This window comes from Pleurodeles waltl, chromosome 11, assembly GCF_031143425.1.
Source record: "Pleurodeles waltl isolate 20211129_DDA chromosome 11, aPleWal1.hap1.20221129, whole genome shotgun sequence".
NCBI lineage: Eukaryota > Metazoa > Chordata > Amphibia > Caudata > Salamandridae > Pleurodeles > Pleurodeles waltl.
The window spans coordinates 766,202,885-766,274,973 of NC_090450.1; positions in this window are offsets into that span (position 1 = coordinate 766,202,885).

Consider the following 72,089-nt stretch of genomic DNA (forward strand, 5'->3'; position numbering starts at 1 on the left):
AGTGGAGCGGTGCTTGAGATGAAGGGCCCAGCGGAGCGGTGCAGAGACCGCGGTGCCCAGCAGAGCGGTGCTTGAGATGAAGGGCCCAGCGGAGCGGTGCAGAGACAGCGGTGCCCAGCGGAGCGGTGCTTGAGCTGAAGGGCCCAGCGGAGCGGTGCAGAGACGGCGGTGCCCAGCGGAGCGGTGCTTGAGATGAAGGGCCCAGCGGAGCGGTGCAGAGACGGTGGTGCCCAGCGGAGCGGTGCTTGAGTTGAAGGGCCCAGCGGAGCGGTGCAGAGACGGCGGTGCCCAGCGGAGCGGTGCTTGAGATGAAGGGCCCTGTTCAGCGGTTCTTGAGACGGCGGTGCCCTGTTCAGCGGTTCTTGACTTGAAGGGCCCTGTTCAGCGGTGCTTGACTTGAAGGGCCCTGTTCAGCGGTTCTTGAGACGGCGGTGCCCTGTTCAGCGGTTCTTGACTTGAAGGGCCCTGTTCAGCGGTGCTTGACTTGAAGGGCCCTGTTCAGCGGTTCTTGAGACGGTGGTGCCCTGTTCAGCGGTTCTTGACTTGAAGGGCCCTGTTCAGCGGTGCTTGACTTGAAGGGCCCTGTTCAGCGGTGCTCGACTTGAAGGGCCCTGTTCAGCGGTGCTTGGCTTGAAGGGCCCTGTTCAGCGGTGCTTGACATGTGAGTCCAGGTCACCAGATCCGGCCATTACAATGATTTCACTCGCCACCTGACATGTGGCTGCCGGGCCCTTCGTGCACATCTGTCTTCTCGCTTGTGGGGCCCTCCTGTGCTGCCGTCCCGGGCCCGTGGGTGTCCTCCTGCACCCCTGGAATGGGGCTGGTGGGGCCCTCCTTGGCATCTCGCCTGCTGCCGGACTTGTCGGGCGTGCTGCCCTTGCCACCCTTCCCTGCTCGTCCGTGGCCCTTTCCTCCCTTTGGCGGTGTGCCAGGTGGCACCCCACTCCCTGACGGTGCCAGGGTAGTGCTTTTGGAGCCTGCTGTCTTTGGCCTCTCGCGCCGGGCACTGGCTTTCTTGGCTTTTTTTTCAAGGGGTGGGCTGGCCGTCTCTTTACTCCTAGCCGAAGTAGCTGGCCTTGAAGGTGGTGGACTCCAAAATCCTTGGACTATTGTCCTTGTAGGTCCAGGTTTTGTGGTGGCTGAGGTGCTGATTGGAGTCTTATGAGATGGAGGGGGTGGGTCAGTTGTTGGAAAGAGGTCAAGGTTGGAAAGGAAAATCAATTTAGAAAGACAGGGACGGGTAGTTGTAGTGGGTATGGGAGTGGAGGAAGAGGATGTGGTTGTAGGAGAGTGAAGTCTGGTGTCTTTGGGTGCAGGTGCTTGTGCTGGAGGCTGTCGTGAGGTGGATGGCTGTTGGGTGGGTGGCTGCCTGCGTTTGTGTGGTTTGGAAGAGGGGGTGACAGACACACTGGGAGAGGACACAGGGGACGTGTAAATGGTAGTGGGGGTGGTGACTGCACGTGTGCGGAGTGCTCTGGTGGGTGTGCTGGTGATGGACGTAGTGGCTGAAGATGTTGTGCATGCAAGTGTGAGTGGAGACGTCACAGGGAGGGAGGAGGGAGACGAGGAGGAGGGGGACACAGAGGAGGCAGTGGCTGTTGGCATGCCTGCATGTGGATGTTGCTTGGGTGAATGCTTGTGTGATGTGTGGTGCTTATGTCTGGATGAGCTTCCCTTGGGTGTTGAGGTGTGTGCAGGCTGGTCTGTAGGTGTGTCTGGGATAGGCAGAGGTACAGGGGAGTGGGACTGGGTTGAGGAAGTTGGAGAAGGGAGGCAGGAGACAGGGACAATGGCTGCCGTCAGTGCTGAGGCCAGAGCGTTGAACGATCGCTGATGGGCAGCCTGACCCGAATGAATGCCCTCCAGGTATGCATTACTCTGGTGCACCTCCCTTTCTACACCCTGGATGGCATTCAAAAGGGTAGACTGCCCAACAATGAGTGTCCTCAGGAGGTCAATGACCTCCTCACTGAGGGCAGCAGGGGTAACTGGGGCAGGGCCTGAGGTGACTGGGGCAAAGGAGATGCCCACCTTCCTGGGTGAGCGGGCACGGGGCGAACGCTGAGGGGCTGCTGGGAGGGCGGAGCTGGTGCGCTGGGTGGCGGCTGTAACTGTTGTTGCGATGGGCACGGATGTTGCCGCCACCACAAGGGAGCTCCCTTCCGAGGACGTGTCTGTGTCGCTGGTGTCACCACGTGTCCCCACTGTGGAGCTCCCCTCGCCCTCCGTCTCACTGGTGAAATCCGAGTCAGTTGCATGGCCCTCCATGGCCATGTGAGATGCAGCTCCTTCGTGCTCCGATGCCACTTCTCCTCTGCCTGATGATGCTAATGCACACATGAACAGGAAGACCACCAAAAAAGGGGGGGGTGAAGAAACAAAGACATGTTGAGTGCATGCATTGGCGACATCATTGGCGGAGAGGACAGACCCTGAAGCCCCCTGCACTACGCCGCACACTTGGGGTACACTACTCAATCCGTGGGACATGGCCTACAAGCCTATGGACGACAACTCCACACATAGGTGACACAGGGCCATGAATAGCTGTACTAGGCAACCTACAGAGGTGGGGGGCGGGGGCACAGGGCCATGCCTAACGGAGGGGCCTAGCCTACAGAAATCGCCCTGGCCTAGGGATACCCACCGCCCTCCTCCCCCACCCAGACACCTCCAATGTGCGGAAAATCAGCAGAATGTGCTTGTACTCACCCCCTTGTGTCTGCTGTGATGTCCTCACGCGCCCATCCAAATCGGGGTAGGCCACCGCCAGGATCCGGGACATCAGGGGGGTCAAGGTACGACTGGCACCCCTCCTACGTTGGGAGGCCATCCCCAGCAGAGCCTCCACGGTCTTCCTGCTCCCGCGGCGGATGTCCTCCCACCTCTTCCGGCAGTGGGTGCCCCGTCTGTTGTGGACCCCCAGGGTCCGGATGTCCTTGGCGATGGCACGCCAAATGTTGATTTTCTGATGGGCGCTGACATATGTGACATGTACAGGGGGAGAAAATAAAAAATCATCACCTTCTGCATGCTCGATGTGAGTGGCCCCCCATCCCCACCCTTGCCATGTGGCACATGCTCTCATCTATCATTTGATGCATGCCTCATTCGCTCCCCTCCCCACCATCTTTCATTTACCCCACTCAACCCAGGCATTGGCCACAAAGCATGGTCCCAGTGTACTTACCTGTTGGTCTGGAGGACCGTAGAGTAGCGCATACTGGGGGAGGACCCCATCCACGAGTTTCTCCAATTCTTCAGAAGTGAAGGCAGGGGCCCTATCCCCAGTCGCAGCAGCCATTGTCTAGTCCAGACCGAGGTCACAGCAGCACTTGCAGTATAGGTCCTCTCCTGTGGATGATCAGGTATCGAGTAATTAAGCAGATTGAAAATGGCGGTCACGCCCGCGGCGGTGCGCACTGCGGCGGTGCGTACCGCAACCGCCGGCGCACATCGTCATTGGCTCCTGAAACCCATAGGGTTCAATGTTAACCAATGCGGCTTTGCGCCGCGGTCTTCGACCGCCTACCGCCACGGTGTGCCACGCCAGGGCATTGACCTCACATCCCACTGTCGCACTTCACAGGTCAGGCAGCCGCCATTTCAAGGGCCCCCATATCTTAATTTCTACTGCGTCACACATACCTAGGCCTTGTATCAACACTCATACAAGCCATTCAATGCATTGAGAATCGTGTACTGTGCAAGCTGTGGGAACGTACCTGTGGGTTGATTGACTCTGTGCTCCATGTTGTCCTTCCTAGGCACCGTCCGCTGGGACTTGCGAGGAGATGGCGGAATCTTCCCATGTACAGACCGCTGGTGGACCTGTCGACAATGGAAGAAAGACATGTCATACTGACATACAGGCTTGACAGAGCCACTATACAGGAACTGTGTGCCCAGCTTGAGCCAGACCTGATGTCACCCATCCGCCAACCCACAGGGATCCCCCCTCTAGTGCAGGTTCTGTCAGTACTCCATTTTTTGGCAAGTGGGTCATTTCAAACAACAGTGGCCATTTCATCAGGGATGTCTCAGCCTATGTTTTCCAAGGTGTTGTCCAGAGTGTTGTCTGCCCTGCTGAAATACATGCGGAGCTACATTGTTTTCCCTGAGGTGGGCGATTTGGCTACAGTGAAGGGTGATTTCTATGCGCTTGGACATATTCCGAACATCATTGGTGCAATTGATGGGACACATGTTGCTTTGGTCCCCCCCAGCACGAGTGAACAGGTGTACAGGAACAGAAAAAGTTATCATTCCATGAATGTCCAGGTGGTCTGTTTGGCTGACCAGTACATCTCCCATGTAAATGCCAAGTTCCTTGGGTCAGTGCATGACGCGTACATCATGCGAAATAGCAGCATCCCTTACGTGATGGAACTACTTCAGAGACACCGTGTGTGGCTAATTGGTGACTCTGGTTACCCCAACCTGTCATGGCTACTGACCCCAGTGAGGAATCCCAGGACAAGGGCAGAGGAACGGTACAATGAGGCCCATGGGCGTACTAGGAGGGTGATCGAGCGGACCTTCGGCCTCCTGAAGGCCAGGTTTAGTTGCCTCCATATGACAGGTGGATCCCTAATGTACTCACCAAAGAAGGTGTGCTATATCATCATGGCCTGCTGTATGCTTCACAACCTGGCTTTGCGACGCCAGGTGCCTTTCCTGCAGGAGGATGGTCCAGATGGTGGTGTTGTGGCAGCTGTGGAGCCTGCGGAGAGTGAAGAGGAGGAAGACGAAGAGGACGACACAGACAACAGGGACACAGTAATACAGTAGTATTTTCAATGACATACAGGTAAGAATCAACACCAGCTTTTTACATTTACTTAAAGACTCCTGCCTCTCTACTGTCTGAGTTTCCCCCCAGTGTATGTTAACTGAGTTGTGACTTTCCCTTCCAATTTCAGAGATGTGGGCCCCAATCCGTGACCTCTGCTTTGTTTCCCCATGGACTACAGCTGTGTGACAGTGGTATGTTGTCATCACAATGTAACTGGACATTTTGGCACGGTTCTGTGTAATACATTTGTTCAAAAATACAGGCAGACTCCAGATTATTTTTGTACAATAAGTGTGTTTATTAAAGTTCTCAATTTTGGGTAATGGTTGCAATTCGGTGATGGGTGATTGTGGAGGAATGTCCATGGCAGAGTCCAGATTTTCAGTCTCACAGGTGCATTGTCCATATGACTGTGGAAGGTGGAGCAGGTGCAGTTTAAGGTTGGACAAGGTGACAATGTGGGACAGTGGGATGACAATCAGGGGGTATCCTTTCCTGGCGGGGGTCTTGGCATCCTACTCTGTCTTCTTCCTAGATCTCAGGCCCCGCTTGCGGGGTGGTTCTCCTTCTGCAGGGGGTGGGGTTCTGGTGGCCTGTTGTTCTTGTGTCGGGGCCTCCTGTCCACTAGCGCCGGCGGAGGTGGTAGCCTGTTCTTGGTCCATGCTAGTGACAGGGGCCCTTTGTGGTGCCACATGGTCCCGCAATGTGCTGACAATCTGATTGAGAGCCACAACGATGGTGCCCATTGCGGAACTGATGTTTCTGAGTTCTTCCCTGAACCCCATAAACTGTTCCTCCTGCAGTACCTGGATCTCCTGGAACCTGGCCAGGACCGTCGCCATCGTCTCCTGGGAGTGGTGGTATGCTCCCATGATGGAGGATAGGGCATCGTGGAGAGTGGGTTCCCTGGGCCTGTCCCCCCCCTGTCGCACAGTAGCCCTCCCAGTTCCCCTGTTTCCCTGGGCCTCTGTCCCCTGGACCGTGTGCCCACTACCACTGCCCCCAGGTCCCTGTTGTTGTTGGGGTGGTGGGTTAACCTGGGTGCCCTGTAGTGGTGGACACACCGCTGATTGATGTGTCCTGGAGACAGAGGCATGGGCCCGCTGGGTGGGTGCTGTGCTGGTGTTCCCAGAGGGGGGTAGGTCTGCTGTGGCCTGTGGCTGTCTGAGGGGAACCGACTGTCCCGAGGTCCCCGATGGGCCGGGCAGGTCATCTGGGTCCAGGGAGACAGAGCTGCTGTCATAACTGTGGGCCTCTTCTGGGGGTGAAATGGACATTTCTGGACCCTCCTGGGTGGTGTCGTGGCGTTCGGGGCCTGCAGGGGTATAAGAGTATGGTTATTGCTTCTGTGTGTGCCATAGCGTGCAATGGGTGGGTGCCCGTGTACCCCAGTGCTGGCATTCCCTTGTGGGGGCTGTTGTGACGGTGGTTTGGGGGGGATGGGTATGTGCAGTGGGCATGCTTAGGTGATGGGTGTCCATGCTTTGTGGTCGCATGCAGGGCTTGGTGTTGGGATGGGTGGGTTGTGATGGTGAGACATTAGCAAGGAGGATGTGTGATGGGGGTGGGGGCATGCTTTGGCATGCCAGTGGGTGGGGGGGGATGAAGTAGTTGAGATTAGACTTACCAGAGTCCATTCCTCCGCCTACTCCTGCGAGTCCCTCAGGATGCAGGATCGCCAAGACCTGTTCCTCCCATGTTGTAAATTCTGGGGGTTGAGGTGGGGGTCCGCCGCCAGTCTTCTGCACCGCGATGTTGTGTCTGGATACCATGGAACGCACCTTCCCCCGTACGTCGTTCCACCGCTTCCTGATGTCGTCCCGATTTCGTGGATGCTGACCCACAGCGTTGACCCTGTCTACTATTCTTTGCAATAGCTCCATCTTCCTGGCAATGGTGGTGTTCTGCACCTGTGTCCCGAAGAGCTGGGGCTCTACCCAAACTATTTCCTCCACCATGACCCTGAGTTCAGCGTCTGAAAACCTGGGGTGTCTTTGGGGTGCCATGGGGTGGTGTGGATGAGGTGTGGGGTGGTGTTTGTGGTGATGAGTGTGGTGAGTGTGGTGGTGTGTGGTGTTTTGTGCGTGGATGTTGTGAGTGATGGTGTTATGTGCCTGTGAATGCTCTGTACTAGCTGGTGGTGTGTCTCTCTGGCCTTAGTCAATAAATGGTGGTCGTAGGGGTTTGTGGGTGATGTGGGTGTGTGTTTTATATTGTGTTGGGTAAGTGGGAGTGGTGTTTGTATGTGTATCAGGTGTGTGTATTTCAAAATGTCCAATGTGGCAGTGTTTTGGAGCTGTGTGTGTATTTTGACCACGGCGGTGTGTACCGCCAATGGAATACCGCGGTTGAAAGACCGCTGCGTGGATTCGTGGGTCGGAATGGAATGGGCGTATTTCTGTTGGCGTGACGGTGGAGGTTTGGTCATCGCCAGTTTTTTGCTGGCCGTTGGTGTGGCGGACTTTTGTGGATGTCGGGTTTTAGGCGGTTTGCCTGTTGCGGGTCAGAATGACCGTGGCGGTTTCCCGCGCCCGCGGCGGTGTTATGGCGGTCTTCTGACCGGCGGTAAGCGCCTTTTACCGCCGAGGTCAGAATGACCCCCAATGTCTTTTTTAGCACATTGTCAAGGCTTTTCAGAATATGCTAATGTTTTGTCACAGTTCTTTCATTTTGGTTTCTGTCCAAGCTTACATGGTCAAACAAATCAGTCTATCTTCTTCAGTTTGCCCAGTTTTGGGATGTACTAGATCATGTATGTGGCACAACCTTGCTTTTTTCTATAGAGGCATCTGTGGTAACCTCAGTCAGCCAGATGGTTATGGATGCAGCTTCTACTGAAATGCTTCACAGAATCCAAAGCCAACAGATTCACAGCCTTTCAGAGCCATATCCCAACTGAATGTTCCACTGGATCTAACACAGACTGACTCCAAGCCTTGCAGAGCAGTGCATCTTTTACCTGAATACTTCATTGGATCTGATGATGACTGTCATAAAGCCCTGCAAAGCCAAATCATGAAGCTCCTGTCTGAAAGTTTCACCACAATCAATGCTAAGCGATGCAGTACTCCACAATGCAGTGACATTCAGATTTCACATTGAAGCTAGAAAATAAAACTTCCAGATGGACGAACTTGGTCTTGGACCCAGCTTGCAGGTGAGCCTGAACTTGTGACTTTGGTTTTGTCCTTTGTGACTAGATACCTGCAATTGGTGCCTTGCACCTGTTGGTGCTATTTGTACCTTAAACTTTAAAAACTCATTCGTCTTTTTCTACTGATTGGATTTTGGACATTTTTGCACCATTTTGTTAGTTAAAATACTCTCTATGTGTCTGCATTTGTTTAGAATTGTTCTTGTGATGTTTTCACATTATTACTATTTTTGTGCTGCAAATATTCTTCACACTTTGGTCCTGATTAACAAATGTAACCTTACACTCTTGTTTTGGTATTCACAAACTGTCAGTTTAGGATTACTACCTGTCATTTTATGACTGTGGAGACTCTGCACATAAAAGGTTAAGACAGGCCTATCTTTTTATGAGCAGAGCCTCCGCATTCATAATACAACTATTATTACAATTATATTTGCAGTTTGCAAAATCCAATAGATAGTAAACTTACACAAAAGTGTAAGTTCACCATTGTGAAGTAGGCCCATTGACTCTAAGCTAAGCCTGACTGCTTTGTGCTAAGCTATCAGAGGGTTAAGCAGGGGCTAGTGACTTTTGTGGTTCACCCTTGGCAGGATTGAGATTACAACAAACCCAAATTCATGTGATTGCCCCATGCAATTGGAATCACAGGATATGGACATTGGATAGTGAGTCTAATGAGTTACACTAATCATAAATATCAAACCTCTACCCCATATCCCTATTCCATCTCATGAAGATTTCATCTACATATCTTTATTTAGCATGTATCAGACCAAAATGGTTGGCAGAGCACTATACAGAAGAGCTGTAACAGTGTGGTATATCGAGAAACACATAGAACTGTCAAGAGAATAAATCCCATGAACATAATAGGGATACACATAAGTCTCATTAGAAAACATCTGGAAAAAACAAAATATCTAATGAACAAAACAAGCACTAAGGTAAATAAAGTGACCGTTTACACTATGTCAAGGAGGAAATGTGAAAACAGCAGTGCTTGCACATGATGATAGGATAGTTGTAAAGATTAATCATTATCAAAGAAAAAATGAGACATTTAACATTCCGAAGTCCAAAAGATGATGAGTTGATTATGAAACAGGAAACGTTTGAGTTCTGTCCATAAGACATAGAAATAATGGCCCCTGTATCTGAGGACACAGAATTCCATACTTTTGGCTTGCTCCTAGAGAAAGCTTAATATAAAGTTTTAACCTTTCTGGAAAGAGGGGTTGCAGTTAGGGTAGATCATCACTTCATAAAGACTGGGAGACTTGCAACAGAGTGTTCCAGTGTGCATTGATTTATGCACTGTTCAGAACAGCGTGAAGAAGCCACTAATTTTTAAAGGAATCAGCTTCCATATATAAGTTGTGGTGAGTCATGTAAGGTAGCTTTTAAAAGAAGTGAGGGTATTTTAATGATATCCATTAATAGTTTCCCATTATCAGACATTGTGAGGGCAAACACTTGTGCCACTATTTTAATGCTTTAAGGATAAGGGATGTTATTCTACCAATTAGCCTGCCTTAAAATTGAAACACTGACAACCAGAGCTTTGATGTGGTTTAGCAGATTAAGGATACTGTCCAGAATAAAGCCCGGTCTTTTAGCTCTTCGGACAATCGTTGGTTTACGTTCAAATTGATTCGTTGGAGCAAACCAAGATTTCATTTGGGTAGAAAAATGAGGAAGAGGTATTGGAAGAAAGTCTGTTTTCTAAGGGTTTCATTTTAGGCCATGAAGGTACGACAATGACTGAAGTACAATATTGGTCACTGCATAGTCAACATTGTCTCTTGGAGATCAGACTTTCATATAAAGCTGTGTATCATCAGTGGAAAAATAAAAAGTAAACGCCAAATTTTTCCCAAATAATGTGCTGCTTTTCTGGTGTATGTGCTTACTTTCATGGTTGCTCACCAAGAATTTGACAGAGTTCAGCTTAACCCTAGTACCATCTCCATAACTTAAGGATAGATTTTTTTTTTTTTTTTTTTTAATGAAGCGGAATATTGGGTAGAGCCACAGTAAAGGTGTTTGCAACTCTATTAGTTTCAGGCATTCGTCCATGAAGTTTGTATTGCCATTTGAAGCTCTCTCCAAGGGAGTATTTGTTCAGAGTGCTTAGATATCGAAGATGACATAATATCTCCATCAGCGGGTCAAATGTCAGGTCTTTTATGAGGGCAAAGAGAATTATTTTGTCAGTTTGTATACTATTATTGCAAATGCAAATGCCTGATTCACAAAGGTAAACACGTTTTTCTGTAATTTTTTTTTATTTTTTACAATACACAAAGCAAGTTTACAAGTAGTATCTTTACAACTGGGAAGTCTCCTTGCACTCGTGCTAGAGACTCCGCAAATAAAAAGATAGACAGTTGTAAAGATACTACTTGTAAAATTGCTTTGTGAATTGCAAAAAAATGTAAACTTTCTCCAAAGTGTAAGTTTACATTTGTGAATCAGACACATTGAGTTCAAGGAACATATCAATGTACTGGCACAATAATTATAATAGAAGGCTACAGCCAGACACTTTTCGTGAGCCTACAGGTTTTTATTACTGTTTGCTGAGGCGTTACAGAGTACATGAATTTGGGGGTGCTTAAAATCCCCCTTAAAATACCACATGAGTATTGTGTTTTATTTGAGTCTAGGTGAAGCCTTTGCAGCAATGTGAAAGCAGAGATCAGAGATCTAGGACAGAAAATTTTCTTAAGTAATTCCCTGTTATACTTTGCTGTGTCTTGTTTTACAATCCTTCCTCCTTTGTCTGTGGATATTATTACTGTGAGTATATGATTTGTTATGGAATATAAGGTGTTTATTTTCCTTTGCTGATCTTAAAGGGAGATTTATTATCTGGATTCATTCACTCTGCTGATGTATTTTGCACCACATTGTCAAAAGTCATACTTTCTCTAGCTATCATTTCGGAAGGTTGTGAATGAATGGGAAGGATGCAGCCCAGTAGCTACTGTAGACCATGTATATTTGTTTTCTCTAAAGTCTAGTTTCATTTTAGGAAAAAAGCTTCATCTGAACTTTAAGGGACAAAGAAAGTAGTTATTTCTGTGAGAACAAGGGGCAGCTATTTTTTAACGTGCAGGGATGTCATCGTGAGTTTGAATATGTTCACAATGGCTGAATATAGGTGCCAAATGTGGAGATTTGTGTAGTGCTTTCATTTACCACAGATAAAATTACCCTCCTGCACCATCTCTCTCTCACCCTCTTTGGTCGAAAAAGTGGTTGTTGTGGGTTACAGGTTCAAGAGTGCACTCCTACTAGGCTAGGATTGTGTTTGTCATACCCTAAGCTTACCAAGGACTCTGAAAAGGTGACCATACAATTGACACTACAACTGTAGTAATCTTTAGGTTATTGAGGATAGTGTCCAGTGAAGATAACGTTTTGTTACTTGCTTTCTGTTATTTTACATATTACACTATTGTTCAATTTAGTGTTGTTGCGGAAGAAATTTCTGTATTGATGTCTTTAAATTGTCCCAAACTAAATCTGTGATTTGTTACTGTATGATCATATAACAATTTAATAATCTGTGATAAAAGCACTTGTTACCCACATAGTTAAACAGCTTTTTTCAGAATGTTTCATCTTCAACAACGATCACAGACTAGTTTTTACTTGAGTCCCCAATGGTATAATTTTAGATTTTAGATTTGATGTATTCTTTCATTAGATGTTCCAAGAAGTGCATGCAACTTAGTTCCTGTATTGATGGGACATTAATTAGCTTGGCTACTTTTACTTATGTGCTAATGAATCAAAACACTTGAACCAGAAGCGGAAGGAAAGAGACAGAAACAGAAGCCATCATAGGAGTGAGAGCAGGAGTGGGAGCAAGTGCAGGAGTGGAGCTGGGGCGGAGAGACAGACGGAGAAATAGGCAGAGAGCAGGCAACCAAAAACAGTGAGCAACCGCTGCAATGTTAAATGCAGCAAGCGGCACCCGCTGGCAAGCAAGCACCCGTTGGAAAGCCCGCCCGCCCACCTCACATCACCTTCCGGGACTCCAGCCAGCTTGTTCACTCCCGATCTCCTGACCCTCTGGCCTCCGGTCTCCCCTGCTGCCACTCGCGTCTGCCAGTGGCTGAGTGTCGGTCAAGTGCTGGGACCGAGAGCCGGCTCTCCCTCACCTCTTGTGCCTCCCTTGCTTTCCTGCATCTGCCAGCGGCCTGCTCACTGTGGCCATGCATGGGAGGCTTGCATGGGGCCTGCAGGGAGGCCCGTGGAATCTCGGTCATGGATCCTGAACACTCTATGATGGCTCAGCTTCAATCTTCAGCCTCAGGAAGCAGTGGTGAGGGTGGTGAGGGTGGTGAGGGGGGCGGGGGCTGGGCTGGTCTGGGTGGGCAAAAGAACAGTAAAAGGCCAAAAACAAGAATGAAAAGTTGGGGAAGTCAGGGAAGAGGATGCACGGTGGTCCACTTCAATTACACCATATATTACTGCTACTAGCTGGGTCAACATTTTTCACCAAAGCCAACTAACTAACTCTCCGCTGCAGCAATTTTGCTACGCTTGCTACTACTGATTTGCAATTGTGCCGCAATTGTCCTGCAACTGTCCTGGAACGTTTGCTTCCTCACAACTTAGATGTTGGTGATTCTTGGTACTTCTGCATCTCAAGTGCAGCGCAGCATCTAACATCAAGCACAGCATCTCATCTGCACAACAGCAAGAACACAATTGCCGGGACCCAGTGATAGTAAATAAACTGGCACTCCTGCAGTGACCTGGCTTGGTCCTGATGAGTGCGTTGGCTTTAGTAAGCTGCTGTGAGTGCATGCCCCAGGAGCTTGCGGAAGCGGCTTGGGTAGTCCTGAGTGCGGCTTGCAGGGTGATTGGTGAGCCCTACTCGTCTGGGCCCATCTCTCCACCTAATCAAACTAAACCTGCAACAACATCATTAAAGTTCCAGCAAACGATCGGGCGCCAAAGGAAATGAGGTTGGGGAGGCCAAGGAAATCCCCGGTGCAACCTATCAGGAAAAAGAAGGCATGCAACAGTGATCTCCCTTGGTGGAAATTCAACCAACAGGCGCTCAAACAGGTCAAATGGGTCCTGGGGCGGGGCAGCAGCGATTACCAGTCAACCCATAATAACAACAAAATTCCAGTTTCTGAAAGACGGAGGGGCTGCCGTGTACTGGACTACCGCCTGAGCAATTGGCCTTCCTGTCCCACTAACACCTTTGGTGACAATAGGACCCAAGTCACAATCTTCATCTATGCTCCCAACTGACAATCTCAGCTACACGCGGCCCCCATGGTACTTGATGATCCAGAGCCAACAAACAGTGGCATAGTATCTGGCACTACAACCAACTCTCCCCCGTATAAATCCAGCTGCAAAGTCACTCCAGGAAGGACCAGTTCAAGAAACCTTAAACTACTACTCAAGGAAAAAAAAACATAGACATGGGCAATGAAGCAGGGGTAGCGATAAAAGGAGGGGCCATCGCCAGTGGGATACTCAAAAAGTCTGCCTTGTAAGGAGAACAAAATGACAGGGATGAAGCCACCCAGCCTAATTTATTTTCCCAGGCTGGGGCAGGCTCCCCCAATCTACCAAGTCCGGGTGGCCAACACAGCAGTCCAGGAAAGCTGGAACATGAACAGAATGAGACAATCATGAGAAAGCTCTCATTGCACCAAAAGCATGAGCACATTTGAGTACAAGTAATCGTTTCCGCAACCAGGCACAGAACTGAGTCTAACAAGATGGGGAACTGCCACATGGAAGCCGAGCCCAACACAGGGGCTGACTTCAGCGACTTAACGCAGGAAGAATAGAACAAGGTCCTTGTCTCATATTCTTCAGGGAAGGGAAACAAGTGTCTGACTGCACACCAGGAATCCTGTACTCCGGGTACCCCGGCCTCCCAACACAATTTTGGAAGACTCCCTTTCAACAACAGTAGCGGATCCCATAGCCGGGCAGAAGAAAGCATTTGGTCAGCACTGCTCAGGACCATCCACACAATGGCCGATGTACTCACCAGTCATTCAGATAAGATGATTATGCAAGTGGAGATTTGAGCTCAGTAGTTGCCTATGTGGCTGATATAGACAAGTGCATCGTAGATCTCAATTACCTCATCAAGGGGGCTCAAGAAGTAACCAATGACCTTGCCCCAAGATGCTGCTGCTCTGCAACCTAGACAAACTAAGCCATCTACCAAGCGTACTAGAGGCCGTAATAGTAGAGCTGAAAGATAGGAAGGTGGCACCCACAACCCCCAAGCAATCACAAAGAGGCTGCAATAGTGCACATGGCGACAAACATGACAACGCGCCTAAAATCAGGGGCACTTCATCTGGGGAAACAGCCTTAAATGTCGAGGGCCCCTCCCCTTTGAGGGAAATCCTTAACACCACTGAGGAGGGGAGGGAAGCATCACCTTGTAATTTGAAAATAGAGTCAATCACAGTCAAAAAGGGCAAGGGAAATACTACACACCAGCCAGCTCGAACATGAAAAAAAGGCAAGTCCAAAAGGACACAGACGAGGAAATCACATGATAAAAACTACCCCAAAACCTTGTGGTTGCAAACCTACCTGACATCTAATCAAATAGCCCATGGATGCAATACCAGGGGCAATGCCTCAGCAACAAGGCAGGCCCTGAGGTGACCTACCCTACAGACCATGAAACGGAGCCACCCATGGTTAACCCCAATTAAAACCAAGCAACAATAGATGAAGACACGCAGCTCTGAGTGGACCCCTGAAATAAGAAAAGTTCATCCCCAACACCAGCCTCGAGGGGGCTCACACCTCAAAGCTAGGTGGTAGGACATCATGGCCCAGAGAATCTGCTTAACTGGGCTGAGCGCATCTGGTCACTGCCAAGAAGTGACAGAAACATAAGGTAACCCTCCCCAGAGAGAAGTACACATTTTTATCCAGCAAATAGATGGATTGCCACATGCTCAGGAGTTGAAACAGCTGTCTCTGAAGCAGGTTGTGAGGCCGTCTTCCCCGCCACTCTTCAACCAGAATCTCCACCCCTGGTCAGAAGGATGATCAGATCGGACCCCAGTGTAATCACCCAAAACCACCTCTCAGACAATCTTTACACTTTGTTGTCCTCATCTGGGAAGGATTAAAATTCCAACACAAAAGAGTGCCCCACTAAACACATCCTAGGGGAGAGACAGGTCCGCACAATCCTATTCCATCTAGAATATCAATCACATGGTAATATGGACATCCTCAATCAAGAAAATATATTAAAACTCTTAGGGCAGATTCCAGGACTAACTAACATCACATCAGATATGATTGAATCTGGAGAATTCATAGGGTGGGAATCAGGAAAAGCCGATGAATCAACCAAAGTCATCTGGCAGTTCGCCACCCTGGCTGGAGCAGTTCTTAAGGAAAGCAAACAGTTTTGGAAGTGGGGAATCAACTTGGAAGGGTATCAAACCCTGGATATCCATACCCACTAATGCCACGAAAAGGTGCATTGGATGACAAAAGTAGGCTTTCTGTGGTTCCCCACACAGTCCTACGGAGCACAAGGGGCCTGCCCTTGGGAATAGATTCCAATACCACAGGAAGTGTATGGCCCACACATCATGTGCCTTAACAGAAGGGCAGCAATGAGAGAGACGACTGGTGGTGGTTAGCCCAAATCCTCAACCAGATGCAAGTAACAAAGTGCATACCCATCCTATGGGGCAAGGAGGCCCGGGAGTGCCATTGCTTAAGACTGCTCTTGGAATATTCATGGACTAAAGAACACATTTCAAGACCTCAAATGGGAAAGGTGGCCTGGGGGGTATATCTGTCAACTGCTTTAAAAGCCAGCTGTAGGGTGCTCTCTTCTGACGATGAAACATTTCTCACTGTGCACCTGACTTTTCTGCATAGAAGGAAGGCGCAAGGGTTAATCCTAGTCAATAGCTACATGCCTCTGAGATGAAAAAACATGGAGGCAATGTCGAAATGACTTGCGGATCATATCACTCAAGTGACTGGCTCTTATCCACTCCTTTCACTATTAGTAGTAGGGGACTTCAACATGAACCTACTGGGAGGGTCTGTAACCAATGAGTTCACCAGAGCCTAGGAACATCTGTGGGTTATCCCAGAACAATCACTGATTAAGACGGCACAAAGAAGTAATATAGGAAGAGCTTTACTGGGCTCGCTTGAGCACTTAGGACTCATAGCACTAAATGGCCGATTCAGTGATGATACCCCACCTTCTTTATCTTTTCATGCCTCAAATGGAAAATCACTAATCCATTTGACCCGGGTCTCCTTATCACAGATGCAAATGTTTTTTTCCTTCAAACTGAGTTTGAGGTCCGAAAGTGATCATTTACCACAGGAAGTGGTCTTCACTCTTACTCCAGCATTACACAAGATCAGCACAGAACCTGTTGGCTCTGAACATCTGTGCCAGTTAAAAAGAATCAAATGGACAGCCACCTCTCTAGCTTCTTTGGCCCAGGAAGCGGACAAGCATCTAAAAGCCTCCCAAAGAACAGAGGGTCAGCTAAAGACAAATGGGAGGCATTCATTCACTCATATATCCGGCAATTTGCCAGAGAGGTCCAATCGACTAGGAGCCCAATCCAGCTAGCTATAAACAAGTCTAAAACAGCTAAAGAGGAAAGTCAATCAAGCACTCCGGTTGGACCTGTCCGATTTCCGAATAAGAACGTCATCTCAACAAACTGAGACATGCAAAAGGAAATCTGAAACAGGCCGTATGGGGAATCAGGAGGCTGCACACTGAGAAATTCTTGGCCAAACTCATCTGGGACATTAAACACAAAATGCCAGCAAATTCATGAGCACGGTTAATGCCCAAATGAACCCACAAGATCCATGCTTGGACTCAAACATCTCAGAGGTGGACTGGGCCTCCTTCTTGAATGCTCACTTCCATCAAACCAAATGTGAAGAGGATTATGTTTCCACTAGAGGCCTATGTAGGCCCACCCAGACAGATGACATAGATTCCTGTAATGCCAGTAATATGGACAGCAAACTTGACATCTCCCGGGCAGGAATCCAACAGCTAATAGTTAGAGGGGGGAAGACAGGAAACCCCAGACCAAACGTGGTCCCTCAGGCTATCTATAAATTAGACGCCCCTAGGTGGGCCAAAGTCATTGTCCTCCTCTTCAATCACGGCCTGCTGGTGAACCAATCCCGCAATCCTGGAGGAGATCCATAATGCTCCAATATACAAAGGCGGTGACAAATCGAATTCTAGAAATTCTCAACTGATTGCGCTTATTGAAGCAAAATACTTTGCTAGCACTCTCCTCGAACATCCTGTCGACTGGGCTAGTCAAGAATCAATAATGCCCCTAAACCATACGGGGTTCGCCAGCAATTCAGGCACGGCTACTAATATTATGGTTCTATCTCTCATACTAGATTCCTCAACGGCTGCAAAACTCCCACTCTATCCCTGATTTATTGATTTCAAAGCAGCCGTCGACAGCATCAATTGAAGCAGGCTCTGGGGGAAACTTAGCAGCTGGCAAATCCCACCACAATTCCTGAAAGCCATTGAGACCCTGTATACCAGCAAGTGGGTTAGGATAAAATTGAGCAACAGATCAAACCTATCTAGGAGGATCCCAATGACCAAAGGCCTAAAGCAGGGCTGTATTCTGGCCCCCACTTTATTCAATCTCTTCATGGCTGACTTTTCAACAGCACTCTCTTCAATCAACTCCCACGGACCACGGCTGGGGATGAAGCAACTGTCGAACCTCCTATATGCAGATGACCTTGTGTTACTCAGTAGAACAAGGGTAGGCATGCAACATCTCTTGAAAGCCCCAGGAGATTACTCCCTTGAGAATAGGCTGCAAATCAACCACAAAAAAACTAAAATCATGATTCTAGGAAAGGGATCCCTGAGGAGGGATCACTACCTGGGGACTAAGTGGGAGCACACTCGAAGAAACAGCAACTTACAAATACCTGGGTCTTCTGTTTGACTGTCATGGATCCTTTCTTAAACAAAAAGAAGAAATGAGACAGAAAGGGGCTGCTCTCTCCTTGGGGCTTCAGACATTGTCAAACAAACTGAACAAGTACATGCTCAGCCCAAGAGGTCCCTATGTTAGCTTACGGAAGTATTGCACTTTGTGGCAGAGACTCAAAGGTTCAGAATGACATCATAGTGGGCATTTACAGGCAAATGTTCAAGCTTCCAGGTTACGCATCACTAGCACAGATAAGGCAGGTGTTTGGTTTACCCATACAGTCTCTAACAAGGCGCACAGCTTATATCAGCTTTTTCATAAAACAAGGAGTGCGGCCAGGAACACTGTAAACACAACATATGGGAGGAAATAACAATAAAGCCCTGCTTGCCGGCACAAAAATATCTCTGTACCTCAATAATGCAGTTTGACATCGAGAGTTTATGGTCATCTGTGCTTAACCACAAATTGGTTAAAACCTCAAATGAAAAAGTAACAAAGCTTCTGTCCCTAACTGAAGACAAGATAACTCTCGAGAAAAGGCCCCATGCCTGGCTAGTCCTAAACAGCTATAAGACTCTATCCATACCTAAGAGAAGTCAACCTAGTGCATCAAGAGGAAGTACTTGCTCTACCGCTTGGGGGACCCCCGAGTAGGCAGACACACGAGCCCATGTCGACAGCCCACAAAAGATGAATCCTGCCGGCTCTGTGGGTCAGCAGTTGAAACCATGCCCCTCATGTCCTGCTTATGCTCTAGGGCCCTGAAGGATTGCCTCAGACTTCTGCGCCCACTGTGGGTACATCTGGGGGTCTGCACATGCAGACATGCAACCCTAAGCGGCCTCAATTCTTCCAACCAACCACGGTGAGATAGCTGGAGGGTGTGGCGCGTGCCTTGGCTGATGCAACCACTGCAGAATATAAGACATAGGCACATGCCGTCTGCAAGGATGCAATAACAATAATGCCTTAGTATCAAATGACACTTGCTCACTTAACATTGTATAAGTGTAACAGTTTTATTTTAGGGGTTTAGTTCTGTACAAGTACAACTGTTTTACTTTATGTGTTTTATTGTGCACAAGTGCAATGGTTTTTATTAACTAGGCACACTGATAACTATTTTGATTTGATTTGGTTAAAGAATCAAAAGTATTTGTGCTAATAAGTCTAAAGTGTGTGTGCAAGAATTATTTATTTGCATATCTCTTCATGAGAGAGAGAGTAGTAAACTGGTTTGATTACCTATCCATAAGCTGTGGCAACCATGTGTTCTATGGAAATCTGTGTAGTTTTAAAATATAGGCAACAATGGTTCCTTCGATTTTATTTCTAGAGAAAACAAGGTTAGTATATGGCCAAGTACAAAACAGCATTTGATTTGAATCCTCTGGACCTTAAGAGGCTGGATCGTGAGACTAGTTTTTCCAACAAGTATTTGTAGTAGTTGATGAAAAAAATACATTCTTTTATTTAGTCATTTTCATGTAAAGTGTATGTAATATCTGATCAATTCAGTAGTGATTTCACAAAGACGTTGTCTGAATTTTTTTCCCAGCATGATTGCATTTTATTGTGTATGCCTATTGCAAATTCCTCTTGAATGCTATTAAGATTTTGACTTTGAGATCTTCATAGCAGAAGAGGAAAGGCGCTACCTAGGCAGCACAAACCATTGATGGATTTCCTTGTAAATGTCATGGAAGATAATATACCTTTGTCCTACCTATAACTTGCAAGGACTTGCAGGGATTCCACTGCGAATCACAAAACATTTGCGACTTGCAGTTTACTGTTAATTCTTTTTCTTTTTTCTCACTCACATGACCCGCTGTTTTATGTGAGGCAAGCTTTGAAAGGTTGAATAACGTTTGATAACCCAGACCCTAAGGATTTTCTCCACGTATTACTGTTTTTCACAGTAAAGGGCTAGTTTTAAGCAAATACCATTTGTTTCATTCCATTTTTAGATAAGTAGGAAAATAAAGCACATTTCATTTTTTTCTAATCTTTCACCCGTGCATGATTTATTAGAATTGACCCATTCGAACAGACTTCTATTGAGAACCACTGAAGCAGTGCAGACAACTGCTATGTATAATTCTCATGAAAAACAAACTAATATTTGTGTCCACATGCATACATTAACGACCTAATTCCACCTCTGGTGAATATACGCATAGAAGAATTAAAGGTCAGGTCATTTTACGCTTTAATTGGACGTTAGGCAATTGCTAAACAGTTTGCAACAATGTAAATTGCCTTTCTGGTTGTGAATTCGAGACTAAAATGGCTCCCGCGAGCACGGATTAGCAATAACACTGCCAACCTTTCAACTCTGCTAATGGATTTCATAACGTAAGAGCTCGAGGAACTGAAGTAAAGAAATAACAGATCTAAGAATAATGCGCTTCCATCTTCAGCCGCAGGTCAGACATGGAATGACAGAAACACTTACTAAGCTGGAGCTAAACATAGAAACTGTCGAGCAGGAATGCCAGTTTAGCACTTTTACAGGTACGATTATGTCATGGCACTCACTGTATGGCATGATCCCAGGAAGCAGAAACCTACAGTAACGGCTGGAGAAACAGAATTATATAATGATGGTAATCTAACAACCATTGCAAGATACAGTGGGATGTGGGGGATAAATTCAGATACCTAAAAATTAATCTTGGGTCCTACAAAACAGTAAAGCATTTGCAATGCAATGGTTCTCGCGTTTGCTCTAGTTAAAGCTATTAGCGGTTGTAAACTCCTAACCAGACTTTTCTTGCCACATAAACTGAAAATGAAAAGTAAAACAATTTCAAATAAGCGATCCCATGGCCGCCATAAGTGCAAAGCAGACACACAAAAGGAAACAGAAGTTTGCTTGCTGTGAAACGTATCAGCAAAAGTGCATTTATCCATGTAACCGGCAAAAGTGCAATTATCCAAGTAACCAGCATAAGTGCAAATTTCCATGTAACGGGGTCAATGTCATGCAAAGCACTCGGCTACTGCCCGGCAAGATCGCACTGCCTACGAAATAAAGAGAAAAAGTAGTCCAGAAACCATACAAAAAACATGGACCCTTGTATGTTTTCAGTAGTTGGCTGGTGCATTTGAGGTGGGCTAATCACCGGAAAGGGCATGAGATATGCGTGCCTTTCACTAATTAAATCAAGCAAATAATAAAAGGCAAGCCCACACACCAATCAAACTGATGGGCGTGACATGGGTATGGTTAAAAGCCCACAGAGAGATTACACCAGGGACAGAGTGCTTTGCACTCAACCCTTAAAACATATCTCTTGTGCATCAGGGCACCTCTCACACTGCTTAAAACCTCAAAAAGGGAAAGCCAATCACCTTCCAACATTAATGAAATAAAACACTTTAGAGGTCATTAAAGGTTTGCTGATGCTCAGTGGCATAACAATAATTTCAAAAATTACTGGGAGCTGCGGTGGTAACACCACACACCACCGGTAAATATCAACAACTATCAAAAGTGTCATTCATCAGCATGTTGCAGAAAACAGAAAATTGTTTGGAAGTCATAACATTTGTGCAAGTTATTCTTAAAGTAAGCCAATTAACGTTTCACTATGTTTACTGATCCGTTCTTGATATGGCCCTAAATTATTAGAAGACAACTGACAAATATTAGAACAAGAAAAAACAGTGGAGTACTCAAAGTCATGGTAGAATACAACAATTCACTAAACAAAATCAGATGCAATTCTACAAGAATCTGATAAGCTGCTCCCCAGCACATTTTTTAGAGAATGTCCTTATTAGGGAGTAAGGAAGATAGAATTTTTCACATTGGGCCTCATTCTGAGGGTGGAGGCCGGCTGAAGCACCGCCAACAGGCTGGCGGTGCTTCATTTTGAATTCCGACCGCGGCTGTGAAGCCGCAGTGGCCCAGCCGGGTCCGGCGGTTTTCCACCGGATTTCCCCCGGCTGGGGGAATCATCCATGGCGGCGCTGCTTGCATGGGGATTCCGACACCCTTCCCGCCAGCCTGTTTCTGGCGGTTTTCACTGCCAGAAACAGGATGGCGGGAACGGGTGTCGTGGGGCCCCTGGGGGCCCCTGCACTGCCCATGCCACTGGCATGGGCAGTGCAGGGGCCCCCTAACAGGGCCCCATAAAGATTTTCACTGTCTGCTTAGCAGACAGTGAAAATAGCGACGGGTGCAACTGCACCCGTCGCACCCCTGCAACTCCGCCGGCTCCATTCGCAGCCGGCTTCCTTGTTGCAGGGCCTTTCCCGCTGGGCCGGCGGGCTCTCTTTTGGCGGTTGCTCGCCGGCCCAGCGGGAAAGCCAGAATGGCATCCGCGGTCTTCTGACGGCGGAACGGCCATTTGGCGGTTCCCGCCAGGCGGGCGGCTCCTGCCGCCCGCCAGGGTCAAAATGACCCTCATTGTGTTTTATAATTCTTGCATATCCTGCATTTTAGAAATGTTATCAGACAGAGTTTTGACTAAAGAAAATAATCTAAAAAATGAGTCAGAGCCAGTGATCAGCTCAATAATTGTATTGTTTTAGTGGTCAGAGACTATTGTTAAAGCCAAGCATTGTCTCTTTAATAAGTCTTCAGATATTTGATAAAGGTTTTGTAGTAGGACTCTTACCATGGGGTAAGACTGCTAAGTTCACAGCAGCAGCACCACCGCATGTGGTCACTGAGTCAGTCCCACACTGACTGGAAGCTATTGGCATGACTTTGTCAGCCAGCTAGAAAGCATCTCACCCAAACCTAGAAAGTAAAGGTGATTTGTGGCAGCCTAGAAATGTGACACTCTGACTCCTCAGGAAAGTCATGGAGAAACAAATTGTACCCCTTTCTCTCAGTTTCATAAAGTCTCACACATGATAAGGCAGACAAGGAGATGCAGAAGTTTCAATATTTCTTCAAGCAGTTACATTCAATGATAAAAAACATAAGCTGTGATTATTAGGAAGATGAAACATAATAAAGTGATGATTGTGACCATTAGAGTAAAACATGTAAACAGTCCCACCATCCTGATCTAATCATAAGGTCTAGTGATTCCTACCTACACACTAATGTCTATACCTGAAGCATAGCGGTGTTAGCCCTTCTGCCCGTCCTGGTGTATGGAAGGAGCCCAGACCCCTTACCTGAAAGGTGGGGAAGGGTCTGCCTGTTATCTGCTGGCAATCCTCCCGGTTGGCTGGAAAGACAAAGCCTAGGATCAGCGAGGAGTCAACAGATGGATGTACATTCCCAAACATCCATGGCATGAATGCCCTCTATCCCTCTTTGGCCTATGCAGTGTTTATATAGCAAAACATGCTGTGTATTGAGAAAAGGATTGACATTTTACTATATCTAGGGTTGAGATTTGACTCCTTAACTTTTGGAGCAACAATACTGGGTAAACTAACATGTACAAAATGACAGCCTTGCACAGGGCACAGAGTGAAATGCGTGTAAAGGACTGATAATTGTAAAACACGAACAACAATGCTTTTGCAGAATGGCAGCTGATTAGATTATGAAAAAAACAAGCTGAAAAGGAAGTCATGCTAAAATATAATAAAATCAATAAATGAATAAGATGCATATGTATGTAAAAGTGCACAGGCTACTGGCCTAGACCTAACATATGGATGCCCAATCTAGACAGTCTATGTTTCATGAATGTCCTTGATTGCCACCATTAAGGTTGACATTAGTTAGGGTATTAGTGTACTTTGTTTTGTGATATTACTTGATATAAAAGGTATTGTGTGGGCATCTGAGGGATTGTTATGAATCAGCTGAGGGAGAACCCCCAAAGCAGACAACCACTGCTGAAAATTAACCGCAGTACCTTAATAGTCAATCAAATGTCAATATCAGCCAGAGAACTGTATAATGAGCAGTTAATTTGTGTCAGTAAGACTAAGGAGATGTCATCTCCATACCGATCTGCATTTGGAAGCGTCAGCAACTAGATATTAATAGCAGTTGGAACAGTGAAGGAAGTCAGATAAAATAGGTTTTAATGGCCTGGGTCAGAAGCCATTGCAGGCTCCGATGCACGTTTGAGTGAGCTAAGGAGAAACAAAGCAAGAACCCAAACAACAAACGCCTTATCTTTTTGTTGTTTTTTTTACATATAACTAGTGCACATTTGAGAAAATAGGGGTGTCTCAGAGAGCCAAATCATTCACAGAGGAGCAGACGCATGCAGTACAATCCAAAAATGCCATCAAGAAATGAAGGCTGGGGCTTTGCCCATCTTGGACATTAACACAACAAGAGAATAGTAACAGCAGCTAGACAACCATTCCTAAAGTGAGCATAAACCTTTCAGTGCCACGTCGGTTAGAAGACTTGTTGTCTAACTTCTCAAAATATTAACAATAATGAGAAAGACGGTTAAAGGAATCAAACATATAGTCAGGAAGTTTCCCCCTACATGGGAGAACATTCCTTCACAAAAAATAAAGATAGTATTTCAATGTCAATCATGAGCATTGATAGAGATGACCTAACACAATTCTCCATTCTCTTTCCCCTAGGTTTACACAATGAAAGTCTGTTTAGAACCTGCACAGTGGTATATCGGAACATTGATAGCAAAAATATCATCTGATATAAAAAAATATGTTCTAAATACTATTTGCAACAATAATATCCAATTGGGTGCAGATTTTTGGTGATATTTCTAAAGCTATATTTAGAGCACTACATTTTTGTTGGGTAAACATTTGGTTATGATATTCTTGGATCATGAATCCCTTCTCTTGGAAAGCAGTGACTAAAATGCACCTTTTTGTTTGAATTACATGCAGTTTTAACCAAGTCTTTTGAAAGCAAAAAAACTATTTGGTGAGAAGCAAAACTTTGGGGTGGGAGAAAGGTTTGAGAAAGGGTAAGCAGATATTGATTGGTAAATGGGAAAGGGAGGGATGGGTTTATAGTTAAAGTAATCGCTCATTTGGGAAATAACATTAGGGTTACAGAGTGAGTTAATATTAGACAAAGTTAAGATTATGGTGAGGGTGAGGCTGTGAGTTAGACATAACGTAGGCATAAGAAAATTATAGGAAACTATGTGAGATTTTCCTAAGTAATAAATAAAAAATATTGGCAGGTCCTATGCACAAATGTGCTTAATATACCTCATCTTAATCCCTGTTGGCTAAGGCAGAAAGTAGACAGGCTTAACTTAGGAGAAATGTGTTAAGTACTTAGCAATACCCAAAGTAAGAAAAAGACAAAATAATAAAAATCTCACAACCAAGCTCTAAAATAGAGAAAACTTCAAAAACATAAATGACACCAACATGACTAAAGACCAACAAGGTGAAGTGGAGTTTAAGTATTGTATACAAGAAAAAGCAAATGAGCTACAAATAATGTTCACTTTTATCCAACATAGGAAAAAACGATTAAACTGTAACAAAATTTAAAGACAAAAAATATTTATTACAAATGTATGTCAAACAAAAGCACATCCCAATATTCAAATATACAATTATATAAAGGTAAAGCTGGGAAAACACAAAGAATATTTCTATAGATATTTACACCTATATACAAGTAAATGGACAAAGACGAACTGACACATCAGACAAGACAATAAAACTAATCCAACCATAACAAAGCACAAACATATAAAAAAAAATATGTAAAAATACAAACAAAAAATATACACTTTCTTTTTCTGGAACTGAAATGATATTCACATAAGTACCATATTATTATTCAATTCCTGATTGTGTCTCCATCTTGCTTGATGAAAGAAAAAACATTATATCTCGACTCCATTAATTCAAAGTTCATATAAACAACAAGCAGTAGTAGGAACAAAGCCTACGCGCGTTTCGGCGGTAACCACCAAATTCGAAAAACCGCCTTCTTCAGGGCCATTCCTTTCCCATCATTACTGCATAATATCGCAGATTAAGTGGGTTCTCTTCTTTGCCATTACCATAAATCCTGATAGACACAAAATAGAACAAGATACATTTTGATCCAAATTCTTGAGATTCAACTAACCACCAGTGACTAATAGCAACAGGATCACCAACCAATAAATAATAAAGTGGAAACAAGAAATACCAAATACAAAAACCAGAAGAGATACGAGAAAATAAAGAATAACATTAAAATAAAAATAAAAAAAAAGTAAAAAGTAATCTAATAAAGAATGAAAAGTGAAGAAATCTCCAGTAGAAGTGAAATAAACAAGAAATTCCACACAACACCGTCTCCCATGTGTATAGAATCACCAATAACCACATTCATAGAATACTAAATAGATGAATAGATAAATAAATAAATAAATAAATACCCGGCGATGTTGTTGCAGAGTTTCCTCGATTATAGTACAAACATGGTTCAGTTTTGTAATTCCTACTTCCATTCGCAAGTGAAACCTTGTAAAGACACACAGCAATATATACGAAATTACCTCACTTAGTTTGCCAAAAACCCACCAATTCACTACAAAAGGTGAAACACCTCAAGTCTCTACCACGAGACCAAGAGCAGATTCCTCTACCTACCCGAATGGTCGTTTAAAGTAGGAAACTTCTCTGGGGGTTCATCAAAGTGATCCACACACCTCCTCTAGCTGCATAGAGTAAAAAAGAAACAAGGTAGAAAAATTTGTCAGCAATAGCTGATCCCTGCTAATCTTTTACGAGGTAATCTGTCTTTCCACGTTTATTTCAATGAAAAAATCCGCTCACCCAGAATCCGACCGTAACAAAACCTTGTGTTCCCACTATTGGTATAAGGCACTTCGCACACACAGCGATCTAAATCACTCTACAGATTTTTACCAAAAACTAAAAAGATAGCGCTACACCTATATGCGGGCTAATATTCATATTAGAGAACATACCTGAACTTTCGCAGATTCTCATAAACGGCGCCGATCTCTAGCGTCCGAAGTACATATTGCCCGATAGTGCTGACTCCATTATAAAGTCAAGCACCAAATTCCTGTTCTCACTTCAAAGAACGCGAGACTACTCGCGTGAGTATTGAATTGCCGATTCACACAAGCAACAGTGTCGGCCATCTTGTAATGGCTCTGGGTACAGATATCCATTGATTCTAATAGTGCCCGAGCAGGGATGCACTCCAATACGTACACCAGTACCCCCAATACTAATGATTCATTTTTACGGTGATGGACTTCCTCTGGGACATCAAAACAACAAACTCATATGGAAAAAAAAAAAAAAAATCTTTGAATCACAGGTCATAGGCTTGCCTCGCAGTAACAATCATTAGGCCACAGCCACTTATATTTGGTCTACTCACTTACAATCTGAAAACGACCACACGAACTATCAGATGTATTATAGTGGCCATCGAGGATCAATCAGCTCTTAAAAAGCCAGAGGGGAAAACTTGAAAATAACGCAGAACACTATTGATCATAGACAGAATAATCATAGTCTCACAGGACTAATAGAAAACCTCTAAATTTAGACCGAAAAGAATGCTAAATACCTAAAGGAATTCAAACTAAAGCATTTTCCCAAGGCATACATTCATTAAGCCCATTCCCATGTGTATCCAGGATAAAAATCCAAAAAACGTCCCGCTTTTTTCTAGTGTTCTCCCTTTCTTTCCCTGGTATGTCCTTAATTTTTTCCAGAATCGTCCAAGACAATTCATCCAGTGTTTTTCTTTCAACCAGTGTTGTACCAAGGGAGCTCCCTCCCTCTTGTTGCGAATATTGGATAGATGTTCTGAAATCCTAACTCTCATTTCGCGTCCAGTCTCTCCCACATACCCAGCCGGGCAGGGACAGGTAATCAAATAAATACAGTTTGATGTTTTACAATTAGTCATATCACTCAGCTTATACTTCCTTTGGTTCCACACTAATAGGTCACCCACCACAGCTTTAGGACATGCTTTACAGGTTCCACACTTGTGGTTACCCTTAACCGGGGCTAGTCCAGTAATGGACTTTTGACTGAGTTCACTGTCTCTCGGTAAAGCTGCCTTAAACAATTTATTGCGGATGTTCTGGTTTTTCTTAAACGCCAAAATAGGTCTATCTAGAGGAGTAATAGTTTGATCACTATTCAGGATTTGCCAATTACTGTTGATAATTTTCCTGATTCTGTCGTTCATATTAGAATGTTGAATAACACAAACAAGTTGTGCTTTTACTTCTTTTGTACGTTGTTGAAACATACTCTCTCTATTAAAATATTTTGCGCGTTTTTATGATTCCCTGATCAATCTCTTGGGATAACCCCTCAACAACAATTTTTTCTGGAGAACATCCACATGTGTGTTCTATTCGCTATGATCTGTACAATTTCTGCGGATCCGAAGAAATTGACTGAACGGAACACCCTGTTTCTGGCATCTTGGATGATAGCTATCAAAATGTAAAATGGTGTTCTTTGCTGTAGATTTGGTGTATAATGAAACTTCTAGGTGAGAGTTATGATTTTTTATCCAAATATCAAGGAACTCAATTTGATCCCTACTTCTGTGAATGGAAAATTTAAGATTGGAATCACATAGATTAATCCATTCACAGAATTCATTCAATTGTTCTTCATATCCTGACCAGATGAAAAACACATTGTCTATATATCTAGACCATAGTCTGATGTTCTCATAAAAAGGGGCCATTTCATTATAAATGTGGGTCTGTTCAAATAGACCCACATAGATATTCGCAACACTCGGGGCACATGCTGCCCCCATGCTTACTCCCTTCTTCTGCTTGTACACTTTCCCATCAAATTCAAAAAAGTTCCCTTCCAAAACGATCTTTAAACAGTTTAAGTTTAAGGACAAAGTTAAGTTGAGTTTAAGGACAAAGGTACCAATCAGAAGTTACTGTTCATGCTTGACCAGGACCTAGGTTTGATTTCAAGCCGACTGTGATGAAGTATTCAGGTTCCTCAAGTGAGTCTTCCGATCAGAGATTTTACCTGCTGACTTAGTATCTGAAATGAAAGCTGAAATCCTCCAGTGGGACAAGGCTCATTCCAGGAAAAGACCCCTTAAGGTTTCTTGTGTCTCCGTGGACACACAGGATGTCAGACAACTACACATCCAACCTCTTCTGTCCTTCCACAGGTCCATAAAGTGCTCTCTAACCAATGGGCACAAAGCTCATCGGGGCAAACTCTCCAGATTTTGCAGCATTTCCTGTTCCACTTATTGCAATCTATCCGAAAGTGCACTATCCTTGTGAAAATCCAGCATGGCATATCCCATCTGCCCTTGGAGGAGGCTGTGATGCAGCCATGGGTGTGTCTAGAAAAATTAGAAGTCCCCTCCTCCTCAATCATACAAAGCTGGTTCTAGGAACAGGTTCCCTACCCCTCACACACAAGGATTATGCTACAAAGGCTACACTGTGCCTTGGAATCAAGAGGCCTTTCTTCCTCATGTTCCACTTTACACTTAAATATAAATGAGCATGCCTCACCCTGGCTACATTCAAGTTACATTCCCAAACTCTCCTCAACTGTACTTCCTGAGAAAGGATGGGTCACATCCCTAGCTCTTGGTGCTCCTTTCAGAAGGCATAAGCTATTGTGTTTCTGCTCTGGGAGCAGTTTTTACACTATATTTAAGGGAAAGCACTGATGGACAGTTCTGGTGGCAGACTAATGCTGATCAGCTCACTGGATGTTTTTAGGCAGGCTAAGGTTACCTTCTAAAAGTTTATTTTCCTATATATTTATTAAAAATCCAACTTCACTAGATAATTGTTTTGTTGTATCAATGTTGAGAATGGCAGTCAAAGCTTGTCCCAAATCAAAGTTAACAATATTATTTCTAATTGCATTTTCGTTTTTTTTAATAGCATCAGTGTTAGACCTGACAGCCTTAGGATGGTCATCACTAATATTTTGCCTGCCTCCCTCCCTCCACTTTTGAGATACTGTTTTTGCTGGTTTTTAAACTCTGTGCACTGTACCACTGCTAACCAGTGCTAAAGTGCATATGCTCTCTCCCTTTAAACATGGTAACATTGGATCACACCCAATTGGGTTATTTAATTTACTTATAAGTCCCTAGTAGAGTGCACTATATGTGCCCAGGGCCTGTAGATTAAAAGCTGATAGGGGGCCTGCAGCACTGATTGTGCCACCCACTTCAGTAGCCCCATAACCTTGTCTCAGGCCTGCTATTGCAAGGCATGTGTGTGCAGTTTCACTGCCAATTCGACCCGGCATTTAAAAGTACTTGCCAAGCCTAAAACTCCCCTTTTTCCAAATATAAGTCACCCCTAAGGTGTGCCATAGGTAACCCCTCGGACATGGTGCTGTGTAGGTAAAAGGCAGGACAAGTGCATGTGTAGTCACATGTCCTGGTAGTGTAAAACTCCTAAATTTGTTTTTACACTACTGTGAGGCCTACTTCCTTTATAGGCTAACACTGGGGCTGTCTTCATACATTGTTTGAGTGGTAGCTGCTGATCTGAAAGGAGTGGGAAGGTCATATTTAGTCTAGCCAGAATGGTAATAAAAAATCCTGCTGACTGGTGAAGTTGGATTGAATATTACTATTTTAGAAATGCCACTTTTAGAAAGTGAGCATTTCTCTGCACTTATATCTTTCTGTACCTTACAATCCACGTCTAGCTGGGTGTAGTTGACAGCTCCTTGTGCATTCACTCAGACACACCCTAAAGACAGGATACTCAGCCTCACTTGCACACATCTGCATTTTGAATGGGTCTTCCTGGGCTGGGAGGGTGGAGGGCCTGCTCTCACAAAGACAAAGGACAGCCACACCCCCTACTGGGACTCTGGCAAACAGGATTGAACTGAAAGGGGACCTGGTGCACTTTTAAGCCACTTTTTGAAGTCTCCCCCACTTCAAAGGCACATTTGGGTATAAAAACAGGGCCTCTGCCCTACCACCTCAGACACTTCCTGGAGAAGAAACCAGAACCTGTACCCTGACAAGAACTGCCTGGCTGCCTAAAGGACTCGTTGGACTGCTTTCTGAAGAGGACTGCTGCCTTGCTGTTGGCCTGCTGTCTTGCTGCTCTCTTGCTTTGCTGCAGAAGTGCTCTCCATGGGCTTGGATAGAACTTGCCTCCTGTTCCCTGAAGTCCCAGGACCAAAACGACTTCTCTCATGCAGCTGAAATCACTGTGTTGTGAAAATTCGATGCACCACCTGCCAAGACCGATGCACAGCCTGCTCGCTGTGTAAAATTCACAGCACGCCAAGTCCGGAACAACGCAGCCCGACTTCGTGACAGAAGATCGACACAGCGCTAGCGACGTGAACGGAACTTCGACGCACAGCCCTACTGGATCGATGCAAGCCGACTCAGAATGACGTCACCCGACTTCCTCAGAAAAATCAACGCAGCGCCTGCCTTGCCGAAGAAAATTCCATGCATCGCCTACCGGAATCGACACAGCCACTGTGACTTTGTTCCACAAGCACAGGATTCCACACATCGTCCCCGGGGCGTCTGAAAACCCCACAACCCGAAGAGGATCTAAGTCTGCACACCAGAAATTGATGCAATGTCTTCCCTGCGTAGAAAATAACGACGAAGTCCATGTGCGAAGGGGCGAAACCGACACACACTCACCGTTTTCCACGCATCTCCTCCTCTGATGTCCCTTGCAAGGATTTTTCAACGCAAATCAGGTACTTTGCCCTCCAGGAGACCCTTGTTTCTAGGAGAATTTAATACACTTTTTATTGCTTTTACAGTAATATTTTAACTCATGTACCTCCTGTGACTCCCACCTTCCCTGTTGCGTTTGATATTATGTAGGGTTGCAAAGTCATTTCCGCAGTACAAATCTTCGTTACAATTTAATTCGTTTATTTTGCCTCTTTACGTTTTATTGCATCAATTGCGACATCCACTGGATATAATGAGCCGGCCCACATGTTTTACCCCCACTGCTTAAATCAGCGTTGCCTAGGAGCAGTCTCGTGTTTGAAACACTCGCACTTGCCATGTCACTGCTGTGTTTTTGTTTCCTCTGAAGGAGATACAGTTGTTGTCTGTCACATTGGCAGGAAAACAGCTGTCTGAAAAAATTACAACTAATGATCTTCCTAGGCACTTAACTTTGAAACTGTAATCAGCAGAGAATGACCTGGGAGCACTATCATTGTGATGCTCAACCTGCCTCCGATATGCAGTTTAAAGGCAGAATGCGCCTTCATACCAAAAGTCTGTGGGTGTTCTAAACATGGAAAGTGAAATGAGCAGTATGTGTCAACACACCTAAAGGTGCTAATGAAGGTTAACCTGGGCTGTGTTTCACTAACGAGTTCTCGCTTCAGGATACATCACAAGATATGAATGTGAGGACAGCAGACAAAGCCTAAAGTAATCCTTCTGCTGCCTCTGTTCGAGCAATAGTTCAATAGTTCCCCACCGCAAGACATGGAACGGATGACGATAAGAGGCACATAACTCATCCTTCACCCCATCACCCCTTCTGAAGTTAAGGATATTAAGGCATCAGTAACTTCAAAGAAAGGGAGTGGAAATGGTTGGAAGTCATTTTAGGGTCCCTCCTCTAACTTGTCCCTTGCCACCCCGGGTACTGACTTTGCAATCCCCGGTATCAGAGGTCACAAAATCAGTGCCTGTACCACAGGATCGGCTCATCCTAATGGACGTCGGTTGCGACGTCACTTTCCTGGTTTCCTTTCACCTTTTTTATTACATAAATAGTGAATAATGTTATTCACTATTAGTGTAATGAAAATGGAGTATAATTAGCTGGAATATGAGTCTATCTGGCAGATAAGGTAAGTAAACAATGCTTTAAAATGTACGTTGTATGGTTGCTTGTGGGTGAGCGAGTTTATGAGAAAGAGTGTGTTAATGTGTGTTTATGTGCAAGCATGTGTTGTTGATTCAAAGTAAAGGTCAAATGACATGCGATGCCACTTGTGTTACCCATTTCATGTTTGTGAATTGATGCTCATAGAGAAATACTCTGATGTTGTTTGAGGTTGTTTGGTATTTACTATGAATAACTTCGAAGTTGCTGATCTGAGTCCTTCAACGTTTGGCCAGGTATTTCATCCAGAGGCTTCAGAGGTTTGAAGGCACTAGTAATGATTTTCTTAGAGGTATATACACATTTGCCAGTTATTTGGAATTTTAAAAAATTAATGTCTTTTGACGGCAGGATACTTTATATTTCAGCATTCTTTGGAGCACAGCATAATCATGCAGCATCGGAGCTCTGGGCAAGATATTTTAAAATACACACCAATAAGGATAAATCAACAAGGGGAGCAGCGACGGGTAGGGAACAACATTCTTACTGTGCATATTCTTTCAACAAGTTGTTGGATTTGTCACACATTTACAATGCATCTACTGAAGGGGGTGGTTATAAGTGAAATTAAATGGTTCACACTGAATGAATTAAAACACAAGGAATATTATCAGTAGAGCTTTGATTCAGCCCGCTCAACAAGCGAAAGTCTAACAATGGCACATTAGTAGGTGAAATATTCTGCATGGAAAAGCAGGATGATGTAATATTTATCGCAGATGATTTTCATTATCTAAATGTTACAGGACATGAACAGTTATGTGCAAGCACCTAAATGTGTGTTGGTTGCGTAGAGGGTAAAGTCAGTTGCAGGTTTAGAAGTTATAAGAAACTTTGGATGCGCTGGCAATTACTTTATAAAACGTAGCATATAAGAGATAGTAATCGCTGACAAGTAGAAGTGCACTTCTACTCATTAATTGCACATGCTTGTGCTAAGAAAACATTATGAAAAAATGGGTGCAGTGCAAAAATAGATCTTGATGCCTTACCCAGGGGTAACGAAGGAGGCAATGACCCTCAGCGGTTGCTCGGGACTGAAGTATTTTTTTAAAAGAAATTTGTAGCATTTTTCATTAATGAATACACAGTATGTGTTACACATGAGTTGGTGAGGACGCTTGCTTGGTTGAATAAGAACTGTGGATTTCCTTGTGCCCTTGCAAATTACATTTTATTTACCCGCAGAGTTAGCTGGATTGGCAATGGCCCTAAAAATAGAGGTGGAGACTGTATTATTATAAATTATAAACACCCACATCACGTGGCAACAGTGCTTCTGAGAGCTGCAATTTTGCCAACTCTAGAAAATGCGGTTCTTGCTAGACCTCTTGGCTTCTTTTATAATCATGGGGCCAATACTCAATGTTGTTCGTCGTATGTGCAAGGGCAATGTTCAAATGAGAACGGAAGAGGTATGGATGCCTGTACCCCGAATGTATTTGTGAATATGTCCCGGTCTCAAACTAGGGGGGAGCCAAGTCGTCATCAGTTGTCTTACAGGCAGACCGTTAACACTTTACCTCTTCACAATCGGTCTGCTGTCTTATCTTCTATGGAGGAAAATGATTGACTGCCAAATGTCTTGGGAAATTCTTCCCAGTCCTCAGCATCGTCCATCAAGATTGCTACATGGAACATTGCTGGTTTAAAGAGCAAGGCTGGGATAGCCGAATGGGAAAGGACATTAAAATCTTTTGACGTCATTGCTTTACAAGAGACTTGGGATCAAACAAATTGCTTTTCCTTAGATGGCTTTTGTCATTTTTGTATTCCAGCTACAAATAGTGTGGCAGGAAGACCTAAGGGGGGACTATTAAGCCTTTTCAATCTGGATATGAAAGGTACCTTAACTCAATGCCCCTCGGGCTCAGTAAATTGTCTAATTGTTGAGCTTTCCACCCAGGATAAGGGTAAGATCCTTTTTATAAATTTTTATAATTTGCATGCTAATGATTGCACCAGTCAAAACCTGGATGACTTGGATACATTTTTGTCAGTCTATAGTATAAATGTTAATACTTTTGAGTTAATATTACTAGGGGACTTTAACATACATCCATGTACTCTACCATGTATTAGGAGGGATGAGGAAGGCCCTCCCTTTTCTTCAACTGCTCATCCAGAACATACTATGCAGGGGGATTATTTTGAGCTTTTCCTCGCTTAATGGAATTTATATGAGTCTGGCTGTGGAGACGGGAATAGTAGGTCCCCTACCTTTAAGGGTAAAGAAAATGGTACTATTATAGATTATATTTTTTTGTCTTCCTTTTTGTTAAATAGTGTTTTAAATTATTGTACTGAGGTGTCAGTTTTTAGTGATCATAATCCTGTTGTACTTGTTTTTAAGAACACTGAACTGATTTCTCTCAAATTAGTCGCAGAGAGTGGGGGCTTGAACCTTAAAGTCAAAGACCAGAATCGTAGGTTGAAGTGAACAAAAATAGTCCCTGAAACTTTTTTTCAGGAGGTCTTATCTAAAGTGGAGGATGAAATCTCTATATGTCTAGCGGATAATCCAGATCCTAAGGAGGTTATAGTAGCATTTGATCAGATTTGCTTAGAAATTAATCGTAGTCTCCAGGCTAAATCTAGCCAGAAGGCGCTAGAGGGCAATAGATGGTTTGATAAGGAATGCTCTAAAGCACATGGTGTACTACTTAAGGCATTGAAAACTATTCCTAAAGATCGATCAAAAATAGTAAATGCTAGGAAAGTGTATAAAAAAACTATTCTAGAGAGGAAAAGGACTCTGAAAGATAACGCCTTGGCTCAACTCTTGGATCCAGATACCCTAAAAAACAGTGGTGTATTCTGGAAAATAATAAATCAGCCCTTTTTTTCTGATGAAACTAATACCCCTTTAGAGGCAAACATTCCAGATGAGGGCTGGATAAAACACTTTAGTCAGATATACTCTAATATTGGTCCTCCTGGTGGAATTTTAGCAGAGGAAGTTGGGGAAACTTCCCCTGACAAGGATGTAGTTATTTTTGCAGTTGCAGAGGTTGAAAGGGCTATACACCTAACCACAAAAAACAAAGCCCCGGGCCCAGATGGGGTACCTGGGGACGTTTTTAAACGTTTTCCAAAATTTTGGTCTAAGGTATTATGCAAGGTTTTTAATAATCTTGCATTTGATAAAATTCCGTCTTCCTGGAAGAAATCTATAATTATACCAGTGTTTAAAAAGGGTAATAGGCAAGACCCATCTTGTTACAGGCCGATTTCACTGATTGATTCCTCAGTGAAAATTTTAGGTCGAGTTATTTTAATTAAATTGAACGATTGGTTAACAGAGAAAGGGGTCCTAGCAGATGTGCAGTATGGTTTTAGACCTAAAAGGAGTACTATAGATCAAGGCTTGAATTTGTATCTATTAATAGAGAAATACACGAAGGCGAAGGAGGGTTCCATGTATCTGGGGTTCATGGACCTCTTGTCAGCCTTTGATCTTGTAAATCGATCTAAATTATGGAAAATCTTACTTGACATGGGACTGGACAAGGCTCTTGTTAACCTCTTAGTAGATTTACATACTGACCTAACAGCTTCTGTTAGAGTTACTACTGCGGGGCAATGCTCTAGCCACTTTAACTCAGAAAGGGGAGTCAGGCAGGGGTGCATTCTGGCTCCCCTCCTTTTTACTATTTATATAAATGCCTTGGAATCCACATTAAAAGATGCTACCCAGGACCCCCCTCGGATAGGAGAACTCGGTATTCCGGTTCTCCTATACGCGGACGATGCTGTCCTGCTTTCCCGTACTGGTGTTGGTCTTCAACGATTATTGGACGCCTTTGAGGTTTTTATGACTTCCCTGGATTTAAAGATCAACGTTAAAAAGTCCCAGATTATGATTATGGGTAAGGGTAATAAAAATAAACTCCCCAAAATCTTTACTTGTGGGAGGCAAGAATTGTGTAGAGTAGCAATATTTCCATACTTAGGGATCACTTTCGATGAGAAAGGCTCCTGGGGCCCCCAGATAAAAAATAGAAATGTTGCCCTTGTAAAGTCGTCTTCTGCTCTTCGGGGTTTTATGAATAAACTTGGGGCGAGGCCAATTGTTAGTTTGCTAAAAATTTATGAAGCAAAATGCCTTGCAATAGCAAAGTATGGAAGTGCGATATGGGGCTATTGCTCTATGGAAAGTATACAGATAACGGAAAATAAATTTCTAAGATCGGTTCTCTCTCTTCCCCAGTCTACTTCCACACATATTGTCCATACTGAATTGGGTGTGGGCTACATTTCAGACTTGATCAAACTGGCCCCCGTTGTAGCCTGGCTTAGGATCTGGCTGAATCAAGAAATTCCGCTTAACCACTCCATTTTAAAAGATTGCCTGCAGCTGGATAAAGTAAATAAAATAGCGTGGCTAGTTTATATCAAAAATTGTTTTGCTAGATTAGGGAGATCGGATCTTTTTTATTCCCCGGAATCAATAACTGTTAAAGATATTGGTCTGATTAAAAGCATGATGAAAGATCTGTTATGTTTAGAAAGAGAACAGGTTGAATATGAGAAACCATCGGTGCGGGCCAGTATTATTTTGAGTACTTATGTGGGCCCTGAATTATATTTGTCTATTGTAAATCAACCCTTTCACCGGTTTCTACTCACACGCTTTCGGTTTAACTTGATCCATTTAACTCTTGGCCACTTTCAAACCTGGTCTCCTCCGGAAAAAGGAACGCCGTGTAATTGTGATAATTTTTCGATCCAGAATACAATGCATTTTTTGTTATTCTGTGACCATTACGCTGCCTTAAGAAAGAAATATTTGTTCCCAATTTTAAAGGAGGAGGTCAAACCTGCTCTCTTGTTCTTACAGTTATTGCAGACCCCTAGGATCATGTTCCATGTTGCTAGTTTTTTAGTGGGAGCAGTTAGGGCTAAGAAAAAGAAGTTCGCCATCAATCCGATTATTTTATTGTAATGAATTGAGTGATTAATTAACTTTTTATAGGAAATGTAATTTCTGCGAATCCGGGAGAATATTAATGTTTAACGTTAAATGATGTCTTTAGGATGTTTTACTTTACTGACCCCCCTTTTAAACATTGTAGATAATATGAATTGTTGATCGCCTGTAATATTGATTGTATTTTTTTTATGCCTTTTTATGATATTTATTTATCGAAATAAAGTACTTTGACTGACTGACTGACTGACTGAGTTGGTGAGGTAGATATTCTCATAGTAAAATATGTTCAAGCCTTGACCAGGTTATGAAGAAACCTACAGGTTATGAGTCGTATTCCTATTAAGCATTGCCTCATCTGTTCGTGGTGCTGCATGCTGATCACATCGATGGTTAACAGTGGCCATTAGCAATGGGTCAGGTCGTAGCAAGCAGCAATTTGCTTTTTTAATCGCAATGGTGATATGATAATATAATAAGTCAAGCCTTTCACATCCTGTTTGTTCATTATTTACCAGTAAAATACTGTCACTAATTGACACATAACAGCTCAAAAACAATATGGTCACCTTGCCCTTATCACATGCTGGAGCCCTTTCACAATGTATTATTTAATTAGGTCTGTTGCTGTTTTCCCTAATAATTTTAGGTTATGTAGTATCCAAACCCATCAGTTAGGAGGATCAGCTTCTCTGCCCCTGCTGTTTAGCAAAGTCTTTAATATCTTCTTCTGACCACTCCGAAATATTTTATTTCCTCCACTCTGATACCTGTAGTGCTGTACTGGAGTTCTTCCACATGGTTATCTCTCTTCTAGGTAGAATCAGTGTTAGGTTTGTGGATTAACATTAGAATTTATCCTTCTTAGTTTGGATCACGAGTGCCAGCAATCATATCCTTGAATTATCAATAGATGTATTAGCCATTAGCTGGTTGGTCAGGAAAGCATTATTTTTAGACATAACCATAGCATACACATCAATTCAGTGTCTTTCGCACACAATCTTGGACTTCAATTTGACACTGTTGGAAACATTTTATGTAAGCGACTGGGCATAAGGTAGGTGCAGTTAAAGATATCATGACATTATTTTGCATTAGTTTGAACCCATCATCCTTGACAACGATTTTGGGCATCATACTACTAGTGACCAGTCTGATTCAGCTAAGTCCTTGAATCGATCTTCCTACTAGGCTTCTTGTTATGCCTTCATAATAGTTTTACTCGTGTTCATTTAGATTACGACACTGCCTTCCTACAATTACCCAGACTAGCTAGGTGTTATTTTTAATAGAGCATGCTCCTTAGATCTTCCAGATTTGCAGCCCTACGTTTTCTTTAAGGGTCTAGTGAAAGAGTTGAACTCCGTAAATTGCCCTGATGTGATTGGTATTTTTGCATGCAGTTTTAGAAAGGTATATACGTTTACCACCTGCAAATAAGCCCCCAAATGTTAAAATGCCTGCCACTCTCCATGTTTTCATGTCAGTCATCCATGTTACTTTTGTGAAGCTATAAGCACCAATATGGTAAATCGAGTGCACATGCCACACTGGCTGATCTGGGCAGTACTTGATTCCAACAAAATGTGGCCATATCCATTAACATGGAGGAGTTGTGATTTTTTTGTGTTGTTTTATGAATATTTACCATCATGCTATCACGTATCCCATGTATTGATCCTCTGGCCTGTGAAGTTATCTGTTCCTTCATCTTATTAACAGAATGGCTGAGAGTTTTGGATATCACAGTCTATATATGATGGCACAATAACTGATTTATTTTGCCTTTGTGAGCCAACCATAGTACCTTCAGATGTTTTAATACTGTAATATATATATGTGAACTTTGCTTCCTGATCGGATACGCTATAAGATGACTCTCGTCTCCATAGCTTAGTAGCCTGGCTCTATATTCCTTTTTGTCAAATAACCAGAGGCGTTACACAAAGGCACTATAGTCAGTTCCCTTATCTGATGCTCTCACCAGGAGTGATATCTGTAACCGTTCCTATTTCTGAGTTCCTTATTCTGTCTTCTTTTCTAGATGTTTTATGTCATTTTTACCCACTGAGACATTTGGTTGCATGTACCACAGACATTGACCTTGAAGACCTTTCACTCTGTCAGTGTATTACCTGTCAATCGGCAATTGTCTCAGAAGTACTACTTAATGTAGATCTTGATACTATACCTATGGTCCACATTATGCACTAAAATAACCCAGAGTTTCCATGTTGGAATGCACATGCTTCTCTTATCACATCAAGCATTCCTGAAGCATGTTATGATAAAATAAGCTGCATCCAAAGTGGTCTAATCATTATTGTATGTGATTACAGTGTTCAATCATGTCAAATTAGGATTGTGCATAGAGGAGTAAAAGGAGAATATGATATATATTGAGTGTAGATCACGTCAGGTTGGATTATGTTCCAGCTTAGCAGACACTTTGTGAAGTCTTAAGTGTTTGACCACATGGTGCCAGGTAATGGTGGGTAGGACCCATCTAACTCAAAATTTGAAAAACAGGTGAAATACAATGTCCATATGGTTAAAACATACAGCAGCTCAAGAATATGGGCCTGCAGCATGCCCAGAAAAACTCTTACCTGTGCGTTGTTGACTTTGTATTCACATACTATTGCTAGAGGGTCAACAGCTAAGGAGCTCTGTACTATTATGTATCTGCCTTTTTAGGTCCAACTTTGTTTGATATTCTACATTGGAATTCCCAGATTATTCCATATTAATGACCTTATTGCATTTTCATGGTTATGGTACTTTTTCAGTAGTTACAGTCAGAGATGGGTTAGTGATCTTAGAGTATGACAAGCTGAGCCTTTGACACTGATGATCTGGGATTGTTGTGTAACCATTTTAAGTATAGCTTCATGCACGTTAGTTTAATATACTAGGCCACTGTGCACCTTGACCTAGATATAATTTATTCAGCTTCGCACTGTTATTTTTACAATAACCAGTTTTACGGTCTTGTTTTCATTTCTTCTATCAAACTGTTTTCCTTAGTTCAGCAGTGTGTTCTCAATCAATGCATTCTTGATCACCCTGTGCTTCAGTCAAGGCTACAGTCTGGTACGATGCCGGTAAACGTGGCAGAAGTTTAGTCTCCAACATTCGTAGAAAATACACATCCTTACGTTGGGACCTTTTCTTAGAACATCTGCCGTGTTAGTTATAAAAACACTTTTTAGTCCTAGTACACGTCAAGAGGGAGATTCCAGCCAGGGAACCACAACTGTATGCTGAATGCCCAGTTGAAGATGCTGACGCAGATTATAGGCCTTTGCTCAGGTATGAGAGTTGATGTCCTCCTGGGGGAACCTGAAAGGCAGGCTTAGAGCATAACATGCTGTGCTCGAAATATAATATAGAGAGGGAATAATCCATCGATTCTAGCAGCACTATGATAGCCTTATTCTTATGCTTCACTCTCATCGTCACTATTTTAATATTATTGTGTTGTGTAGTTCTCGTTATTGTAGCTCACGCTTTGCTATCCAAAATGCAGTCTTTTATTAAATCAATCTTTAAAACTTATCCTGCCTCTATTGTCATTTATATATGAGACCGCTCTGTGTATGAGAGAACTGGTTGTGACCTCAGTGACCACGACTTCCCTGAGAAGTACCCATATGTCATGCGCTCGGCTGCCCAATCGTCTCTACCATTTGGGAGAGATGAGGCACTGCTAGTTAGCCGGAGCAAAACCCAGATTTGGAGTGATAAGCGTCATCCACCATGGGTCAGTCTCAGTCCCCCACACTGTGGACGATCTTGCTGCTCAAAATCCAGTAGTCTCATTAGGATAATGAGAGCCTACGCGACATGGCGCTGCCAACGATTGGTCAGGCTCTAATTTTCGGGTCAACCGGAGTATCTCAGTCTCATGTTATATAATGACATCTCAGTGCCGTATACGGAGACGTCCGTGGTACTGAGGATTTCCACCACAGCCGTATAGGTAATCCTATTTCAGCTGGCGGTTGTTCAAGCTTGAACTTGAAAAGGAAAAACCCCATCTTGGTGTGCCTTCTCTGAACTCATAGTGCTTCTATCATGGTGAATCCCCAAGTTGTACAAATAGCTGTTAACAATAGACAACCTCTCACAGCACTATTACTAGCAAATGGCCTCATGGCCCAGGGAGGTCCAGTCACGTTTGTGGTGGACGCCCACGCAGCTTATAGAACAGAGCTTTTTTACTCTTGGGTCACATTTCCAGCAGTTGATGGGAACACAAATACATTTCACACATATACAGTTGCGAACGCGCCTGGACAATACAGAGCGTACACATATTTAGAGATACCTCTATCTTATCAAGAACATAATGATTGGCTTGATGGCACCCTAACCCATACAATATTACCAGTTAGGTTAGGTCCACTAAGTAATGATGGTCCTAGATGGCCTTTATTGGCCACTTATACACCACATCCTGCGGTAAGAGTTTAGCGATAGCTGAGGTTGGTCGCTTATACATTGAATTAATAGCAATATACAGACAATTAGTGCAATTTGTGATGCAACCTTTAAATACAAACCCAGCGCGTGCTGCTTCAGCACAAACACATGCAGTAACACCAGGTACAAATCCGGTGACTGTACATTCAATTATGGGTAAAGTTCCGGCCAAACGAGAGCAGACTCCGTTTTGGCTAGCACAAAAAATTAATACACTGGAGGCAGTATTTCCCCATACGGGACCTCAGGATAAACAAAGAATATTAACGATGTGCTTGCCCTTTGGGATGGTCCCTGCAGTAGAAAACTGTAATACATGGGGCACAGTATTTGCCGCGCTCCATACAACTGCACACGGTACACCGACACTTGCCAACCTACCGGAAATGCTGAAACAAATTCAAGATGAATACGGGGCTGCCCCGGCCCTAGATTTGGGAATACAACTGATGGGCAATTTTGCCACAGTTTCTTCAATTATCTTAAGTAATCTTAAAGGGGAAGCCGTTGCACTCGCAGTGCGCATGCGGCTCCGTGACGTCCCGCAACAAGATCAGGAACGAGAGCTCCCTAAAATAATGGCAGAAACATATTCGAGTATCGGTCGAGATAGCCTAGGGGCTAGACCACAAAAACCTCAATTTCAGGGTAAAATTAATAAAGATAATTCCAAACAACAACCTGAGGGTAATAAGAACTGCTGGGATAAAAAGCAACAAGTGCCTAAAAAAAAAGGGGAGAATCTCCACGTACAGAGACCCCACAGAATAGGTATAATCTCAGGAATAGAGATAATATAAAAACACCTGATAGATATCAATATACTGATACATGCCAATCTTGTTCCTTTCAGGACTCATCGAAAAGAGAAATGAGAGAGGTGGGCGGTCAGAGCGAAGATCAGAGTACTTGAAACTGAGACAGGAATCACAACGCTCTTCAGAGGTTTCTGTTAAAAAGGAAGAGAAACCTGTACAACAAAAACAACAATTTAAAAAGAAAAAGGTGACAGCAGTCTCAGTTCGACATGCCACACAGGAAGAGGGCCCTCTTGAAGAACAAGAACTGGGCTCTAGCATTGCTAGAGAGCACGGCAGAGGTCACAATAATCTTCTAGAGCATCTGGAGGTGAAAGAAACTGATGACTTTATACAAGTAGAAACAGCGGACATGCGTGTCTCCGAACCTGATAGGGTATACAAAGTAACACTACAATTAGAAGGAGACATTGAACGTACAATATACGCAATCTTTTGGGATCGCATAGTCAAAGTGTATGACATCTTGTTGGCCGAACAAGATTGGCCACCTGACTTTGTCCGCACCTGCCCATATGGAGAAGATGTCATTAAACCTTCTTTCTTGCCCCTTATTCCGGAGGAACTCGATTAATCCTATTCTACAGAATGGGCTCTAGCACTGGCACCCGCGTTATACAGAAATCACATAGGGTGGGATAGGGACTCTCCCTACCATGTCATTCCCATTAAAAGTGAACCTCAGCCACAACCACAGTATCCCTTAAAACATGAAGCAAGGGCACCAGTGAGAGAAATACTCTCGCAATTAGAGTACCAGGGTGTGATTGAACCCTGTGTCTCGCCGATGAATAACCCTTTATTTCCTGTAGCTAAGCAGGAACATTCATACAGAATAGTCTTAGACTACAAACATTTAAACAGTCATACATGTACATATGCTATACAAAATTCACATAGCACTGCACTAATGAGCAACATAGTGCAGAAAAAATACAGAACAACTTTAGACATTTCGAATAGGTTCTTCTGCCAAAATATAGCACCTGAAAGCAGGGACTTAACAAGCTTTAGCTCACTAGGCTCTCAGAAAAAAATTCTGTTGTTTGCCTCGGGTATAAGAACAGCCCAGGACTGTTTGCAGCTCGTGTGACTGCCATCTTAGATGAGATTGACTCTGAAGCATTGTCATACGTAGATGATATATATCTCACGGATGATGAGTTACTACAACATTTAAGACGGGTAGCCCGCATTGTTGTGGGGTTTGCCGAACTTGGCTACAAATTTAATTTAAAGAAAACAAAGATTGCCTTCCTCGGCGTCCTGTTCCTGGGATATGAGCTGTTGAGTGAAGGGAAGAGCCTAGCGCCTCAATTCTTGGAAAAATGTGCACAAATACAACCACTGAATATGATTAAAAAACTTGAATCGTTGTTGGGTTATCTAAATTTTGGCAGAACCTACATTCACAATTATACTACGTGCATAAAACCTTTATATGGCATAATACGTCCCAATTTTTCAAGTAAGTTCTGGACAGTTGAACATACACGCACTCTTCGAGAATTGCAGACAGACATGCTAGCAGCAAAACATTTACACACAAGGGACAACAAAACACATTTGGTCATCAGGGTAATAGCTGGGGCCATCGGTTTCACCTATGTGACATTTAATGAAGGTGAGACAGTCCCGATTGCATGCAAATCACATTTGTATTCACCAGCTGAACAATGCTTTGCACTCACAGAGAAAATTCTCAATGCTGTACAGATGGCTGTTATTAAAGAAAGACCTCTTGCCCAAGGGAAACACATTATTGTTGTTTCTCCAATTCCAGCCCTAGAGGCTGTTACAAAAGATAGCGTTCCGAACGCAAAAGCACTACATCTACATCCACGTTGGATACAATGGGCTACGTCTTTGACAGCCACTGATGTAGACTACATTTTTGATCCAAAATTACAAACTCAAGAATTTGTACAACATGAAGTAGAATATCCAGTTCCAGCGGATACCTTGCCTATCGATCATTATCATAGAGTCATGTACACCGATGGATCTGCGCAACCGGCGATTGGAACTAAACATCAATACTCTGCTGCTTGCGCAGTCGTAAGTGGCTATATGGAGGGAAATTCTGTCCTCTACATACCTTTACACAGACTTTAGGGGATTGTACAGCACAATTGGCTGAGCTAAAAGCTCTGCTGATGGCACTAGAACGTACGGATCCGGCGCAGCCTACGCTGATTGTTTGTGATTCATATTACTGTGTCCAGTCCTTTAATGAATATCTGCATTGTTGGCACCAGAATGGGTTCAGAGATTACAAAGGCAACATTAGATGTTGGACAAATCCAGTGGCAAGTCTTGTGCAGGAATGTATTACTGAATGCATACAGTTGGCCAACTTGAACAGGATTTCCTGGCTCTAGTATTTGCGATCATCCTTTGACAAGCTGGGGCTTAGGTATATGTATGAAGAACCACAACTGCTAACCACAACTGCTAGGTCCCTGCTGAAATCACGTCGCTCTGAGCATACTTTAGACATAAGACTTCATAGTTGTTTGAAACTGAAATCTTTAGATTCTTATACCCAGATTGTTACGGCCTTACATATAGAACCCTATTTGACTTGGTTTTCATGTCCAAAAATATATTCTCTTTTAACCCTTTTTAGACTGAACTTGATTCATTTTATGGTGGCCTTTCTCAATCAGTGTATCTGGCAAAAAGACTTACCACCTTGCCCCTGTGATGCTAGCTCAAAGCAAAGTACTTCCCACTTCTTTCTTTTTTGTTCCACCCCTAGAAATGCTTTTATCTTACCTATTCTACGCACACTAAGACCGATCCATTATAAGGAAGCTTTGATATATTTTCAGAAATTATCAAATGTCAAAATTTATTCTCAGGTATTACATTTTATTAGATCATCTATTGCTCTTAGGAACCGGTATTAATACTTTGTAATTTATTAATCTATTTATGCTGACTTTTAAAATCTATTTTTGTTTAAAATGTTATACCTCATATGTGGTATAGGACAGTTTTACTCCATAGCGAGTAAGGTTTTTTATTATATTTTAGGGTATTTAAAAAATGTTTGGTATTATACTGTATGACATTAGTAAATGTTCTGATAAGAATATTGGAATATCTATGAAAGAGGAACTTGAATTAGACTACTTTGCCCTCTCTTCTGTATTTTATGTCAGATGTGATCTTCTGAGCTGTGTTTTAATCTTTTTTCCGTTCATTTGCTCAATTGGATATGTGATCTTAATTTGTACTTTTATGGCAATCGCCGATTAAAGATCTTTGGCTGACTGACTGACTACAAAGGCAACACCATAAAACACAGACTCCTGTGGGGGAAGGTAGCAGACCTGAAAGAGACGCTACTGAAAGTCCATGTTGTGCATACACTTGGACACCTGTGCTTTGGAATACACGTTGCTGAAAATACTTTGGCTGATGAAGCTGCAAAGTCAGCAGTGGCAGTAGCCACTGTAGCTGCAGTGACTCGTTCGAGTTCCAAACCAGGCACAGACACTTTGGCTGCCATAAAAGCTACAGTTGATGGTACGCCCCATCCTAAAGGATTCCCTAACAAATATCAATACTATATGGGAAGTATGCTGAATGCTGAAGTTAAAATTCCAGGCGCAGGCGTACGTGACATCCCCAACAAAGATATAAGACCACAATTGATCAAAGCAGTGCATGAGAGGGTGGCATCCGCACATGCTGGTGTGGCGGCTACAATTTCACTCTTACAGGCCCGTTATTGGTGGCCCGGTCTCTACAAAGAGACTAAGCAGTATGTCCTTTGTTGTGAAATCTGTCAACAAATTAAATTTTCCACGGCCAAGCGCCCATCGCAGACACCCCTCTTAATTTCTAACAGACTATTACAGTGTGTGTACTTGGACCACTGCGGTCCACTAACACCTGATAGTGTATACAAATACATATTAGTCGCTGTTGATTCATGCTCCAGATTTGTATGGGTTTGGCCACAACGCTCGGCTGACGCTCGGACTGTTATTAAAGATTTGTGAGTCTTTATCGGTACATATGCAGTTGTGGTGTTCCACTCGGACTAGGGCCCTGCTTTCGCCTCAAGGGCATTCAGGGACACCATGGCTTCATTGGGGGTCCAACTGCAGTACTCGTCTCCATTTCATCCCAAGGGAAATAGTGTTGTGGAGCGATTAAACTGCAATTTTAAGCAATCCTTAACAACCAGAGTCTTAGGTGCGGGTCGTAGTTGGCTTACCCACCTGTATGGAGTTCAGAGAGCACTAAATAACCTGCCTAGAAGGTCCCTGAGGGGTCGTACTTCATATGAGTGCCTGTTCGGAACACAAATGTTTGTTCCGGATCTTGATGGTCCTGGCGTGGAGGCAGCAGAAACACCTTTTGACATAAATGAACGTGTCACTGTTTTACAGGAATTACAATAGTTCCGTGAAGATAACTCTTCTAAAAGTGCTGCCTCCACAGGAAATAAGGATGTGCCTGTAACATCTACCGGCTGGATTCCCAGGGTTGGGAATCTTGTACTTGAAAAGGTCGCAGTGAAAAACGAATTTTTATCGGGCACCAGTTCCTGTACTGGGGATACACGGTACCAGAACTGTTATTCTACCACCGTTGCCAGGTGCCAAAGAAAATCGTTTTGTTTCAATTGACAATGTCAAACTACAGCATGTGGCTGATTCTGCACAGCCGACCAAGAGGAACATCCACTAGTTCCCGAATACCTCTCACTACTGGAGAAGAAGTTCCACTACAAGTTGTTTATACCAACACTGATACCTCTCCGAGCTTGGGGAGGGTGGATGATGATGATCTTGCTTTAGTTCCACTAACAACAAACAACTTATAAACATTTGATCAAGTCACCTCGACTACGAGACAGACGGATGGTGCTGTCTAATGTGTGCCACCACAGGAAACACCAACTCCACCACTGACCACGGCTACGCCATTTGCACAAACTGCCTCTGGTTACTTTGCCGACTTCAACGACGGTCTATCAGACTCATTCGCCTCTTCGACAGCTGACCTGTCAGTTGCACGTAAGCTAATACATTGGCTTAAAGAAACATACTTCATTTTTCCATGGAACTATGTATGGCTTTCCCTGACTGTCCTAGCCTTTCTGCTTTGGATTGGTTTTGTTACTACCTTTTTCTTATTAATACATGGTCATTTTCTTCCCGAGAGATCAGCGGTTAAACAGGTGGAGGAGGTTTTGAAACCACATTTTTCATCACATAAGGTCAGAAGAGACTTATCCTTTGTGAACATTTCCGCAGTGCCAATTCCTGATGGGATTGTTTGGGACAAAGTAATGTTTTATATACATGGTCCCAAAGAAATTATTCAAATACCGTATGTGTTAGAATTATCCATGAATGATATAGCCATACCAGGCATTGTATCTGATGATTGGGACGTGAAAACAGTTGATTCTATGATGACAGAATTGCAATATTATACTGTCTTTGAAAACGAAGATGTTTACCAATTAAAAGAAAAGTATAGTGGTATGTTTTGCTATAATTATTATGGGCACCACTTCATACATAGAGCGATTAGTCCGAAAACGATATTTAATTACACGCAATGGGAACATTGTCCAACTCCACCGCAAGGGAGCTCTAAAACTTATACTGAAAAGTTTGCGTATTTTTCTGGGCATCTTAAACAAAATGCTGAGTCATATTATTTTAAAGTAACTCCTACTGAGGATATACATATGCTATTGACCAATACTAAATTTATATATTCAGAATCTTTTGTTTCCCGGTTATAAATAGAAGGTTATGAATATTGGTCCAATTCTATTGATTTGAAAAGTATTTGGGGAACAAAAAATTGGGAGACCAAGGGAAAGGAAACATTGTTTAGAGCATGTCTCATCCCTGTTCAAATTATCTTTTTAAATGAAACAGTGCAACAAACAAGTTGTTTAGGCTTAGCAACAATCAGAGAAAAAAACATGCCCAGTATACCTGCTCCTGAAAAATTTGACTACTGGCAAACGTACACGAATGCAACCAAAGATGAGCTCAATGAGTGGGTCCAGAATGGTACATTTATTGCTTCACTGACGCGTCCAGGTGGGTGGGTATTGTGGCCCATAGATACCAACGGGTGTCATCAACATTTTATTACCTCCTTGAGGGGTTTTAGGACGAGTAGGCCAGACCTTCGCTATATATCACCAGAACATGCTGACACAATCACAACAAGTCCAGGCGGGTGGGTATTGTGGCCCATAGATACCAACGGGTGTCATCAATGTTTTCTTACCTCCTCGAGGGGTTTTAGGATGAGTAGGCCAGACCTTCGCTATATATCACCAGAACATGCTGACATAATTACAACATATAGGCGGTCATTATAACATTGGCGGTAAAAAACGCTTACTGCTGTGCAGAAGACCGCCAACACACTGCCACGGAAATCCGCCACAGCTATTATGACTCACAAAATTCAGATACCCACAAAACTCTGCCACACCAAAGGTCAGTGATAAACTGGCGATAACAAATCCTCCACCGTCACGCCAACAGAAATACGCCCACACTATCACGACACAAGAATCCATGCGGCTGTCTTTCAACCGCGATATTCCATTGGTGGTACACACCGCCACGCTCAAAATACACACACTCTTACAAAACACAGCCACATTGGACAATTCCAAATACACACACCCGATACACATACAAACACCACTCCCACACACCCATTACAATATAAAACACACACCCACATCACCCACAAACCCCTACGACCAGAATCACAGAGAGAAGGCCAGAGAGAGACACTACAAACTACTACCAAGCATCCACAGGCACACAATACCATCACCCACAGAACTTCCATGCATCTCACACAACACACCACTACATATTAGCACACTTATCACCACACACACCACCCCACACATCACCCACACCATCCCATGGCACAGCAAAGACACCCTAGGTTCTCTGAGGAGGAGCTCAGGGTCATGGTGGAGGAAATCGTATGGGTAGAGCCACAGCTATTTGGAGCACAGGTGCAGCACACCTTCATAGCTAGGCAGATGGAGCTATGGTGAAGAATAGTGGATAGGGTCAACACAGTGGGACAGCACCCAAGAAATCGGGATGACATCAGGAAGAGGTGGAATGACCTACTGAGAATGTGCGTTCCGTGGTCTCAAGACACCACCTTGCGGTTCAGCGGACTGGCGGCGGACCCCCACCTCCTCCCCCACAACTAACAAAATGGGAGGAGCATGTCTTGGCTAATCTGCATCCTGAGGGCCTTGCAGGAGTAGACGGAGGAATGGACTCTGGTAAGTCAAAGCTTTACTATTACATCCCCACCCTACCTGCATGCCATCACATACCCTCACCCTCACCCCCATCACTCCAACTCCTCACAAATGTCCCAATATCACAAACCACCCATCCCAACACCAAGCCCTGCATGCAACAACAAAGCATGGACACCCATCACCAAAGCATGGCCACTGCACATACAAATACACCCCCCTAAACCACCATCACACAAGGTCCCACACAGTAATGCAAGCACTGGGGTACACGGTCACCCACCTATTGCACACCATGCCACACACAGATGTAATAAACATCATTTTATACCCCTTCAGGACCCCTACCCAACGTCACCAGACAGGAGGATCCACACATGTCCACACCACCAACTGAAGAGGCCTACAGTGATGACAGCATCTCTGTCCAACTGGATCTAGATGACCAGCCCGGCCCATCGGGGACCTCATGACAGTCGGTTCCCCTCACACAGTCACAGGCCACTATAGAGCTTCCTCCCTCCGGCACCAGCAGCATAGCACCCACCCAGCGGGCCCATACCTCTGTCCCCAGGACACATCAAGCAGCAGTGTGTCCACCACTACAGGGAACCCAGGTTAACCACCACCCCAACAACAACAGGGACCTTGAGGCAGTGGTAGTGGGCACACGGTCCAAGGGACAGAGGCCCAGGAACAAAGGGGAACTGGGAGGGCTGCTGTGCGACAGGGGGAGGACAGGCCAAGAGAACCCACTCTCCACGAGGCCCTCTCCTCCAACATGGGAGCCTACCACCACTCCCAGGAGACGATGGCAACGGTACTGGCCAGATTTCAGGAGACCAAGTGCCTGCAGGAGGAACAGTATTTGGGCTTCAGGGAGGAACTCAGAACCATCAATTCCACCCTGGGCACCATCGTAGGGGTGCTGAAGGAAGTACTCAATACCAGGAGGGACACTGTGGCACAACAAGGGGCCCCTGACACTAGCATGGACAATGAACTGCCCACCACCCCCGCCGGCGGTAGTGGACAGGACGCCCGCCACAGGACCACCACACTAGCACCCCACCCCCTGCAGAGGGAGAACGACCCCGCAAACGGTCCCTGAGATCCAGGACAAAGACAGAGAACGATGCCAAGACCCCGCCAAGAAATGAGACCACCCTGAATGTCATCTTTCTGTCCCACTTTGTCACACTGTCCATCCTCAAACTGCCCCAGCTCCACTTCCTATGCCCATTTGGGCAATGCACCTGTGAGACGAATAGACTGGACTCTACCATGGACCTTCCTCCTCCATCACCCCTCCCCATTTTACAGCACCCTCCAATATTGAGCACTAAAATAAACACCCTAAAGGCACAAAACAATATTGAGTCTGTCTGTGATTTAGAAATAGTGTATTAGCAATTACAGTGACAAAATGCTCTTTCAAATGTAATGTCAACATACCTATGTCACACAGCTCTAGTCCATGAAGAAACAAAGCAGATGCAACACAGTGGGACCCACATCTGTGGACTCGTAAGGGAAAGTGACAACTCAGTGACCATACAGTGGGTGAAAACGACAGACAGTAGAGAGGTAGTAGTGTTAAAGTACATGTAGTAGGCAGCTCTGTATTCTTACCTGTGTCTCACTGGAAATATTGCAGGATCACCGAGTTCCTGTTGTCCATGTCCTCTTCTTCTGCTTCCTCGTCTTCACTGTCCACAGGCTCCACAGCTGCAACAACACCGCTATCTGGACCATCCTCCTGCAGAAAAGGCACCTGTCGTCGCAAAGCTAGGTTGTGAAGCATACAGCAGGCCATGATGATCTGGCAAACCTTCTTTGGTGAGTAGAATAGGGATCCACCTGTCATATGGAGGCACCAGAACCTGGCCTTCATGAGGCCGAAGGTCCGCTCTATAATCCTCCGAGTTCACCCATGGGCCTCATTGTAGCGTTCCTCTGCCCTTGTCCTGGGATTCCTCACTGTGGTAAGTAGCCATGACAGTTTGGGGTAACCAGAGTCACCTGCAAATGGCGAGGGACAACTGTTAGACACACACTAACCTGTAGGGATATCCCCAGACCCAGACAAACATTCCCACTGTCTTGCTCCCAGGTGCTCACCTAATAGCCACACACGGTGCCTCTGGAGTTGACCCATCACATAAGGGATGCTGCTATTCCGTAGGATGTAGGCGTCATGCACTGAGCCAGGGAACTTGGCATTCACATGGGAGATGTACTGGTCTGCCAAACACACCATCTGCACATTCATGGAATGATAACTCTTCCGGGTTCTGTACACCTGTTCACTCCTGCGGCCGGGTACCAAAGCCACATGGGTCCCATCAATGGCACCTATGATGTTGGGGATATGTCCCAGGGCATAGAAATTACCTTTCACTGTAGGCAAATCCTCCACCTGAGGGAAAACGATGTAGCTACGCATGTGTTTCTGCAGGGCAGACAACACTCTGGACAACACGTTGGAAAACATAGGCTGGGACATCCCTGATGCTATGGCCACTGTTGTTTGAAATGACCCACTTGCAAGGAAATGTAGTACTGACAGCACCTGCACTTGAGGGTGGATTCCTGCGGGATGGCGGATAGCTGACATCAGGTCTGGCTCCAGCTGGGTACACAGTTCCTGGATTGTGGCACGGTCAAGCCTGTAGGTAATGATCACATGTCTTTCCTCCATTGTCGACAGGTCCACCTACGGTCTGTACACCGGAGGATGCCCCCATCTCCTCACATGTCCCAGCGGACAGTGCCTATGAAGGACAACAGCGAGCACAGAGTCAAACAACTCAGAGGAACGTACCCACAGCTTACACAGAACACAACTCATAATCCGAAAAGTGGCCTGTATGTGTGTTGAGGCTAGGCCTAGGTATGTGTGACGCAGTTAAAAATTAAGCCATGTGGGCCCCTGAAATGGCGGCTGCCTGACCTGTAAAGTGGGACAATGGGATGTGAGGTAACTGCGCTGGCGTTGTACACCGTCGCGGTAGGCGGTCGGAGACCGCGGCACAATGTTGCATTGGTTAACATTGGACCCTATGGGTCCCAGGAGCCAATGACGATGTACGCCGGAGGTGATGGTACGCACCGCCGCAGATGTGACCGCCATTTTCTATCTGTTCAATCACTCTATACCTGATCTTCGACAGGAGAGGACCTACACTGCAAGTGCTGCTGTGACCTCGGTTTGGAAGAAACAATGGCTCGAGTGTCTGGGGAAAGGGCCCTTGCCTTCACATCGGAGGAGCTGGAGAAACTCGTGGATGGGGTCCTCCCCCAGTACACGCTACTCTACGGTCCTCCAGACAAACAGGTAAGTAAACTGGGAGCATGCTGTATGGGCTATGCCTGTGTGGAGTGGGGGGATGAAAGATGGGGGGGGGATTGAGGCGTGCATGAAACGACGATGAGTGCATGTGCCACATGGCAAGGGTAGGGATGGGGGCCAATGACTGTGGCGGTGCAGTTGGTAATAACTTTTATTTCCCCCCTGTACAATTCATGTGGGTCAGCGCCCACCAGAAAAAAGATATTTGGCGTGCCATCTCCAAGGATGTCCGGACCCTGGGGGTCTACCACAGACGGAGCGCCCACTGCCGGAAAAGATGGGAGGACATTCGCCGCTGGATTAAGAAGACAGCGGAGGCTCAGCTGGTGATGGCCTCCCAATGTGGGAAGGGTGCCCGTCGCACCATGACCCCCTGATGTTCAGGATCCTGGCGGTGGCGTACCCGGAGTTGGATGGGCGCTTGAGGGCATCACAGCAGCCAAAAGGAGGTGAGTACACTCTCATCCTGCTGATTTAGCACGCAGTGGAGGTGTCTGGGTGGGGGAGGTGGGCTGTGGGTTTCCCTAGGCCAGGGCGAGTTTAGTAGGCAAGGTCCCTCCGTAAGGCAGGCCATGTGGCACCCCACCCCACCTCTGTAGAGTGCCAAGTACACCTAGTCATGCTGCTGTGTCATCCATGTGTGCAGATGTCGTCCATAGCCTTGTAGGCCATGTCCCAGGGATTGAACAGTGGAGCCCAATAGTGCGGCGTAGTGCAGGGGGCTTCTGTGTCTGTTGTGTCCGCCAACGGTAGCGGTAATGCATGCACTCAACATGTCTTTCTTCTGTCGTCCCACCCCTTTTTGTGGTCTCCCTGTTCTTGTGTGCAGTAGCATCATCAGGCAGAGAAGCAGTGTCACCGGAGCAGGAGGGAGCTGCATCCCATATGGCCCTGGAGGGCAACACTACGGAGTCTGATTTCACCAGTGGGACGGAGGGCGAGGGGAGCTTCACGGCGGGGTCAGGAGTTGACACCAGTGACACGGACTCGTCCTCTGATGGGAGCTCATTGTGGTGGCCACCCCCCCTACCAGCACTGCCCTCCCAGCAGCCCCTCAGCCTTTGCCCGTGCCTGCTCACCCAGGAGGGTGGGCATCACCTTCGCCCCAGGCACCTCAGGCCCTGCCCCAGTCACCCCTGCTGCCCTCAGTGAGGAGGCCATTGACCTCCTCAGGTCCCTCACTGCTGGGCAGTCTACCATTTTGAATGCCATCCAGGGTGTAGAAAGGCAGTTGCAACATACAAAAGCATTCCTAGAGGGCATTCATTCTGGTCAGGCGGCCCTTCAGCGAGCTTTTCAGACTATGGCCTCAGCACTGATGGCAGCCATTGTCCCTGTCTCTAGCCTTCCCCCTCCAACTTCCTCCACCCAGACCAATCCCCTCTACCTCTGCCTATCCCAAGCACACCTTCAGACCAGCATGCACACACCTCAACACACAAGGGAAGCTCAGGCAAACATTAGCACCACACATCCCACAGGCACTAACGCAAGCATCAGACACATGCAGACACACCATCATCCACTGCCTCTACTGTGTCCCCCTCCTCCTCATCTCTCTCCTCCCTCCCAGTCTTGTCTACACTCACACCTGCATGCACTACATCTACAGCCACTACTGCCATCACCAGCACACACACCACCACACCCCGCTCATGTGCACTCACCACCCCCACTACCATTCACACGTCCCCTGTGTCCTCTCCCAGTGTGTCTGTGATACCCCCTCCCAAGATACACAAATGTAGGCACACACCCACCCAACAGCCATCCACCTCACGACAGCCTCCAGTGCATGCACAAAGTCACCAAACACCTCCTACAACCACAACCTCTTCCTCCACTCCCAAACCCCATCCAGCTACCCGTCCCAGTGTCTCCAAAAAACCTTTCCTGTCCAACCTTGACCTCTTTCCCACACCTGCCCCACCACGTCTGTCTCCTAGGGCCCGACTCTCCAGGTCCCAACCTAGCACCTCAGCCACAACATCTCCGGGACCAGTGGTGCCTGTAGTCACCGGAATCTGGAGTGCACCGGCCACCAGGGCAGCCAGTATGGCACGGAGCCACAGCACGGACAGTCCCCCACCTGTGAAGCATCAAAAGTTGGCCAGTGCCCGGCAGGAGAGGGGGAAGACTCCATCCACCAATGCCGCTACCAGGGGTCCAAGTGGGAGTGTGGAGTCAGCTGCAACACCTTCCAAGGTGAGGAAGGGCCACAAGAAAGTCAACAGGTCTGGGAAGAGCAGCACGGCAGAGAAGACCGCCATCATCCCCGCTGCCCAGGAGGCCATCGCCATCATCCCCGCTGCCCAGGAGGCCACCGCCATCATCCCCGCTGCCCAGGAGGCCACCGCCAGCACAAGCCCCACTGGGATATACGGGACCGCCAGCACAAGCCCCGCTGGGATAGAGAGGACCGCCAGCACAAGCCCCGCTGGGATAGAGAGGACTGCCAGCACAAGCCCCGCTGGGCTAGAGAGGACCGCCAGCACAAGCCCCGCTGGGCCAGAGAGGACCGCCAGCACCAGCCCCGCTGGGCCAGAGAGGACCGCTAGCAGCTGAGTCACTGCAAAGGAGCCCGCCGCCACAAGCACCTCTGAACAGGGCACCGCCCGCCACAAGCACTGCTGGCAAGGACACCACCGCTACAAGCACCGCTGAACAGGGCACCGCCGCTACAAGCACCACTGAACAGGGCACTACCGCCACAAGCACCGCTGAATAGGTCACTGCCACTACAAGCACCGCTGAACAGGGCACCGCCGCAACAAGCACCGCTGCCAAGGACACCGCCGCTACAAGCACCGCTGAACAGAGCTCCGCCGCTACAAGCACTGCTGAACAGGGCACTGCCGCTACAAGCACCGATGAACATTGCACCGCCGCTACAAGCACCGCTGCCAAGGACACAGCCGCTACAAGCACCGCTGAACAGGCACCGCCGCCACAAACACCGCTGAACAGGGCACCGCTGCTAAAGCACCACTGAACAGGGCACCGCCGCCACGAGCACCGTTGCCCAGGACACCGCCACTACAAGCACCGCTGAACAGGGCACCGCCACCACATGCCTCGCCGCCACAAGCACCGCTAGCAAGGACACCGCCGCTACAAGCACAGCTGAACAGGGCACCGCCGATACAAGCGCAGCTGAACAGGGCACCGCCGATATAAGCACCGCTAAACAGGGTACCGCCGCTACAAGCACCGCAGGCCCATGAGCTCCGAAAGTTCTGACGCTACTGAGGCCACCATGAGCACGATGAAGCACTCTGGGCACAAAGCCCCCTCCAGATCCAGTGGAGAGATACATCCACTACCTCTGTCCTTGGCAGGATGAAGCACTCTGGGCACAAGGCCCCCTCCAGAACCAGTGGAGACTGTTGTTATCCACTTGAAAGACTGTGGCTTTGCACTCCCCGGGATAGAACAGTAGGCAACCCACCCACTGTAGAGACTTGAGAGACTGTGGCTTTGCACTCTCCAGGATGGAACAGTGGGCAACCCACCCACTGTAGAGAGTTGAGAGACTGTGGCTTTGCACTCCTCAGGATGGCACAGTGGGCAACCCACCCACTGTAGAGACTTGAGAGACTGTGGCTTTGCACTCCCCAGGATGGAACAGTGGGCATGTGGCCCCCTCGTGGATTTTGCGTTGTGCACTCAACCGGCTGAGGTGCCCTATCTCCCCCTGAGGTGCCTTTTTTATTGATATCTGATGCCCCTGCAGTGTTCTCTCCGTCATGGTCAGGGATCTTGTGTGGGCCTCGTCCATACCCTGTGGGCCCAGTGGTCCACGGACTTCAATGGAGCACTACCTGGACTACTATTGTTGGTGTATATATTTGTTTATAGTGTGTATATATATTTTTCCGTACTGGATTTTAATATATTACAATGGTTACACTAATTTCCTTTGGTCTTTGCATTCTTCTGGGGGTCTTAGGGGGTGTAACTGTGATGTATCAATATGTATTAGTGTGTGTGTTGTGGTGGGTGAGGGTGGGGGTGGGGGTGTTGCATGTGTGTGTGTCCCTGTTTTTTCCCTCCCCCCTCCCCTGTGTCGTAAGTGCAGTGCTCACCATGGTCTTTGCCGCCGGCGTTCATGCTCCTGGTAGAGGAGCAAGAAGATAAGGGCTGGCAGGATCTGCAGCTCTGGTTTCATGGCAGCCTGATTCCTCTTGGGGTGTGTAGAGGTGAGCGTTTTCCCTTCGAAGTCGTGTTTGCGCTGTGTTTTTGTCCACGGTGAATCCGCCCCGGAAAAGGTGGCGGATTGGCCTGTTGTGATATTGTGGGCGGTACATTGTCCTCCGCCTGTCTGTTGGCAGTGACTGTGCTGTTTGTTTCTACTGCCGTGGCGGTCGGAGTGTTAAAGTGGCTGTCTTTGATGGCGGTTTCCGCCACGGTCGTAGTTCAATATTTTTTACAGCCGGCCTGTTGGCGGTCTTACCGCCACTATAACACCATCCGCCAGGGTTGTAATGACCACCATAGTGTAGGAAAATTGTGCCAACAGTGGCTAGAATCATCCTCACTAGATGCGGTTAAAACACACCTCAATCTCTTGTCTAACAACACTGACTTACAAGATTTCTTGTCAGGCCCCAAGATACCACGTAGGAAGCGTTTCTTGTATGCAGTATACAATGAAATATGGAAACTTTCCCAACAAGAGGCTGCAGCCCAGTTAAGGTAAATAGACCAGGAAAATTTGAAAAAGGCATTAGCTGTTGTGGATAATGGGATTAACACCTTGTCCGACCGGATATACACAATTAACAACATTGTTTTTTCTGCTATAGACATCATACGATCTGATATGTCTTCTTTATACCATGGACAGAGTCAGACCAGGTCCATTATGCAGTTGGGTTGGACACTTCAAACATTGAAGGCGGGTCGCGTTCCGTGGCAGCACACCAGTACCAGGGAAATATTTTTTTCCTTTAATTTAACGCGTCAACAACAACTAATGGCTAAAAAAGAAGCAACTTATGTCATGCTTAACATTGAAAAAATAGAAATACTGCCTTTTACCGTGGCTGAGATCCCTTCGGCAGAGTGGTTAATACATGGGGTTATTAATCTGCCCATTTCAACATTACAATTCTCTTCTTGTTTGAAACATGTTCCAGTAGGCTGATATGAAAAGCTGGGAGATAGTTACATCCATGAGGTGTGGGAGCTTCCCTTCTCATACAAATGCCTCAATGGCATGAAAGAGGTCTTTCTTAGCGGTAGTGAATGCAAGACTTCAGTCAGCCATTCGATGATTTGTAAGCTGCTGTCCTTGCATGGGGCGTGTAACGCCTCGGTTGCAAACTTGGCTTGCTATCTGAAGGGAGTTCCAGTCCCCTTGATTAAACGCAAGTTCCAGGTGCTTTCAAACGGCAACTACGTCCTTCTCAATAGTGAAGTCTGTTGTGGCATGCGGGTCAGAATAGTTTACGTTGTTTCGGTCTCTAAAGTCATTAGATGCTGTGGGAACGTGTTGTTTCCCCCCACTAAATTAAAGGAGGTAGCTGATATCTGGCCTCATATTGCTACTTCACAGGTGAATTTTGACAAGTTGAGTAGACTCAAGGCTTTATTGTTTCAAAAGCATGTGGCCCTTACATCTGCGCGCGAGACCTATGCATTTCAAGTGGCAAGGTCGTCAGTGGCTTTATTAGCCGGCATTTTGCTGTTGCTGTTGTTTTTCTGCAATGGCTGTCCCGCCGCAACAAGGACAAATTAAGGCGCTCCCATCAGCGCAGCTGTGTCGTGAACGCATGAGGCAGCAATTTGGAGCAACAGCCCTGGAACATTTGGGGTGTGACTGGTCTTTGTCATTTAGACCAGTTTTGGATTGTGTGCAGCTCGTGTTTCGGTGCCATTGGTGCTCTTTTGAACATGCACTGGAAGTTTGTCTTTCACAGCAACGCCCCTCAGGAATTGATGCTGATCTGTTGATGTTCTCGTTGAGGGTTCATTACCAGACATGCGCACTGCGGTTGTGTTTGCTAAGAGAAGCTGATTACGAGCTACCCTTCCTGGAGGAAGTTGCCATCAACTCATTAATGGGCACTTCACGGGATGCTACCTTGGTTGATACTGGGGCTATGGAACACACCTGCTCCTTGGTCGTTTTTGGCATGGATTTTCCGGTTTTGTCATCTGCCGAAGTGGAGGATCTCTTGCTTTCTATGACTCGTGCTTAATTCAGAACTATTCTAAATTGAGATTCTTTTTTTTTCCCCTTTTTTCATTGAATTTGGTTTTATACCACATGCTCATTTTTTAAATTGGCAAGTAGTATGCTTGTGTGTTGTCTTAACTTGTCAAAATTGAGAAGGGTTTTAGGTTGAGATATTTTAGCTTTGGCTTGAACCACTTTCTACCGACAAGGGCAGGGTGTTGTGTAGCTATTTTAAGTATAGCTCCATGGACGTTAGTTTAATACACTAGGCCGCTGTGCACCTTGACCTAGATATATTTTATTCAGCTTCGCACTGTTATTTTTACAATAACCATTTTTACGATCTTGTTTTAATTTCTTCTATCAAACTGTTTTGCTTAGTTCAGCACTGTGTTCTCAAACAATGCATTCTTTATCACCCTGTGCTTCAGTCAAGGCTACAGTCTGGTACATTGCCGGTAAACGTGGTAGAAGTTTAGTCTCCAACATTCGTAGAAAATACACATCCTTACGTAGGGACATTTTCTTAGAACATCTGCTGTGTTAGTTATAAAAACACTTTTTAGTCCTAGTACACGTCAAGAGGGAGATTCCAGCCAGGGAACCACAACTGTATGCTGAATGCCCCGTTGCAGATGCTGACGCAGATTACAGGCCTTTGCTCAGGTATGAGGGTTGATGTCCTCCCGGGGAAACCTGAAAGGCAGGCTTAGAGTTTAACATGCTGCACTCTAAATATAATTTAGAATGGGAATAATCCATCGATTCTAGCGCACTATGATAGCCTTATTCTTATGCTTCACTCTCATCGTCACTATTTTAATATTATTTTGTTGTGTAGTTCTGGTTATTGCAGCTCACGCTTTGCTATACAAAATGCAGTTGTTTTATTAAACCAATCTTTAAAACTTATCCTGCCTCTAATGTTATTTATATATGAGACCGCACTGTGTATGACAGAACCGGTTGTGACCTGAGTGACCACGACTTCCCTGAGAAGTACCCATATGTCATGTGTTCGGGTGCCCAGTCGTCTCTACCATTTGGGAGAGATGAGGCACTGCTAGTTAGCCGGAGCAAAACCCAGATTTGGAGTGTCAAGCATCATCCACCGTGGGTCAGACTTAGTCCCCCACACTGTGGACGATCTTGCTGCTCAAAATCCAGTAGTCTCATTAGGATAATGAGAGCCTACATGACAGGAGAACCTACGTTAATTGTGAGAGGTACATCTCATTGAAACTATTTGTTTCACCTGCATAAACACCCACCACTAGTCTCACCACTCCCTGCACACTCGGGTGCAATCCTATAGTATTTTTTTCTGTCCCGGAGGTGTCGTCTGTCTGACACAGACTGTACCAATGTCTGACCAGCAGGGATAGCAGTTCAATGTGATGTGTACAGCATCACCCAAAGAGCATTGGAGGGGAATGTTCTACCATGGGCCAGCTGGCTGGTGTGTGAATGGCATCTTCGGGGCCAATGAGACAATAGTGGATGGTGCTCCAGCACCAAATAAGGATGCTGTGCTAAAGCTGTGGTGGTCGTGGCTCATTGGCTTTTGCAGCTGAGAGCCTTTTTGGCCCAAACAGAAACACCAACCACCCAGACAAACTATGGGGGTCATTCTGACCCTGGCGGTCCAAGACCACCAGGGCCACGGATGACTGAAGCACGGCCAACAGGCTGGCGGTGCTTCATTGCCCATTTCGACAGCGGCTGTAAAGCCGCGGTCGGAAAACCGGGTCCGGCGGTTTCCTGCCGGATTTCACCCGGCTGGGCGAATCCTTCATGGCGGCGCTGCAAGCAGCACCGCCCTGGGGATTCTGACCCCCTTCCCGCCAGCCTGTTTCTGGCGGTTTTTACCTGGCGGGAACGGGTGTCCTGGGGCCCCTGGGGGCCCCTGCACTGCCCATGCCACTGGCATGGGCAGTGCAGGGGCCCCCTAACAGGGCCCCAGCCTGCTTTTCACTGTCTGCCTAGCAGGCAGTGAAAAGCGCGATGGGTGCAACTGCACCCGTCGCACACCTTCAACACCGCCGGCTCCATTCGGAGCCGGCTTCTGTGTTGCAGGTCCCTTTCCCGCTGGGCTGGCGGGCGCTACCTTAGGTAGCGCCCGCCGGCCCAGCGGGAAAGTTAGAATGGCCCCAGCGGTCTTTTGACCGCGGGGCGGCCGAATGGCGGTTCCCTCCAGGCTGGAGGCGACCGCCGCCCGCCGGGGTCAGAATGACCCCCTATATGCCCAATCTTTGTTGATATAATGAGCATGTTGCCCTTGATGGAAGCCCCTTTGCAGGTATAAATGTCCTATGGCACTCTTTTTCTCCAATATTTTAGACAGGGAACTTGACTGGCTACAAGTTCCTTAGAAATCTGGACCCACAGGGGCATATGGTCTCATTCAACTCCTGGGTCAAACAGGGATATCTAGACCTCACTGTAAAAGCAATAAAAAGTGTCTTAAGTTCTCCTAGACACAACAAGTGTCTCCATCAGGGCAAAGTACCTGCTTTGCAGTGAAAACTCCTTGCAAGGAGCCTCAGAGGAGGAGTTCTATGGAAAATGGTGGGTGTGCATCGGTTTCACCCCTTCACACACTGACTTGCGTCATTATTTTTCACGCGGGGAAGATGCTGCATCAATTTCTGGCGTGCAGACTTGGATCCTCTTCGGGTTGCGGGGTTTTCAGATGCCCTGGGGATCCTGGGCTTGGGGAGCAAAGTCACACTGGTTGCGTCAATTCCCATAGGCAAGACGTGGAATTTTCTTCTGCATGGCAGGTGCTGCGTCGATTCCTCTCAGGAAGTCGGGCGCCATTGTTCTGAGTCAGCTTGCTTCAATCCAGTAGGGCTGTGCATTGAAGTTCCGGTCGTGTTGCTGGCGCTGCGTCGATCTGCTGTTGCGAAGTTGGGCTGCGTCGTTCTGGACTCGGCATGGGGCGAAATTGTCACAGCGAGCAGGCCGTGCGTCGTTCTTGGCAGGCGGTGTGTTGAATTTTCACGGCACGGCGATTTCAGCTGCAGGAGATAAATCTTTTTGGTCCTGAGACTTCAGGGAACAGGGGGCAAGCTATATCCAAGCACTTGGAGAGCTTGGGACTGGTAAAATACCATCCAAGCCAACCTGGAATGAGTAAAAGCAACCCCTGACACGTGTTTCGCTCTCATTAGAGCTCATCAGAGAGTTTTAGCTTTGTCCAGACACAAGGGAGTGCTCCTTATTAGAGCTGCTCTCCACCTAAACTTGGGAACTACCCAGAGTTCTCTATTCTCTTTTTTTGCATAATTTATGCGGCACTCTAACCCTGAAAGGGATTTGTTTTGAGATATATATATATATATACACATTCAACAAAATATACATCACGATTAGTAGTGCAGGTATGCACCATTCAATGTCCGTGGCCCACTGCCATATCCTGGGGAGTGCAAAGCCACAGTCTCTCAAGTCTCTACAGTGGGTGGGTTGCCCACTGTGCCATCCTGGGGAGTGCAAAGCCACTGTCTCTCAAGTCTCTACAGTGGGTGGTTTGCCCACTGCTTTATCCTGGGGAGTGCAAAGCCACAATCTCTCAAGTCTCTACAGTGGGTGGTTTGCCCACTGTGCCATCCTGGGGAGTGCAAAGCCACAGTCTCTCAAGTAGATGCAGGTCTCCACTGGTTCTGGAGGGGGACTGGTGCCCAGACTGGATGAGTCTCCACGTGAAAGTACCTGTCCTGTCACTGTCCCAGCTGCACATGGGATAAGGATGCCTGATGTGGCGGTCCATTCATTCCTACACGGTGCATGCCCTGTTCAGCGGTGCTTTGCCATGGCGGTCTTTGCCCTGTTCAGCGGTGCTTTGCCATAGCGGTCTTTGCCTGCTTTGCCATAACGGTCTTTGCCCTGTTCACTGGTGCTTTGACATGGCGGTCTTTGCCCTGTTCAGCGGTGCTTTGCTATGGCGGTCTTTGCCCTATTCAGCGGTGCTTTGACATGGCGGTCTTTGCCCTGTTCAGCGTGCTTTGCCATGGCGGTCTTTGCCCTGTTCAGTGGTGCTTTGCCATGGCGGTTCAGGACTGTTCAGCGGTGCTTTGCCATGGCGGTCTTTGCCCTGTTCAGAGGTGCTTTGCCATGGCGGTTTAGGACAGTTCAGCGGTGCTTTGAAATGGCGGTCTTTGCCCTGTTCAGCGGTGCTTTGACATGGCGGTCTTTGCCCTGTTCAGTGGTGCTTTGCCATGGCGGTCTTTGCCCTGTTCAGCGGTGCTTTGCCATGGCAGTCTTTGCCCTGTTCAGCGGTGCTTTGCCATGGCGGTTCAGGACAGTTCAGCGGTGCTTTGCCATGGCGGTCTTTGCCCTGTTCAGCGGTGCTTTGATATGGCGGTCTTTGCCCTGTTCAGCGGTGCTTTGATATGGCGGTCTTTGCCCTCTTCAGCGGTGCTTTGCCATGGCGGTCTATGCCCTGTTCAGCGGTGCTTTGCCATGGCGGTTCAGGACAGTTCAACGGTGCTTTGCCATGGCGGTCTTTGCTCTGTTCAGCGGTGCTTTGCCATGGCGGTCTTTGCCCTGTTCAGCGGTGCTTTGACATGGTGGTCTTTGCCCTGTTCAGCGGTGCTTTGCCATGGCAGTCTTTGCCCTGTTCAGCGGTGCTTTGCCATGGCGGTTCAGGACAGCTCAGCGGTGCTTTGCCATGGCGGTCTTTGCCCTGTTCAGCGGTGCTTTGCCATGGCGGTTCAGGACAGTTCAGCGGTGCTTTGCAATGGCGGTCTTTGACCTGTTCAGCGGTGCTTTGACATGGCGGTCTTTGCCCTGTTGAGTGGTGCTTTGCCATGGCGGTCTTTGCCCTGTTCAGCAGTGCTTTGCCATGGCAGTCTTTGCCCTGTTCAGCGGTGCTTTGCCATGGCGGTTCAGGACAGTTCAGCGGTGCTTTGCCATGGCGGTCTTTGCCCTCTTCAGCGGTGCTTTGCCATGGCGGTCTTTGCCCTGTTCAGCGGTGCTTTGCCATGGCGGTTCAGGACAGTTCAGCGGTGCTTTGCCATGGCGGTCTTTGCTCTGTTCAGCGGTGCTTTGCCATGGCGGTCTTTGCCCTGTTCAGCTGTGCTTTGACATGGCGGTCTTTGCCCTGTTCAGCGGTGCTTTGCCATGGCGGTCTTTGCCCTGTTCAGCGGTGCTTTGCCATGGCGGTCTTTGCCCTGTTCAGCGGTGCTTTGACATGGCGGTTCAGGACTGTTTAGCGGTGCTTTGCCATGGCGGTTCTGATACGGACATTGGTGCTTTGGCATGATGATCTCTACACTGGACATTTTGTTGTGTGACATGACAATCTCTACACTGGACATTGGTGTGTGGCATGACGATCTCCACAATGGACATTGGTGTGTGGCATGACGATCTCTACACTGGGCATTGGTGTGTGGCATGACGATCTCTACACTAGGCATTGGTGTGTGGCATGACGTTCCATCATTGCCCAGCGGGGCTGTGGCATCCTGGCCCCTCCTGGGCTGTGACTCCGGCGGTGGTCTCTGGACCAGTGACTATACTTGTGCCCTCCTGGGCTGTGACTCCGGCGGTGGTCTCTGGACCAGTGACGATACTTGTGCCCTCCTGGGCTGTGACTCCGGCGGTGGTCTCTGGACCAGTGACGATACTTGTGCCCTCCTGGGCTGTGACTCCGGCTGTGGTTTCTGGACCAGTAACGATACTTGTGCCCTCCTGGGCTGTGACTCAGGCGGTGGTGGTTTCTGGACCAGTGACGACGGTGCTGGCGGTTGTGTCTGGACCGCCGGAAATGATGGCGCACTTCTCCACGGTGACACTCACAACAGGCTGGGCAGACTTCCTCTGGACCTTCCCCACCTTTGTTGGAGTTACAGCTGACTCACCAATCCCCTTCGATCCCATGTCACTTGTTGTCCCACCAGGGGTCTTGAGACGGTCCCGTCGTCCACTCTCCATTTTCAGAGCCTTTACAGGGGGTGGGCTGCCAGTGCCTTGGCTCCGGGTCCTACTGTCTGCCCTGCTGGATGGTGCACTCCAAAAACCTGGAACACGCACCACTGGTACTGGAGGCTTTTTGCCTGAGGCGCTACGACGGGACTGATGAATTGGAGGGGGGGGTGGGGGCAAAAAGGTCAATTTGACAGAGGGACAGTTTCTGACGAACACTGGGATGGGTAGCTGGAGGGGGTCTGGGAGTGGAGGAAGAGGAGGTGGTTGTAGGAGGTGTCACTTTAGCTGTTTTGGGTGCAGGTACTGGAGGCTGTTGTGAGGTGGATGGATGTTGGGTGAGTGATTGCCGGCGTTTGTGTACTTTGGGAGGGGGCGTCACAGACACACTGGGAGAGGACACAGGGGATGTGTAAATGGCAGTGGAGGTGGTGAGTGCAGGTGAGCGGCCTGTGGTGCTGGGTGTCCTGGTGCGAGTCCTAGTGCCTGTAGATGTGGTGCATGCAGGTGTGTGTGTAGACGAGACTGGGAGGGAGGAGGGAGAAGAGGAGGAGGGGGACACAGTGGAGACAGTGGATGTTGCTGTGTCTGTATGTGGGCGAGGCTTGCGTGAGTGCCTGTGGTGTGTGTTGTGCCTATGTTTGCTTAAGCTACTTGTGTGTGTTGACTTGTGTGCATGCTGGTCTGTAGGTGTGCTTGGGATGGGCTGGGGTACAGGAGATTGGGTCTGGGTGGAGGAAGTTGGAGGGGGGAGGCTAGACACAGGGACAATGGCTGCCATCAGGGCTGAGGCCAGAGATTGCAGGGTTCGCTGAAGGACAACCTGACCAGAATGAATGCCCTCCAGGAATGCATTACCGTGTTGCAACTCCCTTTCTACACCCTGGATGGCATTCACAATGGTAGACTGCCCAACAGTGAGTGACCTGAGGAGGTCAATGGCCTCCTCACTGAGGGCAGCAGGGGTGACTGGGGCAGGGCCTGAGGTGCCTGGGGCGAAGGTGATGCCCACCCTCCTGGGTGAGCGGGCACGGGGCGAACGCTGAGGGGCTGCTGGGAGGGCGGTGCTAGTAGGGCGGGGTGGCGGCTGTACCTGTAGAAGTGGGGCGCACAGGTGGTGCTGCCACCACAGGGGAGCTCCCATCGGCGGACGAGTCCGTGTCGCTGGTTGGTGATCCGGTGACCGACGTGAAGCTCCCCTTGCCCTCCGTCCCACTGGTGCATTCAGAGTCTGTGGTGTGGCCCTCCATGGCCATGTGGGATGCATCTCCCTCGTGCTCCGGTGCCACTGTACCTCCGCCTGATGATGCTGATGTACAAAAGGACAGGGAGAGCAGGAAAAGGGGGGGGACAGAAGAAAGAGAGTTTTAGTGCATGGCATGCCGCTACCGTTGGCGGACAAGACAGACGCAGCAGCCCCCTGCATTACGCCGTGCTCCTGACCTCTGCACATGCAATTTCTGGGACATGGCCTACATGGCAATGGTGGAAGTCTGCGCACATGGATGCCACAGGGGCAACTATACCTCAACTTGGCACTCTGCTGAGGTGGGGTTGAGTGCCACATGGCCTACATTACGGAGGGGCCTTGCCTACCTAACTCGCCCTGGCCTAGGGACACCCACAGTCCACCTCCCCCACCCAGACCCCTCCACTGCACGCAAAGTCTGCAGAATGAGGTTGTACTCACCCCCTTGTGTCTGATGTGATGTCCTCAAGTGCCCATCCAACTCAGGGTAGGCCACCACCAGGATCCGGAACATCAGGGGGGTCATGGTGCAACGGGCACCCCTCCCACATTGGGAGGCCATCCCCAGCTGAACCTCCGCCGTCTTCTTGCTGCAGCGGCGAATGTCCTCCCATCTCTTACGGCAGTGGGTGCCCCGTCTCTGGTGGGCCCCCAGGGTCCAGACCTCCTTGGCGATGGCACGCCAAATGTCCCTCTTCTGGTGGGCGCTGACCTACATGACATGCACAAGGAAAGAGTAACAGTTATTACCAACTGCACCGTCAATGTGAGTGGCCCCCTCCCTACTCTGGCCATGTGGCCCATTCATTCCCATGCATAACTGATCTATGTACTCTGCCCCCTTCCCTCTTCCACCCAGCCCTTTCCACCCAGGCCTAGCCCATACAACGTGTTCCCTGTGTACTTACCTGTTGGTCTGGAGGACCGTAGAGTAGCGTGTACTGGGGGAGGACCCCATCCACAAGTTTCTCCGACTCCTGTGCAGTGAAGGCAGGGTCCCTTTCCCCAGACGCAGCAGCCATCGTCGCTTCTAGACTGAGGTCACAGCAGCACTAGCAGTGTAGGTCCTCTCCTGTCGAAGGTCAGGTATCTAGTGATTGAACAGATAGAAAATGGCGGTGACGTCCGCGGCGGTGACGTCCGCGGAGGTGCGCATCATCACCACCGGCGCACCTGTTCATTGGCTCCTGGGACCCATAGGGCCCAATGTTAACCAATGCAGCATTGCGCCGCGGTCTACGACTGCCGACCGCGACGGTGTGCAACGCCAGCGCAGTTACCCCACAATCCCATTGTCCCAGTTTAGAGGTCAGGCAGCCGCCATTTCAGGGGCCCACATGGCTTCATTTACTACTGCGTCACGCATAGCTAGGCCTATACTCAACACACATACAGGAAGGGGTTTTGTCTGGTGTAGTCTTGTGTGTAACTGTGGGTACATACCTGGAGGAATAGTGACTGGTTCTTCGCTGTTGTCCTTCTTAGGCACCGTCAGCTGGGACATATGAGAAGATGGCGGAATCCTCCGGTGTACCGACCGCTGGTGGACCGGTTGACAATGGAAGAAAGACATATCATCGTCACCTACCGGTTTGACCGTGCCACAATCCAGGAACTATGTACCCAGTTGGAGCCAGACCTGATGTCACCGATCCGCCATCCGACTGGAATCCCCCCTGACGTGCAGGTGCTGTCAGTGCTCCATTTCCTTGCAAGTGGCTCTTTTCAGACAACAGTGGCCATGGCATCAGGGATGTCCCAGCCTATGTTTTCCAACGTGTTGTCTAGAGTGTTGTCTGCCCTGCTGAAACACGTAAGGAGATACATCATTTTCCCTGAGGTGGAGGATTTGCCTACAGTGAAAGGTGACTTCTATGCCCTTGGACATATACCCAACGTCATAGGTGCTATTGATGGGACCCATGTAGCTCTGGTCCCCCCCCGCAGGAGTGAACAGGTGTACAGGAACAGGAAGAATTATCATTTGATGAATGTCCAGATGGTCTGTTTGGCAGACCAGTACATCTCGCAGGTAAATGCAATGTTCCCTGGCTCAGTGCATGACGCCTACATCCTGCGGAATAGCAGCATCCCTGATATGATGGGTCAACTCCAGAGGCACAGTGTATGGCTATTGGGGGACTCTGGTTACCCCAACCTTTCCTGGCTATTGACCCCAGTGAGGAATCTCAGGACCAGGGCAGAGGAATGGTACAATGATGCCCATGGGCGGACTAGGAGGGTTATCGAACGCACCTTTGGCCTTCTTAAGGCCAGGTTCAGGTGCCTCCATATGACAGGTGGATCCCTATTCTACTCACCGAAGAAGGTGTGCGACATCATCATCGCCTGCTCCATAATTTAGCATTGCGACTCCAGGTGCCTTTTCTGCAGGAGGATGATCCAGATGACGGTGTTGTGGTAGCTGTGAAGCCTGTGGAGCGAGTGGACAGTGATGAGGATGAAGCTGAGGATGAAGAAAACGACAACAGGGAGTCAGTCATACAGCAATATTTCCAGTGACACACAGGTGAGAACATTTTCTGGTTTAACATTACAATAACTTTCACACGTCTACCTCTATCCTGTACCTACATTTCACTCACTGTTTGTTAATTGAGTTGTACCCTTCCATTTCAGTTTCACAGGTGTGGTTACCTACGTGTCAACTGCTTGCATCCTTGAAGGGCTTGTGATGTGTGACATTGGTATGTTAGCCTTACAATGGGTAACCCATTATGACACTGTAATTGATATTACAAAGTTCCAAATCATAGACTGACTCCAGATTTTTTTGGCTTTCAAGGGTGTTTATTTAAGTGATAAAAAAATCAAGGAAGGTTGTAAAATGGGGATGGGTGATGGTGGAGGAATGTCCATGGCAGGGTCCAGTCTATTAGTCTCATAGGTGCACTGCCCATCTGGGCACTGGAAGTGGAGCTGGGGCAGTTCCAATCTGGACAGGGTGACAAAGTGGGACAGTGGGGGGACAATCAGGGTGGTCTTATTTCCTGGCGGTGGTCTAGACATCTTGCTCTGTCCTGTTCCTGGATCTCAGGGCCCACTTGCGTGGTGGTTGTCCGTCTGCAGGGGATGGGGTGCTGGTGTGTTGGTCCTGTGGCGGGCGTCCTGTCTACTAGAAACGGCGGAGGTGGTGGGCAGTTCGTCGTCCTGGCTTGTGTCAGGGGCCCCTTGGAGTGCCACGGTGTCCCTCAAGGTCTTTTGAATGTCCGTCAGCACCCCTACGATGGTGCCCAGGGCGGAGCTGATGGTCCTGAGCTCCTCCCTGAACCCCAAATACAGTTCGTCCTGAAGACGCAGGGTCTCCTGCAACTTGTCCAGGACCGTGGCCATTGTCTCCTGGGAGTGGTGGTATGCTCCCATGATGGAGGAGAGGGCCTCGTGGAGTGTTGGTTCCTTTGGCCTGTCCTCCCTCTGTCGCACAGCAGCCCTCCCAGTTCCCCTGTGTTCGTGTGCCTCCATCCCCTGGACCGTGTGCCCACTACCACTGCCCCCAGGTCCCTGTTGTTGTTGGGGTGGTGGGTTAGCCTGGGTGCCCTGTAGTGGTGGACACACCGTTGATTGACCTGTCCTGGGTAGGGAGGTTTGGGCCCGCTGGGTGGGTGCTGTGCTGGTGTTACCAGAGGGTGGCAGCTCGGTGTTGGGCTGTGGCTGGGCAAGGGGAACCGACTGTCCTGAGGCCCACGATGGTCCGGGCTGGTCATCAGGATCCAGTAGGGCAGAGCTGCTGTCGTCACTGTGGGCCTCTTCTGGGGGTGGAGTGGTGTTGTCTGGACCCTCTGGTGTGGTGACGTTCCTTCGGGTTCCTGCAGGGGTATAAGAACATGATTATTGCATGTGTGTGTGTAATGGTGTGCAATGGGTGGGTGTTTTTGTACCCCAGTGCAGGCATTCCTGTGTGGGCGCTTGTGTGGTGATGGTTGGGGGGGTGTTCTGGGTATGTGCAGTGGGCATGCTTTAGTGAGGGGTGCCCATGCTTAGTTTTGTCATGCAGGGCTTGGTGTTGGGATGTGTGGGTGGTGTCATGGGTAGATTAGTGAGGATTTGGGGTGATAGGGGAGGGTGTGAGGGTGGGGGTGTGTGATGGCATGCAGGTAGGGAGGGGGATGTGATAGTTAAGATTTGACTTACCAGTGTCCCATCCTCCACCGACTCCTCCGAGGCCCTCAGGATGCAAGATGGTCAGGACTTGCTCCTCCCATGTTGTTAGTTGTGGGGGAGGAGGTGGGGGTCCGCCGCCAGTCCGCTGCACTGCGATGTTGTGCCTGGAGACCGTGGAATGCACCTTCCCCCGTAGGTCGTTCCACCTTTTCCTGATGTCCTCCCTATTTCTTGGGTGCTGTCCCACGGCGTTGACCCTGTCGACTATTCTGCGCCATAGCTCCATCTTCCTGGCTATTGATGTGTGCTGTTCCTGTGAGCCAAATAGCTGTGGCTCTACCCGTACGATTTCCTCCACCATGACCCTGAGCTCCTCCTCGGAGAAGCGGGGGTGTCTTTGGCGTGCCATGGGGTGGTGTGTGTGGGGTGGTGTATGTGGTGATGAGTGTGGTGAGTGTAGTGGTATGTGGTGTTTTGTGCGTGGATGTAGTGTGGGTGATGGTGTTGTGTGCCTATGTGTGATGGGGTTGTCAATAGCTGTGCTGTCTCTCTGGCCTTCTCTCAGATATTCTGGTTGTAGGGGTTTGTGGGTGATGTGGGTGTGTGTTTTATATTGTGTTGGGCGTGTGGGAGTGTTGTTTGTATGTGTATCAGGTGTGTGTATTTCGAAATGTCCAATGTGGCGGTGTTTTGTAGATGTGTGTGTATTTTGAGCGCGGCGGTGTGTACCGCCAATGGAATACCGCGGTTGAAAGACCGCCGCGTGGATTCGTGGGTCGTAATAGCATGGGCGTGTTTCTGTTGGCATGGAGGTGGAGGATGTGTTTCCACCAGTTTATCGCTGGCCTTTGGTGTGGCGGTATTGTGTGGGTGTCTGAATTTCGGCAGATTCCGTGATGTGTGTTATAATAGCTGTGGCGGTCTACCGCGGCCGCGGCGGTGTATTGGCGGTCTTCTGCACGGCGGTAAGCGCCTTATACCGCCA